The following is a 69,906-nucleotide window of genomic DNA, read 5'->3' on the forward strand; positions in this document are numbered from 1 at the left end:
GTTGGAGAAGGGGACCATCGTCACTGTGGGATGGGGTTATTTGCTTCTTTGCTGCCATTCGCCTCTCTGGCCATAACTCTGAACTCAGTGAGCTTGTTTCTCACACCCCTCACTCCAGCTGGGGGACAGGAAGCGACTCTGTCTGCGACTGTGGCCATTGAGCTGTTGTGTCTCGTGAGCGTTGCGATGGCAATGTGTAGGGACAGCAAGAATGCAGCACCCAGATGCTGGATCTCAAGGAATCCCCCTGCTGACGCAAAGCTGGGCCAGAGGAATCTGCTACCACATCAGTGTTAATCCAGCAGAGACTGAAGACGATGAATCATTTCTACAGACTACAAATCTCTTTATTGTATAAATAAAAGCCTCAGGGCCGTCTCTCCTTTTTATAGATGAAGGGACTGGTGATGTGAGCAACAGCCCTTAAGACATATCACTTATTATCATTACAAAAATAGCTGTCAAACCAAGCTTATTGCTGGACATTGTGCATCTTGATGTTTTTGCAGCAATGGTAAGATGTATAAAGAAAGACAAGAAACAACACAATGTCTGACACAAAGGAGAACACTGCAAATCTAGTCTGATATCTCTCTCATGTAATAGTTTTCCAGCACCTTTGATGTCATTTCACCTTTGTTTTGAATATAACATTAATGAGGAGAGGTGCATATGTCAACTGCAGTGTGTGATCCGAAGCACTGATCAAAGACCCTAGAGACAGATCAGTCATATGATCTGGCTGAGTTGCTGTGAGACTAAGAAAGCTGAGACAATTCATGAATTAAATACATTCAAAGCTCTCAAGGATGAGGAAAAGAAGTGTGTTTCCTCATGGCTTCCTCATGGCGAGCCAGCCAGGAGGTGATGTGGTGGTGCAAGTGTGGCCGAGACCATCTGGCTGAATGAGCTGCTCAAAGGTAGTGTGTGCTTGATAAGATCCAACCATACTTGTATGGGAAGATCAGTGTGACTGTGAATTTTGCGTGAATGGTAAGCCCATTTGAGGTATGAGCATATCTATCCAAGTGAGTCACTTCAAACAAGGGGAACAAAATGGGGAAATTAAAAGCCCCTCCTTCTCAAGAAGCACACCACCCAGCAGCTGAAAAACCTAAGAAAGACTCTGAAGGGGAAGAAGCTTCATTGTACCCTGACCTTTCCACACTCCATCTGATCTCCAGAGAGATAATGACTAACCTTGCTTTGCCCAAAAAGTTTGTTTCTCCAATGGTAGCATCTTTTGATCATTGGTAGCGGAGCCACGGGACAAAGGGGGCATGCACTAAATGGCGATTTTGAGTTTTCCCAATCACCAGCCATGACCAATGGGGGACTGAGCACAGAGCCACTGGGATCCAGAAGCGTTTGTGTGCAGGCCATGGCAGCCAGATGAACTGAAGGGGGTTGCTGAGGAGCTGCCTGACCCACAGAATGACTGGAGGATTGTCGGTGATGCAGCCATAGGAGACAGCGGAGGCAGATGCCAGCAGACTCCTGTTGACCGGGAATCCAGTTCCCCGCAGGCCCCTGACCTTCAACTGACTACCAAAAAGACCGAAGACTCCGACCATGAATAAGATAAACACTGAACACTACTGATCCCAAATGTACTATGGTTTGGTATCTGTCACAAGGAATTGGAGATCTTATGCAACAAAGAACAGTTCAAGATTTTTAACGTTGGCCGAGTAGTAACAGGACCTGTGGATGATCCATTTAATGAAACACTGTAATGTTGTGAAATTTCCCACGTTCTCGAGTCAATCCCATAGAGAATCATAACCCTGCTTTATGATCGCTGCATTACTGATGTTTTGTTGTTTATTAAATGCCTTATCAGGCATTTCTCATGTTAATCACACCAATATCTTACTGTATGCTTTATGGATTATTACAAGTGAATTGTTTAGTATATAACTATAGTCATTTCAGGAGGTATCGTCAAGTCCAAATGAGAGTTGTGTGTGCTACTGTTATCATGGGTGTTTTTCACTATTAGTCGAATCAAGTGAACAACATAATCCTGGCAGGGTGCCCAAGTGTGCTGTTAGTTTAGGCTTCAGTTTCATTTATCATGAGAGTGTGGGACTTTTTTTTAGTACCAGCCTGAAAACATATTTATCTCTGCTGTAAAGTTGGAAATTTGAAATGGGTGTCAAAAGGGACTGACTGGCTTCTGGAGCCAGTCTCGAGAGGACGTTCAAGACAATTCAGTTTTTGATACTTCCACATCAGCTTTATTTTTCAAACCCAGAGGCAGGTAAGAGGAAAATAAACTTTTGATTTTTGGGGTGAACTGTCCCTTTATGAAATATTTTGAATGCAGAATTTTTACTTGTTGAGATGGATTTTTAAGCATTAAAACATTAATAAAGCCTTTACTTCAAACATATACAGTAAACACTTTGTAAAGTATAGTGACACCTGCTTTAGGACACTTGAGAATCTCATAAGTTGGGATCAAACTACGGCATTGATTGGTGTCAGTTCACTGTTAAGTGAAAGGGCGTGGAGGTAAGTACACCACCCATGCTTTCAGACATACTAATCCTGTCACCTTCCTGAAATGAGCCGTAAACAAGGAAGGAATGTGAAGGTGAGCTCATACCAGTCTGATGAACAGAAACTGAGAGGAGCTGTGATGTCTGACAGTCCAACTGGCCCATCAGCTCTGTGCAATGGCCTTATTTGGGCTGCGATGCCATGGCATTCCCTGCATGCCTGTCATGAAGATCGCCATGCGTGTCACTCAATTCAACTTAATGTCTTAGGTTGGAGAAGTCACGGAAAATACCATCTTATATAACCAGCAGCTAATAGTCATGCATTTGGGATGTTAATGTTATCTGCTGCCTCCACAGAAGTCTGCTTTCTAAAACCCAAATTATAGGCCAAAAAGTTCTTATGTAATAATTACTAAGTATTATAAATTATCAGGGAAAAATGTTTGCCCCAGATACAGCTTAGTGACGTGCTTATGTTGGCGGACTAACAGTTCTTGGAGGACCATGCAGCACAGCACATTTCCCAGAGCTTTCTATTGACCTTTGCTCTGTCATCTCATAAATGTGAGACAGACTGAACTGAGAAATTCACCAACATGTCACTGTGACCCCAGCCTCTATCTCTGTCAAAATGTACCTTAACCTTTAATTCCCCTTCTAATCATTTCAAAACACTACAGCATTACGACATGAACAAAGTAATCAGTTCAAGAGGAGGAAAACAGATTCACATTAGCAATAAAATGAAGGGCCGCTGACATGACAAAACAGGGAGCGATGTGTGATTAGCACGTAGCACCGTTTACAGCAAACACAAGCACACTTAAGGGACTTGGCTCTTGGTCTTGGTCATTTAATGTGAAGGAAGTGATGTTGAGAGGTGATAAGAGCCAGATGGTCCTTAGGAATGTTTTATATTTGCATCCTCAGCTCAGACTGAGAGGTTGTGTAGGAAAAGTACATTTACATAATCCAGCGTTGATTTGGAATAAAAAGTCTGTGTGATAGTAAATAAAGTCTAAGTGCACGAGGGAGCCAAAAAGTGTTTTAGATTTTAAGAGGCATATTATTCTTCTTTAATTTGATATTTTTTACTCACAGTTATGGTATTTGACTTTTGACTTGTACAATCTCTTTCATGTGGCACGACATTATGAGCATCATATTTCAATTTCTGGACTAAACACTAAAAGGAAACTGAATTTGTGTACAAGCAAGGGAGTGCCTTTAAGGAGATAGATTCTAACGTCCATTACATAGGAACAAGGGTGTTATATTTGCAGAAATTGAATATGATTTGGAGTTCAATGGGATGACGGGGTTTGAGGGGAAGAATGAAAAGAGGGCCATCAGGGTCTGATTGGATGCTCGTATGGAGTCGTGGAAAGGCTGGAGCGAGTATGAACCCGGGGGTTGAGACTCAGTTTAGTGGACACGTCTTGATCAGCACTGTGCTGCGGAGTCCCCCTGAGGGAGGCAGCGGTGCTCTGACTGGTCCGCTTGAAGCCATGCTGAAAAGGAAAAAAGGAGGAGAACAGACTTTGGGGGGGAGGAATGTGAGAATTGAGACAAATAGAGGAGAAGGGGTCAGACCCACCTGTGCATATGTCAAAGCAAGTGATTGAATTGATGGGGCACAGGTGGTTATCTTAACGCGGTGCAGCTGATTTGAATCAGTGGGAGAGAGAGGCACGGTCTTGTTCCTGAACCTCAGCTATATTAACTACACTTGATGAAACACTGATTTGTAACTTTATTCAGTGTTTTTATAGGTTTTAGTCAACTGGTCCATTTGTTTTAGAGAGGATTAGCCCTCTGTGGATAATTTGGCTTCCCACAATAACCTCTTGAACCAAGAAAACTCAAGGGATAATTCTAACCAGGAGAAGTTTCAGCTGGTTGCAATCTGCGAGACGCCACTAAATCCTCTTAAATCTTACACAATGTTCTTTTATGTCAACATGTCAAACATCCAATTCCAGAAAAAAAGAGGAAATAAAAATAAAAAAAAATCAATGAAATCTCTTAAAGAAGCAAGTTACTTCTGTTCAAATGTAGTGGGACAGTCGCACACAAAAAGAGAGGGGTCATAAAGTAAGAGATCTGACTTATAATCATCAGAATGAGCTGTGATTTCACTACCAAAAGGCTAAGCAATTCATATAATATATTTTTGCATTAAGTACTGCTACAAAATTTCCCTCAGCCATGAAAATTAGTTCATTTCACCAGCCACTCCATCCACAGATTAATAGCACTTGAAAGGCAGGAAGTGAAACAGAAAAACAAACATCTCATAAAGCAAACAGTTACCCAGAAACACTTAGCAGTTTGACTTGTGTAAGAGATTCTCGGTGGAGTCTTATCTTAGGTTTTATTATAGGTCATGGTTATCTCTGTTTAACCGCAGCTTCTTTTGTTTTTTTTCAAATGTACCCTGAACAAAAATTGTTTAGGCATCAACCAATGAGAACACTCCAGTGTTGGAAACAAAGCAATGACAAACCAGAGCAGGTATGTTAGAAATGAAGACAGGTGGCATTTCTTTCTATTCAGGCGTGTGAGAGAAGTATTTGTTGAGGTAAGATTAACTGTGGGACATAATGTGCCTGACCTGGGAGTGTGTGACAAAGGGCGCCGACGAAATATGATCCTCTCAATGCTACAGTTTGAGAAACCCTGATTAGCACTTAGTAGGTTTGCCAACCACAGGTGTAAAATTTTAAGCCATTGTGTTCTTCGTTCCTGAGAAATGATTGTCAAGGATTATGCAACTGGCACAGACAGACTTTCTGCCAGAGTTTCACCAGAGCTTCCTTTTTTACAGTAAGCTTATGCAAGCTAATCTAATAGGCGGGGTATCCTCCAGAAGCAGCACACAAAAGAAGACTGCAACAGTGTAGACACAGAGACAAATATCAGGACAAGACTTCATCATTCTGGTCTAAGCACTGCATTCCTCAACTGCAGAGCGCTTTAACATCCTATGGTGTGATCTGTCTGTGTTTGAGAGACAGGGGAAGTGGGTTTGCTGGGGACTGAAAACACAGGAAAGAGCTTCAGAAAAAGAGAGGCAGGACTGCAAAATGCAAATAAAGATGTGTGCAGTTGTTTTTAACGCGTGTTATTTGTGGTGTGGTGTTTATGTTTGTGAGGAGGTATGCAGAGGAAGTCTTGCCACTTACTGACAACACAATGCTTCGTGTTATGTCTACGCACAGTGTGTCCATCTGTAAACAGAGGGTTACCAGGTAACCAGGTGGTGGGTGGAGTATGCCACTGATTTCATCAGTGTCCATTAGAGGGCAAGAGGATGCATGGAGAAACATTATTTGGAAATGAATCAGGCGTGAGAACTGAACAGAGTCAGAGTGGTAGTGCTAAAACATGTCTGCATTTGCTGCCCAGGAGTGTTTTTTATAAGATAGCTGGTAAATACCAGCATGGCTGAGTCACTTGCCGTGCCCCGACACACCACCCAACACTTCATTTCACCACATAACAGGTGAGGCACTGATGCATGGAGCGTTTGGCATTCTCCGCCTGCACCTGGAGCAAAGAGACAGAGAGCCAAGAAAGAAAATGTGAAACACTGGAGTGTGCGCTTGGGAAAAAAATTAAAATACAAAAATGCCCACCCAATATTAAGATTTAATTCCCTGAAACATATAAGGCTACATTGTCTTATCCTCTGATTATGACCCACAGGGGTGTTTCTTAAATTAGCATCCGTAGATGTGCAAGCCGTAACAGCTTGTGCATGTCTGTTAATGGTGGCTTAGTTAAGGCAACAAAGGTACTTGGTTAGATTTTGAAAAAAAGATACTGGTTCAGATTAAAATAGGTATGTTTGTTACTAAGGTAATGTAACTTTATGTATCTCGCATGACATACTACGTAAAACACCTCAAAACTGACCTTTAGTTTCACGTTGGATACAAACGCCTGGATGAAAGTCAGGTTGTTAGTTTCGAATTTGACACAAACATTCAATTGGATTTAATGATAAACTGATTAGATGTTGGTGCTCAAAGATCAAGGTCACTGTGGCCTTGCATCTGTCTTATCTTCTGAACGCAATATCTCAAGAGTACCTTGAGGGAAATTTCTCAAATTTGGCACAAACCTCTCAACATCTAGACTCAAGGGTAATCTAATTAGAATTTGGTGGTCAAAGGTCAAGGTGACTGTGACCTTGAAGATCTCTAGTCTTTAGTCTTTAATCTAATGTCCCTCCATGTTTCACATCAAACCAGTGATCCCTTGAAAACTGTAGTTGTTTGTTGTCTCCATTTCTGTTTTCCCAGCCAGATCAGGGATTTCACCCAGCAAGCTTCTGCTGATGAGATCAGCACTTTGACAGTCTAAATTTTCCCCTATATGTTATCTAACCAACTGGATTTCGCAATGCAACAAGCCTCGATACAAAGCTCAGATATGATTGTGCCTGTCGACCGAACAAAAGTCACCACGATGGTGCAGCTGCAGGGGGAATGCATACACTCTGAAGCTGTCCTGTGTTGACCTCCATGACTAAGACAGCCATGCTCTGAGCCAAATGCAGGTCAGGTCTTATCCCAGGACACACTGGAGTGCATGAAGGCCGAGAAAAGAGCAGGAACAGGATGTCCCTGATCTAACAGAAAGAAAGAATGCCTTAAGCCGTTGATTCAAGACGGAGGGGACGTTTCCCATGACAAAGTCATTGTCACTTCCTGGAGCTCCGCAATTTTGTATACAAACTGGTTCTGTGGAATGTAAGACCAGCAGGTCAGACTGTGACTCTGAGGGTTTCAGCTGACGTAAAGCCTCATGTCCAGCAGGCAACCATAACCCCTGCATCCCATATATCAAAAACTCTAGGAAAATATACAAGTTCAAAAATGATGCCCTAATCCCTTCTGATGACATGACCTGAGTGATTTTTGACTTAGTCCTGGGATGGAGGTTTTGCCAGACCTTGGGCCCACGACAAGACTATATAATATTCTTATTCATGATATAGTCATGACTCTTTACCATCTTGGTCTTACATTGAGCACGATGAATTATCATACAGCTTTGTCATTTATAATGGTTTCAGACAGACTGCATTGCTCTCTTTTTTAAGAATATAATTTTCAGTCAAGGGCATTTCTAAAATTCTACAGGGTTACAGCTGATCCTTAAAAAGTTGTAAATGGCACTGAATGCATTCATCTTAGTATATGGTGTTAGTTTCAGAAGTCTTAAAAATGCTTAGACATGGGAAGCAGGATTTATTTTTTTCTGATGCTGCATTGTGAAACCTAGAAAAAATGGTACCATCTATTTTTTTGTTAAATCATTTAATACATTCCTCTTCTTACACTCAGCATGATGGGAATCTAGGCAGTACTTACCAAGAAAACTGCCCAGAAATGCCAGATTTTTCACAGTTTTGTTGGCAAACCAAAACATACTTTTATGATAAGACAATATAATATTAATTGTCTTCCATGTGTTCCATTCTAAAAGAGGTTGTTTTTGATAGCAGTTGGCATAGATAATCTAACTTTTTACTGGGAAAACAACATGTTTCATATTACAATAAACATTTGGGCAAAATAAAATTGTCCTTTTTTAATTTTGGTCCATGGATAATTGGTCTTAAACTTAATTCCAAGTGATATTAAAAACGTCTTAAAAAGTCTTAAATCTAATCTGCCTTAAGCTGAAGGACTTCTTATTCGAAAATTATTTTAATAAAAAATTGAGCTGGTTGTACCTAAATGGTTTCAGGAAATTCTATTCTGTAGATTAGAAATTCAAAATGTGCTGATTCTGCCTCTGTATTCATGTGTTCAAAACCATTCATACTTTCCACACATCCTCTCCTGTTTCAGCCATGATGATTTTACCAGAGAGGACCAAGCCCCACTCCTTCTGTATTACCTTGTGAAAAATACACTGTGCATTTCTCAGGCTCTCCCTTTACCCTTTATTGAAGTAAAGCCACCATCTGTCGTCAGAAGAGACAGAACGATTAGTCGGAACCTCAGCTCACATCAGTCGGCAGTTTATAAGTAGGCATATAAAGTTATAGCTTCTTGGTTTGGGTTTTATATCATCCTGGATTGAATTCTCAGAAGAGGGAATTCTTTCAGTCTTTCAGTCCAGTCCCTGTTGTCCTGTAGGCTGGATGCATTTCACAGAACAGGAGATAGTTTCTATTTTTACGATGTATCCCTGTAACATCATACATAAGAACACCATATACTACTGCAACACACACAAGCATCAAACCTCTCTCAAACATTCACAGTTTACTTGGAAATTCAATGTTCCACTGAGCAAAGATCAACATACTGTACATACATACACTAGTGAAACAGAAGAAGCTCTGGAGAGACACCATTAATAACATGTCTCCAGGCAAATCGTTCACGAGTCGAGAGGCTGCAGAGTTTGAAAAATTATGACAGACGAAGAGAAGGATATGGTTTTGGAGTGTTGAGAAGAGGGTGAGAAAAGGTCACAGTCACAGCATCTCTACCTCATCAGATTCAGACTCATTGTTATAATCATAAAATCCATCAAGTCTAGACCAAAGCAGTCACATGGTGGTTTTATGAAGTGAAACAAAATCTCTCAGACAGATAGAGAGAAATTCATCTGTTATCAGATGAATGAACTCACTGGCATAAAGACAACAGACAATAACACCATAAAAAATCAAAAATTTCGGTCACATTTCTGTCTATTAAGCTAAGTGCCGAAGCACTAGTTGTCAGTCAGGTTTCTATGCCACTGTGGTGAGTGTTTTAGTGTTCTTCAAACAAAGATGACTGAAACTGAGGGGATCGTGTTGGAGCTCATAAATGTTAGAACTACTTTTACTGATAGTACTGAAAAACAAAGCAGTTTTTCTACCTCGGCCCCTGCTCCTCTCAGCAAGTGTTTTTTGGAGGCGAAATACGCAGGAATACGGAGGAAATAGGATGCTACCAAGTGGACCAGTGACTGTGTCGCCATCTACATTGCTGCGACGTGTAGTTGCATTTCAGCATGGGTGGGTAATGAGCAAATCGGTCCCTGGGCACAGACAAGCATCAGGCCTCACCATCCCTCTTCTTTATAGGAACAAGACACACAGACTTTGTGGTTTTGTGTAGTCATAATGCATCTTTTTATGGTTTTATTTTTTGGGTCTCCTGGTGGTTATTTGGTGTGTGTTTGGGGTATTTTGTTATTGTTATTATTATTATTATTTGATCATTTTGTGTCTCCTTATGCTTGGTATGTGTCTCTGCTTGTAGTCAATTTTTAACTTTGTGGTTTTTTTGTCTTTCTCTTGTGTTTCTTTGCAGTTGTTTTCCACATTTTGTTTTTAATTTGTGTCTCTTGGCAGCTCCTCTGCATCTCCTTGTAGTTGTTTGGTGTCTCTTTGTGGTTGTTTGCTCATCTTCTAATCATTTTGTATCTTTTAGCAGTTCCTTTGCATCTGTTTCTGGTCTTTTTGTGTCTCTTTGTGGCCCTTTTGAGTCTCTTCCTGGTGATACATGTGAATTTGAGTGGCACTCCTTAAGTGAAGGCCAGGGGGCCCCTTGACACCCTGGGCCCCTGGACATGCCTGTTCTGTAATCCATCAGTGCATTTCCAGACAGAAGCACAACAGCCTATGGCTAGGGGTACAGATCTCTATACAGAAATATAAACCGGCCTTTAGTCCGGAGTCCAGGTGTTACATCTAACTCAATATGTGAACATGTTTCTTTTATTAAAATGAACACTGCTGGTATTAGCTGATCACAAGAATGACAACATTGGGCTATTGGGTATCACCTTTTATTGAGATTAAGACCAAGTTTAAATTGTTTTATCTTGTTCCTGAAAGTGAGGCAACATCTCTGAGAAATGCAAGATCTGCATTATTCAGTTCACCTGAAACACCCTCAGTTAAAAAGTTGCCTCATTTTACTTTGTTGCCAGGTATAGCGTGACATTTCTGTTTCACCACATCCACCGCAGTACGTCGTTAGCTGTTTCACTTCTGCTCATCACTCTCACATGGGACATCCTGTCGAGTATACATCTGCTCCAGCAGACACTCTGTTATTACAAACCCTGTATTGTGTCTGCAACATGCTCTCATCACATGTGTTTACTCTGGAACACATACAGCCCAACATGACCCCTGTGTGGCCTGGTTTTCCACAGGGTGAGTGCATGAATGGATTGACACCCACGAGCTGTTATGCTTTCCCTCCTGAGGTAGGAGCAGATACCTCCCTCACCGTTGGCACAGAAGTCACAGTGCAAAAAACCATGACAGCTTCGTCTCGTGCATTTCCCACTTGAGCATGAGGCTGGCCTGCTGCCCCCACCACATTCAACAAACACTTTACTATTCCTCCAAAAATGACACAAAGACACACAGCTGTGCACGTGGGATGTTCTTGCTCTTTTCATTAAGAACTGAAAGGTCTTCAGATGTCTGTTTACTGTGGGTGCTGGGGGCCAATCTTGTCCAGGAGGTGTTTTAAAGGCTTTTCCAGACCACTGTGCACCTCCAAACGACCTTCTCTTGGTAATCACTGGCCCTCAGGGAGACTGTACGCAATGAATAGCAGGAATTAGCAGGAATCTGTGCAACTATACTAGACCATGAACCACAGACTGCCAGGATGGATCCAGAGACAACGAGTGGATGAAGTGCAGCCAATGCCTCTGAGTGTTACTTGACTGTGCAGGATTGTCAGAGAGGAAAAGATGAGTTTGATTTTTTTTTCTACTGACATTTGCTGTTTCACTCAAGTTAAAGCAATATGTACTCAGGTTTCATGACCCAGGATAACATAAGCTTTCAAAAAAAAAAAAAAGGTATGCACACTGGACTTCATAAAATAGCTAAAACTCAGTAGTCTCTAAGGTTCAAGCAGTTCAAGATTTTTAACAATGCCTGGGAGTCTTAGATATGTGAAAGAGTTTCAAGGCCTGCTGTTATCTGTCCCACAGACTCTGGGACAGCAGCCAGGCTGATGCCATCTCGAGGGGAGGAACACAACAAAATGGCAGGAAATTCCTACTTGGTTTGCTCCCATCAGCAGAAGAAACTCTTTCAAATGAGGCTGCTGAAATGTTGCACAAAGATGCAAGTTCATTGACTGGTCAGAAACTCAGCTGTAGGAGAATGCACATGGGACTGTGACCAGTTAAAATGCAAAAAGATGAGTAGGTAGAGGACCATGACATAGAATTAACTTTAATTTCTTGAAAATCCATCACAATGTCCAGTATTTCTTGACAGCTTAGAACTGATAGTTGCTATTTTCATGATTACTGGACTTTACACAAGTGCCATTAGATGCATTGTTTGTATCTGAGACTTCATTGCCACCTAGTGAAAACTCACTCACATGCGCATGATGATGCCTTGTAATTACAAAGCCTGTTTTCCAGTCACTCCTCAGAGCTTGCGTGATGGATGACTTAGTCCTGAATAACAGACATTTCTGGGGCTGGGCCTTGGTTGGAATTTATTGCTTTGAAATGGGCCAAGTTTCCCCAGTTTCCTCTCCTTGGAATTACTTTCTATTTGCAGATTTGCAATATTAAAACCCTAGTGATCACAGATGACAAAGCTTAGTAGGATTAATTTAGACACTGAAAAGTATTTTGGTGAAGAACTCGAGTCTTCTGAAACAATTGTTTAGCAAGACTCTATTTTAAAGTAACTGTGTGAGGGATTAATAGGATTTAGTGGCATCTAAATGGCAGATTGCAACCAAATGAAACTTGTCCTGGTTACAATTCCTTAAGTGCAAAAAAAAACCACTAAATAAAGCAGTTTCAGATTTCAAATCAGTGTTTCTCCAATGCTGTTTGGCATGTAGGAGACAGGCTGCTAGTCTAACACCTGCATGTGTGCTCACCTTTTTTCTCTGATAACTTAATAACTTTCAGACAATATACTTGGAGCTGAATTATCTGCAGAGGTCTCTTCCTCTCCAAAAAAAACCTCAGTGTTTTTACATTAAATAAAGCAGTTTTACATTAAAAACAAAAAAAAATCTGTGCTTTTTTTCTGGCCACAGAGAGGATGCTTACTATAATGTGATAACTCAAATGGCCTTATCTAGAGCTGGCATTTGGTTTGTCTGTTCTGGGCTTCTGTAAAACATGGCAGTGCAACATGGCGATCTCTGTGGAAGAGGACCCCCTCCCTATGTAGATATAAACAGCTTATTCTAAGATAAGGAAAACACAACAATTCTTATCGTCAGGTGATTAGACACTGAATAATACATATTTATTATATTACATTACAGTTCTTAACAGTATGTTTGAGGAAAATCATCGCAACTCAAAGGTGGTCCAAATATTACAATATTGACCTTTGACCTGAGACTTCATCACATATTTAAAGAGTATTATAGGCACCAGCAAATGACAACTTTCTCAAAGGCATGCATAAAATAACAATTTCTCTCAACACAAGCTTGGGAAGAGGATGAAGGGTCTACAAATCAGAAGCCTTATGCAAGACCGTATCATGTCCCTCATCGATCCCTTGAACTCAAACCCATTGTACCCTTTCAGTCTATTTTCAGCCTCATTGTCTTAAGGTGGTCCGTGGAGCAGCCAGAGGTCAGCGCGGCTTATATTATGATGTTTTGCTGCCACCTGGCGCTTAAAGTGGTGGTGCAAGTCAGAAGATAAATATGTAGATGTTTCTGAGCATTGTTATTGTCCTCAAAAGCTCCCCCCAACACACACACACACACACACACACACACACACACACATCCCAACAAGGACAAGGACATGTGAAAAAAATCGAGTGACTCCAGGTGGCCGATAACAGGAAGATGTTTAGGATGAACTGGCCTTGTGTTGGCGAAATATTTGATAACACTGAGAAAAAGAGTTTTCACACGCCTCCATCTTAACGTCTATGCTTGCTGCTCTCTGTTGAAGCAGACAGTTGGCTCCATGGACAAGAAGGTGGTGCTGATCACAGGCTGTTCCTCGGGAATCGGTCTCAGCCTGGCTGTCCAGCTGGCCTCTGACCCCGACAAAACATTCAAAGGTAACAACATCCTTTTATTGGATTCCTTATGTAATACCGCATGATACTGGATTTAAAAAAATGGATTGAAATTGAAACCAGTTAACCCTTCATAACCTGAGAAAATTGCTTGATATCTCTCAAAAACATGGAAAGAAGGCAATCAGGAACTTATTTAAAATGACCCAAATATTAGCTGAAAATTAGTAAAAAGTTACAAGAAAATTAATTGAAATGATCAAAGAAAAAAAAGAACAAAAACAGGAAATGATCTTTATAAAGTGCTAAATTAAAACAGAAAAATGTTTTGCAGAAAAAAAGTTAATGTTTATGTTAAACATTTTTCATATAATTATAACAATTCTAAATTGAGTTTTCTTAATTTTATTGTCTAGTTATTTGATCAATTTCTCCTTACCTTTCACTGATTGTCTTGCAATTTTCCAGACATTTCATGGCAAGTTTTAGGAAGAAATCACTTTACTCACATTTCAAAGGTTTAATGCTTGTGAAAGGCATTTGGACACTGTACAAGAAAATTGATACTGACGCAGGGTTCAAAGAGTTAATCTGCAATATATATGAGATTTGTATATTGTATATGGAAAATGTATCAAGATGTGTTACTTTCTGTTTAGTGTATGCCACAATGAGAAACCTGGCCAAGAAAGAACGGCTTTTAGAGTGTGTGAAAAGCCTGCACAAGGACACCTTAGACATACTTCAAATGGACGTGACCTGCCGGCAGTCCATCCTGGATGCGAGGGACAGAGTTGTGGAGAAACGAGTGGACATTCTGGGTACGCTCTTGTGTCAGTGTGTTCTCATTAAGACTGTAATTTGTGTGTGTTAATGGACTTATCCTGACTATTCCCAGTGTGCAACGCTGGTGTGGGTTTGATGGGGCCACTGGAGGTGCTGTCTTTGGACTCAATGAGGCAGATTCTGGAGGTGAACCTCCTCGGTACCATCCAGACCATCCAGGCTTTTCTGCCAGATATGAAGACTCAGGGCCAGGGGCGCATTCTGGTCACCGGGAGCACTGGAGGTCTTCACGGTGAGACAAGCACGTGGTTGAGCAACCACCGAATATAACAGTGTTCCACATGTGCAGTTTTTGTAATGATTTGATGGAAATCCCAAACACAAATCATGTTGATGCTTGCTTCCGTGCCTAAAATTGCCAAAATAGCCCTCTTCATGCTTCATGCTCTCTTGCAGGTCTCCCCTTTAATGAGGTGTACTGTGCCAGTAAGTTTGCTATAGAGGGAGCATGTGAGAGTTTGGCTGTCCTCCTGCAACACTTTAATATCCAGTGAGTTTTCAAGTTTGCTGCATCTTGGTTCCTCAATTTAGCTATAAACTAAAACAAAGAAATTAACAATAAACTGCAAATGTTGATTATGCTCCATCCTGCAGCATGAGTCTCATTGAGTGTGGTCCAGTTAACACCAACTTCTTGGTCAACCTGCATAAGACGGAGCTCGGGGATTCGTCTCTGCAGCAGGTTGATGCCCTTACACACAGCCTCTATGAAAAATACCTGCAGCACTGTGGCTCTGTTTTCCAAAATGCAGCGCAGGACACGGATGACATTGTGAAGGTATATTGCATCCCTATGTCAACAGTAGATCATAAATCATCAGTAACATATATTAATGATGCTGGTGGAATCAGTGAAGTTTAGATTTTTTTGTATTAAAGGTACTGTATGTAACTTTTTACATACTTTTATTTCCACTTGGTTTAGTGGAGGATCAGAATATGGAAAGGTCTGAGATTGTATTTAACACAACAAATTGACAAAAGTGTTGTCAGTATAACATCTAACTGCTGTGGTGTGTTTGCTTTGGTCTCCAAGGTATTTCTGGATGCCATCCAGTCACCTTGCCCTGCGTTTAGATACTTTACCAGCGGTGCCGCGCCACCTCTCACCAAACTGAAGATCACAGAGCCAGATGGCTCACAGTACATCAGTGCTTTGAGCAAAATCATGTTCTCAGCTGAGGGACAATAATTTTGCCTTGTTTTCAACTCAGCCACGACTTGCTCTTCTTTTTTATGTGCAGAGGTTTATATTTTGGCTCTGTCAGTGTTCATTTCGGGAATAAAGTTGACGTACTGTGACTCACTGGGGTTACTCAACTAGAGAGGGCAGTAAGTTCAAAGTTTTGTGAGTTCACAGAAAGGATTGACTCCATGCTTCTATTTTAGTGTGTTACTTATCTAAAGTTGTATTGTCACAATATAAATATATAAATATAAGATTTTAACGATTTTCTGGTTGGTTGAGAAATATTATATAAGGATAATGTTTTGAGTGATACAGCAGCTTTTGCATTCCTGTGGTTGACAGTGTCCTTGCCACACTGGTTGGAATATTTTCACAGGGATCGGCGTGAATGAACTCCAAGAATGTTCTTATGTAATTTCTGATTGGCCGATTTACACAAGCAGGAACGACTTCTTTACTCCAAAGCATTAAATTACAAATTAAAAAGACGGTTCCCACGATTCTCTATACTGGCACTGAAAGAAAAATATGCAGGATTGTGTACATGAATTGATGATATTATATCTAGTATTTCTTTTTTAATGCTTGTGTTAGGGGTGCCCCTTTAGGGATAAATGAATAAAACATTTGGACTGAACTGAAAGGACTTTGGGTGATATCTGTCATACACTCACTGCAGATTGTATTTAGTTGCAACTTATTGCCTCTTTTTGAATTCATAATAGATGAAATGTATTCATGGCAATGTCAAATTAATAATCAGTACTTTGTTGATGTGGAACAAGCACTTTTAATTTAAAAAAGGAAAAAGAAGAGAAGAAAAATACTGTTTGCAACTGCTAGTTTAGACCGAGATATCCTTTCACCCAGAATTGGATTCTCTCTGTGTCCTCTGGTCCTGTAAATATTGCCACAATGAACAAACAAAGAGATGCCATTTAATTTGTGGTGGTTCAGTTTTGTTGCTTTTTAATCCTTGAAATCTAGCAGGAATCCTGGCTCTTTATGTGTGACCTTTCTTATTCATACTTTGGGTGACATACAGTGTGTAGACACAAACTTTAACACCAATTAAATTAAGAAATGATTTCCATGGCCTAGAAAAGTTCAATAAATATTTGTGAACATGAGCTTCTCTCTCTTAAAGCCATAAACCAGACAGGTGAGTTTCAAACTTGTGATGTCATCAAGTATAAAGTCTTGATCTGCTCCATAGACAATCAATGGGAGCCTGATTTTGTGGACCCACATTTTTTTTTCTATTTTATACCCTAATGAGGGGTATAAAAGTTCTATGATACTGTTCTCAGTTCTTAAACAGAAAATACCCATGGTGATATCAGTGACTTCTAGAGCATCTTTCTCAATTAACTGACCATGGAGTATTTTTAGACTTTGTACCCTATGACATTACAAATTTGATCACTGTAGCGTCTGGATATGGTAGAGTGTTATTAATGTACATACAGTTTTATAGAATGTCGTAGACCACTGAAATAAGATGAATTTTGAAACATGCAGTAGTTCCCCTTTAAGTTCTTTAGCTGGTTAAATGAAAGCCTGTCAATGATTAACACACCTGTTAAAAAGCATGCAAACTGATATATAGTGACGTCTTCACAAATCAGTGACATCAATGCAGTGATGTCCACGGTAGTCCCGAGACAACAGATTACATTAACAAACAACAAAGAGATCCAATAGTTGTACCTCGAGTACCTTTCTCTTTTGCAGGTAAAAAGGGTCATTTAGAAACTATTAAAAGTTAAGAGATGTCTGTCTAGTTTATTTTAAGTAAATTCTTAGAAAGAATTTGAAATGCTGTGTTGGGCTTGTGAATCACTGAACTGTATAAAGACTGAATGAGGGCCAGCTGGAACATCGTCCATCCCCTGTATAGCGCTTGGATCAGCCTGGGGTTGTTAAGCCCATGAGAATGTTCTCTTATAACCTGAGACAGGTTAACTTGTCTGTACATCTACTCGTTACGTTTTCGGCCTGACTTTGATAGGATTGACTGAGGTTCCTAAATCCCTCCCTGATCAAGTGCCCTAATTCTGGTGTGTAGATCCTGAAATGAATCCAGCATTACCAGTTCTGACTGTGTGGTAACACTTAATACAGTGTCAGCCTCTCAGGGCCTGCAGTATCATGCAGAGTATAATGAGAGTTAGTTAAAGGCTTTTGATTTTAAAACTAATGTAGTTATCCCACTGTCCCAAATTAAACATTTGAGTCTATGGAATAGCTTAGATTGCTGTTTGATACTTTGCTCTGTTTTAAACTTTATTACGGCTGATTGCCTTAACTCCACAGAAGTACCAAAGTCCAGGTGAATCACGCGCACAGCATGTGCTTGCTCGTTCACTCAACCACAGAGTATTATTTAGACTACGATTGCTCATAGAAGCCTCTCAAAACCCTGTGAACTCAGCAATCAAAAGCTTGTCATGTGCCAAAATTGGCAGCATATCTGAATTTCCTCATCATCTACTTCGGGTGAAAAAGGTTAAGATAACTTCAGTGTTGCATAATAACAGTACAACTTATATTTATAAATTTATTTGAAAGTCATAGAAACAAGCTTTAAAATGTTCTACAAATAGACATAAATTTTTTTAAAAAAGGCTCTGATTTTTGAGGTGGTGTTGTATGAAGTACTTATCCATAGTCAGTGTATTACATGCAATAGATGTTGTTCAGCACGCCCCCCAGTTTGGAGAAGCAGTCTGAAGTACAATACAGAGAATAAAATATGTAGCCTACTGTTATTGATGGGGCTCAGCAAGAAAATGTATTTTAGCCAACTAAAAATGTCTTGACCCCCCAAAATATATATTGATTTAAATGTATGCCATATTGAGAGCATTTTTTAAAATCACTTTACATTTTGGTCAAACAGAGCATTTCAACGGGGAATCTAGTAAAGCTTCAATTTCCCATCTGTGCTCTGTGAGCCACCAGACTCTGTCAAGAAAAGAGCAATTTTCAGTTTTTTTGAACACTGGAGCTGCTGGTCTACAGTGAATCCAAACTAACCCTTTTAAAACACCACAGTCACAAAACACAAACAAAATAACCATTTGAGGCAGTAGTCGACCGTAGACCAGCAGCTTCTGTGTTCAGCAATCCTAAATTACTGTTTTTCTCAATGGAGTCTGGCTCTGAAGAGGAATACTATATAACAGCCTCATTTTCCTTTTTAGAATCACCATCTGACATTAAGGTAAAGTGGTGAAAATACTCTTAATATAGCATACACTTAAGTTTTTGTTGTTGTTGTTGTTGTTGTCTGGGGTTTTTTTGAAGGTGGGACTTTTTTATGTGGCTAAAATATACTTTGTCGCTGACCCACATCCAGAACATTGCTGAGCTTTCATAATGGACTCCAGCCTGTTTCTCCAAACTGTGGGCACACTGACTGGCATCTACTGTTTTTAATATAGTGTCTATGATTAACTCAACCATAAAACCTTTTTTTTAAAAAAAAAAAAAAAAAAAAATAACAGCACCTAGACTAATACATTTTCAATTAAAAAATAGCCGATTCATTTTTCAAATAATTTCATTTTATCATTAGGTCAGTCAGTAAGGCATGTTCATCTGAATTTCCCGGAATCACCTGTGTGACAGCTTTTGAACTTGATCAAGCTTTCTCTCTGATTGGCTAGAGCATCCCGTGACGTCACTGCTGTCCTTACCGGGCCAGTCAAGAGGAGCGACTCCTCAGTCAGAACAAAGCCGGGCTCCTGCTGCTGCCACCAGGCTGGAAATAGCGACGTCTCTCCTGAGAACGCGTGCTAGTCTTCAAACATAAACTTCACCATGACCAACAAAACGACTCCTCTTCTCTTGAAGCTGCTGCTGGAGATGTCTGAAGCCTACTCCTCAAAAGCTGTCCGAGGAAACAGTAAAAGAGCAAACTTCAGGTGAGTGACAATGGAGCTTTCCCGCAGAGATGAGTACAGGTAGATGACGTACTGTTAAATTGTACTGAATTACTCGCCATTGTCGAAATGTGGCTTTTTAGATGTTTTATTTCATATTGTTAATATTTATATATATATTATAAATATTTCGTTTTTATGAATGGACTTAGTTTCCAGGAAGTGTTTGAGTGAAGCAACACCTGGCAGAGAAACCAGCAGTCATGGGACTCTGTTTTCTCTCCCTCCTGTGGTACCTCTGACACTTGCATTTAATAAACTCCCCGAGGTTTCCTCAGTGGGCAATAAAGAAAATTTGATGCGAGCTGTCTGTCTTCAGAAAACTCTTTAAAAGATGTATGTGTTTTGTATACTTACATACGGATATATTTATATAAAGTACATAAGCTATGACTGGATGCTTATACATTCAAACTGTGTGAATATACAACACAAACACTGTCATCATCATTCTTAACTAATGCACAGAAATGGCAAACTTTGTACATTTCAAACAAACCTATTTCTGTCTCCCCATATAGTAGGGTTTCCACAGTCATGGAAAAGTCATGGAATTATTAAAATCCTTATAGCTTTTGGAAAAGTCATTTTGCTAATGAGATTAATTAGTTTTGTTTACTATAACCACATTTCCTCATTTCCTCCCAGTGTTCCCTCTCCCCCTCCCTCCCTCTCATGTATGAGTAGAGTTTAAATCTGATAGGTCTATATTTAAATAACGCTGGGCAGATCATGCTGTGACAATGTGATTTAACATCCCAAAGTTTCCATACCTTTGCCCTACTCATATATTTACAGCTTTTTTAAATTTAACCACTTGATAAAGACAGCCTATGGCATTCAATTGTCACTTGAAGTGCCAATGTGCTTTCACTTGGTCTCACTTTAAGTGCTCTGAAGTACAGCATGGTGGTTTTGAGGTACAGATAGGGTTATTTTGTTTGTTCATTTTGATTTTTTTTTCCAAAAAAAATTATGTTAAACTACAGGTTTACCGAACTGTTGGCTGTGACTCCCCCACTCTGGGAGCTCAGTGAACAATAAAATTTGACATAAAGTGTACTACACAGCTCTGTTTGTGTTATACATTGTGAATGGTCATGGAAAAGTAACGGGAAAGTTTTAAAATTTCATGCATGAAAATGTGTGGGAATCCTGATCTATCTATAATCCCCTCCCTTCAGACACTTGTGGGGCTCCTGTGGGGCCCTGGCAGCCAGAAGAGCCAGCCTCCCTATCTGCCCCGCTGTCCCTGTCAGCACACCCAGCCGCAGCTTCATCAACCTGGCTGCCCCAATCAGCACACGCAGGATGGAGTACACCGAATGCCGGACATTAGGGTGAGCGCTCCGATGTGATATTAGACATAAAAAACGCTGACATGATAAGAAAACAGCCTCCAGAAAAATATAACATTTAACTGAAATCAATGTGTCCATTAGAAAAATTTTGGCTACATGAAAAAAAATTACTTTTATTTACTTTACTTTTATTTATCTATAACACATGACTTGATCTATTTGGGTTTTGGAATGCCGGTTGAAAAAAACTGAGCAAGTTAAAGGAGTCACGTTGGGCTCTGACAAAATATGACAAGTATTTATTCAATTTACAAAAAAAGAGAGCATAGGAGTTTATTAAATATTAAATTAAAAAATGCATTCAAAATTAAACCTGAAATGTATTATATTTATAATAAGAAATTAAAAATGAAAACCTGAAATATTTCAAATTGAGCATTAAATAGCCAAACGACAGCGGCTCATCCCCTTAGGTGACATCGTTATTTTAATATGGCTCTGTGAATTTAATTATTGAAGTTTCAATTTCTGTGTGCTCAGGTTTACTCCAGAGCAGATGTACAATGTGGTGGCCGGTGTGGACCACTACCAGCAATTTGTCCCGTGGTGCAAGAAGTCTCGGGTCACGAGGGGACGAAATGGTGAAGTCTTGGCGGACCTCGAAATAGGTTTCCCCCCCATTGTAGAGCGCTACACTTCTGAGGTCACTGTCGTCCCAAACCATCAAGTCAGGGTAAGTCCTTGTCTGTCTTGGTAGCTCCAGACAACAACAATCACATATACTTTGACCCTGCATATGCTCCCTGCCTTTTGTCATTCAGTAATATATAAAGAGTCATTTCTTTTGAAACAGGCTGTGTGTACCGATGGTTCCCTCTTCAGTCATCTTGAAACAATATGGAGGTTTGCCCCCGGAGCCAAAGACCAATCAGCATCTTGCAAAGTGGATTTCTATGTAAGTGTAAGAGATGAAATGAATATCTGACCTCGAAAGTCATGAGGAAATCAGGTTTTTGAAGCACCCTTGTAAGCTGGAAACATGGGGAGAAAGCTGAATTCTGCAGTGAAAACAGACATAAGTAATGAAAAGAATAAAGCACCGGTGACACTATTACAAGTAACTGATTACAAAAGAATAAGTTAAGACTCAGATTGTATGCTTATTAAAGAGAGACTAATTCCAAGTCTTTGGTGCTGGACTATTGTGGATGGATTACAGATTTAAATTAAGTGTCGGGTAAAATCTCATTATGCTCTAAACTTAGTCATGAGTAGCATGCTGGTGTCCCCAGAGGCCTGAAATAGCTGTCAGGTCAAGGAACAGTGTTAAGGAGCTGCTGACAGGCGGTATGACCTTAATGTGGGCTCAGATTACCGCAGGAAGTGGATGGATTTCAGCAGGACGTGTTGGATAAGACTTATTATCGAAGAACATCTGAAGCTCTAGGTAGAAATTTTTATAAAAATAACTTTTTGTCATATTTGCTGAAACTGTTACTATATCAGAATCAGATGAGGATTTCACATGCAAGGGATTTGCTTTGGATTTTTGGATACATGGAACATATTAAAAGGAATGGAAATAAGTTCTGCAACACTCAAGACCAATAAATATATAAATATAGAACAGAAATAATTTGAATAAAATATGACAAAACAAATATGAATATGATACTTTTAAATAGTGCTAGAACATAAATATGTACAATAACATCCGCGCAGTGGTACATAAGATAGTCTGTGAAAAAAAGTCATGTTCTTTTGCCTTCTCATAATGGTATTTGCAAGAATATATTGCATGTGAATGAAAACAACCAACTAGAGCCGAGCAGTCTCTAATGCAGCTGTCAATCATGTCAATCACTGCTCTTGAACTGCAGTCAAGCCAAGCACCAATCTAAGCTGAAAAACGTCCCTTCACGGCTTCAGATTTTCACAAACCAATGGGCGACGTCAGGGTAGCTATATCCATTGTATATAAAATCTATGGATAAAACCATCAAACTAGAAAGCGCTTAAGGGATATCAATAGAGATTCTGTTTCTACATTGCCTATTTTTCACCTTAAATGTTTTCAAAAAAATATTTTTGTGTACTATTTAGCTATAAGTTTGTGACCCAGCTGCCATGCAAAACCAAGCAAATCCCCACAGCTATCACTTTACAGCTTAACTATAAAAATGTTTCTAAAAACATTTAGGGTGAGAAATAGGCGATGCAGTGATAAAATCTTAAATTCACATTTGATCAGCGCTACCTAGTTTGAGAATTTTGCCGTATTTAACAAGCAGGAATTGACATGTCTCGTGTACTTACTAAAAATGTGTGGATATGGAGACAGCAAATACTAGTCATTTTCGTTTAAGTCACTAATTTTAGGCTTAAAGCAAGTAAAAGTCTGACTTTGAGAAATGATTTGTCTGTTAAACATCTGAGGTTTTGATTTTTGTGATGATCTGCAATTTTCACCCCTATATAAATGCACGGAGACGTGAGTCTATATTCAGATGATTGCAAAAAATCTATTTAACAAACATTTTAATGAACTAAGAATCTCCCAATCTAACACGTTTGTCTCCATCCTGGGTTTCTTCTTCAGGTGTCATTTGAGTTCAAGTCTCTTCTGCACACTCAGCTGGCCACCGTGTTCTTTGACGAAGTGGTTAAAAAGATGGTCAATGCGTTTGAGTCACGGGCAGGGATGCTTTACAAAAGCCAGCAGGAGGCGCTACTGAGAAGGCGGTCGACATGAGCCGACCGCGCTTTGAGCTCCCCCTCCAGCCACATCTACTTGGACCTTTAACCAAACTTTGCTCTACTTGTTATCAACACTTGTCTTACAAAGGAGACTGGATCTTCTTTTGCATGCACCCGTATCTAATTCTTGAATTCATATACACATTGAATATAATTAAAACTATTTATTTATGAGCCACAAGCTAATTTATTTACTTTCTTGTACATATTTATTTACATTAGGGATAGAAATGGTTTCAAATGATCATGTTTTTTGAAACTGTGGGATAATGCACAGACAAGTGACTTCTGCTTGGTGCTGAAACATTTAAGAGGGTCAAACATTGTTTTAGCAATTTTTTTTGTCAATGGAATTAAAAAGCTCTTATTTTGGTAAACCTTTGTCCAAGTGTCATTTATTGCATCAATTTTTTAAATGTGTTGTTGATTTTAAGGCAAGGATTTCTGGTGTAGTGGACTGTGCCTGTAACTGTTTACTCTTTGTAAACAAGAGTATGAAAAAAAAATGCCTCCAGGAACAGTTACATAACACAGAACCAATTATCTGAGCTGCAGGCAATACTAGCCTCCCATCCAGCTATTCATCCTCGGAGAACAACTAGCTTTAGTTGATAGGTGATGTTTGTTTTCTTAAGCATCTTTTAAAAGGCTGTGCACCTCGTACAAACTGAAAGTATTTGATCAGCTGCTCAGTCGATTATTACAATAACTTGTGCCTGGTTTATTTTTACTTCCCCATAACAAGCAGAGAAAAAATCATGTCTGCTGGCCTGATGATTTTACCAACATGAAAGTAAACAGGAGTTAAAGGGTAACTCTTGACTTTTTTTTTTTTACCTTGACCCTGTTTTCCCATGTTTTTGGGAACAAGTGACTGAAAACTGTTTAATATTGATAGAGAAGGCTGCCGCTGGTAACTACGCAACACTCGCGATGTAAACATATGGGGCAATTATGCACTGTCACTCATGTCCATTTGAAGCAGTTATTTTTGCCACAGACACTCAGATTGTTATTTTAGATGTCTGAAGTGTCTCTTTGCCTTTCGCTTGATCTGGTCTGTTTGTTATTGTGTCTAAGTATGGCTGAAGTAGATGTCTTGCTGTGAAATGTGATGAGAAGTGACATGTTGCAGGAAGACAAGGCTGGAAACAAGAACCATTGTTTTTCCTTTTTTCTAATTTTTCTAAAGTACACCATGATTTTTATACTAAAACACAACAAATTACTGCTAGCACTATAATATACTATACTCAGTTCCTGTGCATGTTTGTGTGTGTGTGTGTGTGTATATATATATATATATATATATATATGGATATATATGGATGTATATAACTGTAATCATACAATAGAACTGCAAGACAGTCAGCAATCACAAACTGTTGGTCTGTAAGTGACTCAGCAAAATGAGTCATGCAAAATTCATCATGAAAGTTAGCAACATTTACTGCACTCACATGACACAAGAAATGTCAAAAACAAAACATTGAATCCGAGTGTTGTCTGACTTTAATGGGGCAGTGCTAAGGTATCTCTGTATGTTTGAACCTTCACAAATCAATATTTATACTGGCTGGACATTTGTGTTTTCCAAACTCTCTCAATGAAGATGAAAGGTTTTATAAAGGGGTCTTTCTGAATCTGGAGTTTCTCGTTTTGCGCAGTGTCAGGTCAAGTATAAAAACGGGTGGTTTGAGGGAGAAAGACTGCAGGAAAGCAGAAATTTCAAAAACAACAGGGATGAAGACAGTTGCAGTCCTGATTCTAGCGTTCAGCTGCTGTCTATGTGAAGATCAAGCCAATGAAAACAATGACAAAGTCCATCAGTGCTTGGGGTCGACCGTCTGCTGTGACATCAATTCCCTCACTTCCCTAACTCAAAGCCTAGGAGCACTGGAAGAGAAGGCTGCGAACATGGCAGAGAAAATAACAGTGCTGGAGGATAAATTGATAAACACTGAAAAAGAAGTCCTGGAGCTGCGGAGCCTGACTGGAGGTAGCATAGAGTTAATGTAGGATCTAATCATTTTTCCCTTTAACATTTCTTACCTTTAATGTGTTATTTGGTGATTTGATGCTCTCAGGCACACCTCAGGTGGCCTTTTCTGCAACTCTCAGGGAATCTGGATTTGGGAACACTGGACCTTTCACCACTGCTACCCCACTGAAATATAAGAAAGTCTTCTCCAACATTGGCAATGGCTACAATTCTTCAACAGGTAATTTATGTTAGGAAGTGAAAAAGAGAAAAAGACAAATAAAAGCTTATGAAATTTAAACCATTTTCTTTATTATTTTGGCAGGAATTTTCACAGCACTTGTCAAAGGAATGTACTTCTTTCGATTCTCGGTGTTCGTCAGCAGTCCTCCCAACACTGTTGTGAGCCTCATGAAGAACAGCAAGCGGCTTACGTCTGTTTGGGACACCGTAAAATCTGATAGCCATGACATGGGCAGCAATGCTGTGGTCATCCCTCTCGAGGTTGGAGACAATGTGTATGTGGAGCTCTGGGCAAACAGGACGGTTTATAGCAATAACATGAACTACAACACATTCAGTGGGTTCCTGCTCTTCATTACATGATTTAAATATGATTTCAGTTTTTGTTTTTTTTTTTGTTACAGTCAAATGAATAGCTGACAAGATCAAATTTTTCTCTCCCAGTGATTCAAATCACCTGCAACTCGTGAAGTTAACCACCTGTGCTCCCTTAAATCAATTACCTACTGCAGCATATATAGGTGTGTCTAACCCCTTCTCCCCTTTTTGTCTCACTTCTCACAGCCCTTTCTACCCATGAACCCTCTTCCTCTAATTTTTCCCTTCTCTGCAGGCTCTGCACTCTCCTCATTATCTCCGATCCTCCATCTAGCCAATAAAGCCACTTTCCTACCATACATCAAGCATTATCTTGTTGTTTGGTAACTATTTATGTGACCAGTGATGTGCTGTGTATCATTCTGGTGAGCAAATGGAAAATTAGATAAACATGTACACGTACATAAAATTTATTTTGAGACATTGGGTCTAATTCAGCAACATGCTCTTAAATTTCTCTCATGTTTTCTCTTAATCTTCTGGTAAGAGAAAAGAAGTCAACCTCAGATGCACCAAAACCATTTAAATCTGCTCTTACCCAGGTGTGCTCAACAATGACCCCCACCTGGTCATAAGTCATTCATTAGCACAGGTAACGCCCACTAACCACCATATAAGGGCAGGTTGGTGCCTGTGCAAAGACTCAGGTACATGGCACATGACACCACAAAAGGCAGAGGTGCTTGGTAATAACTTGTAGCCTGTGAAAATGAAATGTTTTTGTCTTATCTTGGTGATAATGTCTCAACCAGTCATAAAATTTTCTCTTACCCAAGAGAGAAGCAAAGATAAGAACAAATTGCAGATACGAGCAAAAATAAGAGAAAATTTGTTTGTATTTTGTTTCTTGTGTGAGGCCCATTGTATGAATAATAAATATTAAGCACAATGCCTGCATCTCAATCTTTATCTCATACTGTTTTAATTCATAATTTTAGTAGTGTGGTTATTTGAATTGAAAGTAAAAATGCAATAGAAATAAACCTTAAAAATATTATTACATTTGTGGTTATTATTTTCATGCAAACACATCAGACTAATAATTCAGCCTGAATGCGTATGAGTAAGGTTAAACATGGACAATAACGTATGTACATTTTATTAAGAGATGAATCTCAGCAACATCTTTTCTGTTTGTGACATTATTAAGCTTTCTCGAGACAGAGTGCATGACTGGTTAGTTACAATGAATATAGTAGCTGTTTTTTAATATAACCAAAGATGTTGAATTTTGTGTAATTATATTTTGATTATTGGTGGGGGTTTTTTATAAACAAATGTAGATTTTTTTCTCAGTGGCTCCAAGCTTTGTGGCATTTAAAATTTTTGATTCATTGATGGGTTTAGTCTTTTCACAGATCACCAGAATTGTCTTTTAATGATAGCAGTCTGCTCATTGTAGCAAAACTCATATTTTGTATTAACTGAAGTTTTTAATGCTGTGGTTTGATTTTTATATTTACTTAAGTTTTCCCAAATCTGTTTTTTTTTTTGTGTCAGTACTGTTAAAATAACAAGCATGTTTTAGTACAGTATGGTTCTTTTCATACCATCAAAAAGTAGCATATTATCACTAAGTGCTGTTGTCATTCAAACAAATGTTTTGAATAAGAGGTTTTACATTAAAGAAAAATCTTCTCAGTGCATCACGAAAGGGATATCTCAATTTATTTGTACTGCAAGGGATTATTAAATAATTCCCCCATGAGGCAAAGTAAGAAAAAGCTGGAAGATTTTAGCTGAAAAAACAGGTTGAAAACAGTATGCCTATGAAGAAATATCAACCTAATATGCTTGTAGCTCTGTAACAATATTCATCAGTCCATACATTCTGTACAATAATAAATGTATTATATATTTCCAGCCACACAGGATGTACAGTTTGGTCCCCATTTGTATTAAAACTAGAATGTACAATACTACTGTTAAAATTTTATGTCTGTAGTTTTAATAAATCTACTCTTGAACAGTGAGTTTGGCTGAGCAGAATGTCTCCCCGTGGTCATTGGTGGCTCGACAGGTGTAAGTATTGGTGTCCTGTGGGTCAACTTTGACTAAGACCAGGGTACAGTGGCCATCTTCCTCGTACTCTATCTGTACTGTGGGTGACTCCACCAGAGGCTCTTTACCACACAGCCACACCACCTCCGGGTCAGGGTATCCTGTCAGAATAGATGTGAGGGGTGAGGACAGGCTTAAAAAGCATAACGTCCAAAATTGAACAAACAGCTTGATTTGAAGTCTTTGGGAGGAAGTTACAGTCAAGATACACGCATGCTTACGTTTTAAGGCAAGGGAGTCAAGCAAGTCAAGTCTCAAATCACTGCTTTGCAACAAAGCACACAAAAAAAATCACCAAGATCACATGTACTGTTTGGGCTCTTGAATGACTTGACTGTACCTGTGAGGTGACATGAGAGACGGGCAGTGGATCCCCGAGCTACCGTCAGATCCTCCAGGCTCTGGGTGAACTGGGGTGGCCCCTGCATCTTACGCTCCAGAGACTGCAAGGCATCCTCAGCTTCCGGGCTCAGGGGTGAGTCTGGGCGAGGAACAAACAAGTAAACTAAAATGATCCTGATAATAAGATATTAAAAGAGTGTCAGTGTCTTACCTTCTCCAGGGCTGGTAGGAGATGCTGAACTGTCACTTTTAGACAGCAGAGCCATTCTCTTCAGGGCTAACAAGGCTTTTCCTGCTTTCTGTGTAACAAACAAATGAAAAAGTCTGGACCAGAAAACAAAACAACAACAGACAAAACACAAAAGTGCAGCACTGGGGGGTTACCTTCCACTTCTGCCTTGCTAGAAACCTCTTCATCTTCTCTTTGGACAGACTCTTGGTGGAGGCAAGCGCTTCAGAGTCTAAGGTCATCCAAGGGTGGGCAAGTGCCTCTTCACAAGACATCCTTCGCCTAGGAGACACATTGAGTGTTAACCCTTTGAACCTGGATTGACATTGCTTTTCTTGTGCTGCTCTCAGACACCCTTCACAATTATTTAAACCTTTGAACCCTGAGCACATTAGTTTGATTTCTTTCAAAAACATGGGAAAAAGACAATGAGCAACTTGGCAAGAAATTTCCTGCAGATTATAAGACATTATTAGATCTGGAAAATTATTTTTTTAAAAGCTAGGGAAATGTCCAGAAAACTGAATTTACAGTAAGCATGACTAGATATTTATAGTTATTTCTAGAGAATAAATCAATTTTAAGGTTATTTTCTTTTGCTAATGTCTTGCTCATTTCTGGCTTACGTCTTCAGTAGTCTATTGTTTTCTTTCCATGTTTTTGGAAAAAGTCAAGCCCATATGCCTTAGTTTCAAAGGATTAAAGGTGGTTAGGTGAAGATGGGACTATTTGTGTTCCAGCTGTGCATTTCTGAAATCACCTGGTGTCTTTGTTGAGCAGGGAGCTGATAAAGTTTTTGGCTTCATCTGTAATCTCATCAAAGCTCTCCTCATCAAACTCCCACTGGGCAGCTGTGACCAAGGCCAGGGTCTCTGCATCGTTGTTACCCTGGAACGGAGACTCACCACTCAGTCTGGGGACAGATGAAGAGAGAGAGCAGTGTTAATACATTGACTCTTTACACCTGCATCCACTAGATGGCATTATACGTCTGAGACGCTCAAACAGCAGGCAGGCAGATGTTGCTTCTCAGGGGTGTTGTCAGGATTTGATATTGATTGACAGCCCTTCTAATTCGAATATTCCAATTTCAATGAAAAAAAACAAACACTGGATGTGCAAAACACAACATATATTAAAAGGAAAAATTCTATATTTTGGGCAAAAATGTGTTTCTTTGCTATGAGTTCGATGAGAATTTTGCTATCACTCTTATGTCTGTGTGATAAATATGAAGCCCAGCTCAGTTAACAAAATAAAATACTGGCATTGTACATTTCATAATTATAATGTTGATCACTGGTTCCCAACCTGGGGTGCCGGACCCCCAACAGGGGTCTCTAAAGCTTCACAAGAGGTTTTAAGACCTTCCTGATTTTAAGAAGTGTAAGAAAACTTTGAAAGACATAAAGAGTTTTATACACAATTTGTTAAAGGGAGAAAGGGCTACAGGAGTGATAGTGTGACTCACAATATGTAGCAGATGACTCCGATGCTCCACATGTCAGTTGCCAAAGTCACAGGCTCGTAGTTGATCACTTCAGGTGCCACAAACTCTGGAGTCCCATGCATCACCTTCAGAGGTGTTTTCCCATCTGTTAAACAGAAATCACATCATTTAGAATTGAAACGTTTAGTACAACTGCAGTCTTAAACATTTTTAATGTAATAATTCACTAAATATTTTCTCTCATTTGCCCTTGCTTAGCTGCTAAGTCAGAAGAAGATTTATATTATTATTTCATATTATTATTTTTACTATTAAGAGAGTTTTATTTCACATACCGAGTCTGCTGGCCAATCCGAAATCAATGATTTTTATGGAGGTGCCATTGGTGTCAACACATACGATGTTTTCAGGTTTGAGGTCCAGATGAACAATATCCTGCTGATGCATGTAGGAAATCCCCTCCAGGATCTGCTGCATGTACCGCACACTGGTGGGCTCTGTGTGCTCAAAGTTGTCATCCACAATGCGTTCAAACAGTTCCCCGCCTGCGATACTACAGCCATAAAAAAAAAAACACACACAGTTATATTACATGAGTCATTGCATTGATTTATACGCAACCAAAATTTGCAGGTTTTAAACCACTTTGTGTTTTCGCAACGATACTCACAACTCCATGACCATGACCATCTCAGGCTTGTGATCATATGCAGCGAGACACTGAACCAGTTTGGGGTGGTGGAGGTCGTTCATCAGCTCTATCTCTTTGCGAGCAGCCTCCCTTTCCTTGGCACGTCGTCCTTTGTAGAACTTTCCTGCACACACACGTCCTGTCTCTTTGTGGGTTAGCTTAAACACCAGGCCGAACTTTCCCCTAATTAAGAGAAAAGTTAATTTTTTAAAAAATTTCTGAGACCTTGAGAAGGGAATAAATGTAAAACAATCTCCAATCTGTGGTTTGTGACTCTTTCTCTGTCAGGGGAAGAGCGCTGTACTGACATTATTAACTGCATTTACAGGTGTTCTCAAACCTGCATTGGTGTATATCTGTTGTTTACTAGAGTAGAACCGTGCCTCTACATGCATTTTAATCCTCCCTCTGCTGCACTTGGCAGACTTCCCTTCTTTTACACAACTCACTAATAAAAGGCAGACTTTCCCTTCAAAGGTCAAGTTTTCTTGTTCATCAGCATTTTTGGGCTAATGCATTTGAAGCTACTTTGAAAAACTTGTTTGGGTTTGCTCCTGACAGATACTTACATTCCCAGTTTCTCCTGCAAAATGTAGTGATCTGTGACTTTCTGTGAGGAGTCAATAGTGACACTGAAAAACGCCTGAGGGGCCTCCTCTTCTTGTGGTTTGTCTAAACATACACACAAAGACACAACAGCTGTAATACAAGCCACACTGTATTTGCTTTATTTCCAGATGTGCTCTTATTTCCCCATATCTCACCTTTCTGCTCCATCAGAACCACTGGTGACACTGGTCCAGGCTCACTTACTCCCACTGCGTTGTAGGCCCTCACTCTGAAGCAGTATTCCTGTTGAGGCTGCAGCTCAGAGCACACTCTGTACGAGGTGCTCTTACACTGGGCAGTGAGCTCAGTCCAATCCTCACGCTCAACACTTCCTTGGTTCTTTACCTCGACCACATAACCCAGGATGGCACTGCCGCCGTCGTAGCAGGGGCCCGACCACGACAGCACAAGGCTGGTGGTGGAAATGAGTGAGATCAGAGGAGAGGAGGCTGGAGGCTGAGGCCTCTCTGTTAGGATGATAATGATAATGTTAAACTAAGTGCTCAAGTAAGGAAAAACTTTCTGCACATGGTCATATTGAGTGTGTGTTGTCTCACCTATGACAGAAAGGGTGAGTGTGTGTTGTGCTGAGCTCTTGCGGTCCTTTACTACAACAGTATAACGGCCTGTGTGCTGTGGTTTAGCCTCTGCTATGACCAGTGTACTGCTCCGATCAGTGTTTTCTGTCCACAGCTCTGGACCATCCACGATCTGCAGATATAAAGCGTGTAAAAGACAGAGGAAGAGTTTACCTTAAAAATCAAACACACATGTTTTTACTTTTAGTGCTTCTTATCAATCCTGATTTTTTTGGTGTGAGTTGGTGAATAGATGTCTGCCTTTTCTGAAATATATTGGAAGTAGATGGGACTTAGTTTGTGGTGCTCAAAGCCCCAAAACAATACATCTGAAAAACTCAACTAGTTCAATTATATTGGAAAGAAGGCAGATATCTCTATGGTCGATATCTCCAGCACTCAAACTCACACCAAACCAATCTAAACTGATAAATAGCACTACAGATAAGAGGAAAAATATGTAATTTTAATTTGGGGGTGACCTATCCCTTTAATAGTGAGAGCCAGTGGAGACACTATCAAGGTAAAATGTCTGCAGTGGATATATAAAACAGTGTTTATAAATCACAACACCTGTTCTTTGTTTCTGATCCAACAGGACACTACAGGAGGACTGCCGGTGAAAACACAGGTCACTCGTGCAGTTTGTCCCACCTTCACTTCGAGGTGCTGTGGAGGGTTTTCAAAATGTAAGGCTGGGCCTGCAGAGACAAAACAGAGTGAATGTTTTGACTGAGAGCCTGCATGCTCATAAGGCTTAAAACATCCAGCTGAAAGGAAACTATCCAGTGTGGTGTTTGAGATAAAGACGGAGAGACGGCGTTAGCGGGCTGGTATTGCGTGACGTATGGTTTCTGCTTTAGGACTGGAAGTGTGTTATTTCCCTCGAGACCCTTATTATTGTAGCATACAGCAGACCAAGTGCCTCAACTGGAAACAAATGCAAAACACTGATGGCCTACTTCACACTAGTATAACCAGTCCTTGTGTAATCAGCTGTGTTAAACAATGCTTAACTAATTCACCTGAAGACACTCGTTTATCCCAGTTCAATATGTTGCACACACTATTTACTTAGACAAATATCCTTAAAGAAAGCAAACACACATTTGAAGTCTGCTCTGTATCCTGTTGTCACTGTTCATATGCATTTAGAAAACCCCATATATGAGCTGAAGTCATCTCTCACAGTGTCAATATTCAAAATTGCGGCATCATTTGACTAGAGACAATCTGATAAAATTAGGATTAAATGGCTTTACAGTTTACTTTCTTAACAGGCATGTTATCTTATTGCCTTTCCCCTTCTAGCCAACACTTATATCTAATTCATAAAACCATAAAAAACAGTGTAACACATTCTATGCACTTATAACACACATTCAGACCCTATTGTGCAAGCATTGCATGCTTTTATTGTTGCAGCCTACACCCTAAGGTTAAGTTTCTCAGTGTATTATAGCACAAAAGCTTAAAGCCAGACAACATTATATCAGAACAAAGGCTTGCTCCGGGGCAAACCACAACAGCATCAGAAACAACATACACACAAAAACAGTCTCTAATGGATATTAACATGAACAAGCAAAAATCAGACAATATAGGAATGAAAAAGGAGTAATGGAAAGGTGAGTGGATGAGGGAACGATAGGTGCATTACCTGGTTATTTTTGCAGAGATAGTGAGTGAGTAGAAAACTCACCTGTGCCTGAGTTGGCTCTCCTCTTTGGGATGACCTCTGCAGAGACAGATGAAGCGCAGGTAGGTTTTAGTGAGATAGAGGTGTGGCTCTGCTCTTCTGTTCTTTGGCTATCAGTTTACAGACTCAGCAAGTTCTACTGTACTGTGCACTGTCCACTTCCCTACATGGTGTTCACTTAGGACTGAGAACCTATAGTGGGTGTATCAATGTTGTGGGAGTCCTGCATAATTCCTGTCTGGTACACATGTTGGCTGACAGCCAATCATGCGATGCCTGGAAGTAACGTGCTTCCTATTTGTTTAAAAATGTAACATGGATGTCCGGAAGGCGTTCAAACAATGGTCAAGAGGCTGAGATATTTTTTCTGGTGGATCTAAATATGTGAGGAAGGAAGCTGCACTGTTTATGTTGATTATAAAAAATAAATTGATTCCTTTACTTAAATGTAGCTATATGTAAAATTAATAATGAGTTGATTACCTGAGACTGGGCTAAGCTTATCAGAGCCTGAAGGGGAGGTATAAGTGGATTCACTCATCTTCTGTAGCTCGTCTTTGGGAGACTGTGGTGACCTTCCGTTCTCCACAAAGCTTTTGGACGTAGAAGCGTGGATATTTGAAACTCGATTCTGGACACCGCAGATAGTTTCAAAGTCTGGATTGGTCGTCAGTAAGAGGAAGATGGAGAAGAGACCACAGAACATCAGAAATGAAACTCTGACTGATTGGAATCAGAGTAACTTACACAGCTAATATTCCTTTGAATGGGGAACTCTGCGTTACAACATGCAAGAAGCAGAGTTTATAAGCGGCAGCTTATTGTGTAGTAGACTAATTTCCTCAGAATTTTAAGTTCCAGTGTGTATGAATTAGGGGGATAATATGGCAGAAATCAAATATAAATAATACAATAAGAATGTCTTCATTAGTGTATAATCACCTGGAAATCAGAATTGTTGTGTTTTCTTTACCTTAGAATGTGACAGTTGTATTTACATAGGGAGTGGGTCCTGGTATGTGGAGATTGCCATATTTTTCCAGTAGCCCAGAATGAACAAAACAAACATTGGCTCTAGATAGGACCATTTGCATTTTCATGTCTGCCACCATAGTTAAAAGCACTTCAATAATGACAGCTCTAGGAAACAATGATTTCCTCTTTTTTTTTTTTTTTTTTTACATAAAACACTTTATTCTGTGCTTTTACCAGTTTAAATTACAGGGTCCATTTGTTTAGAAGAAGAAGAGACCTCTGTGGATAAGTTGGCTCCCAGTAAAATCCTCCTGAACATCTTGACCTTATGTTATAAGATTCTAACTGGGAGAAGTGTCAACTGATTCCAATCTGCAATCTCTCCGCTGGATGCCACTCAATCATACACACTGTTTCTTTACCTTATTTCCACCATGAAGCAGTCTCCAGTGTGTCCCACTGTCTTTCTCACCTCTGACAAACACAGCAGCGCAGCAGGACGTCTTCCCTGCACTGTTCTCTGCCAAGCAAGTGTAGGCGCCAGCATCTTCCGGCAAGCATTCCCTCACCACAAAACTCATCTCCCTGCCATTGAAGGAAGGATTCCCAAAACGGGCCACTTCACCTGCCCATAGGAGCAAACAAACAAACTAGAAACACTCTCTACTGCTGATGTAATGTTACAGAGCGAACCACGAGGATAAGGCCTGTGAGAAGGAAAGGGCTAACAATGATGCCGGATATACGGAGGTTAAATATGCAGTTAGCCCCCTGAACCCTGTTGTGGATCCGTCATTACAAATTATTGTTGCACAGCCAGGCATTGTTTAAACCCACACTTTTGTGTTTGATTTACACCAAATGTTCCAAATCTCCAAAAATACAATGTCAGGATGAATAAAGGGAAATATGCAGAGAAAAAGACAAAAGAAAACTTGGAAGCTTCCATTTGATGTAAAGATGCGGACATAAAAATATACATTAGCATCATTTGTAGGAATATAAGCTTCAGTGTGTTGGAACACGTACAGAAGTAAAATGCTACAAATAGTTGATTTTTGCTGCAAAATTTGCAGCCATTGTAAGGGTTCAAGGGGTCAATTGCGTAGATTAAGACCTTGCTAATTGTACATACCAATGTCAGTTTCTGCTGCTTTTGCAAACATCAAGATGTAGAAGTGTAAATTGTCCCTGCTTACCATTGTGCAACCATGACACTTTGATCGGTTGACTTCCGGTGAGAACCCCCCGCAGTGTGATGTCATTTCCTTCGTCCACGCAACAGTCCTGCAGTGGTTCTATGAAGACGGGTTGATCCAGACATTTACGAGCAGAGAGGTTAACAGATCCTGAATGCAGAGGAGAGGGTACGAGTTGAGAAGTTAACAGACACTGAATGTGGAGGAGAGGGTACGAGGTGAGGAGTGAGCAGCACATGCATATCAAGAGTTTATAGACCTCCTGTAACTGCATCTATAAAGGAGTTGTATTCGACATTCAGAGCAGCAGAACATAACTGTTTTTTCTATTTAAATTGAAATTAGGAATGGTGTCCTTAGTGAAGTATAAAATCATGCTTTCTTTTGTGTGAGTTGTTTTTTTCCTGTAGTTACTTGCAGTACTGCAGCAGGGAAAATCCCCTGCGGGCCATATAGCATTTTCCCCATAGATCACCATTATAAAAGAGAAGTCTATCAAACTGTTGACTGGATGTCTCAGACTGCAAAAAAGGTAAATTATGACTCTTTCTATCGTGAAAATTGATCCAAGAAGGTTTTATATTTATATCCAAGAAGGTTTTATATTGGAAGCTTGGTAATCTACTGCTGTGGAGGGGTCAGCAGTATAATAAGTTGACATCTACTGTATGCAATACTTTTTAAGCATAAGCATCCAATACAACCCCACTTCAAATAATTCTGAACTGTCCCTTTAAATAATAAGTAACATCTGCTAGAAGTGCCTTTTTGCCCATCCTTTCATCTACCATAACACCACTTCATCTTTTTTTTTCACTTAAACATCACGTGAGTGTTGTGAAAACACCAGTACACAGAAAACCACAGCTTTAAAACTGATGTTGTGCCTCAGTATAGCGTAGATAGTTCATGGTAATTGTGCTGTTTTCCTTTTTAGATGCAGTACTGATACCAGAGGTGACACTCCTTTGAAGCACAGGGGTGGGTATTCCCAGGAACTGCTCTTCCCTTCACCCAGTAAAGCTTTCTAAATTAAAATCACATAATCGGCAGCACAGGATGACATTGAGTGATATATCACCAGGCCTGTCAGGCCTCTGTAATACTAAAACATTGAGTAAAAATGGACCAAATCGAACTGTTGTGTTGCTGCAATGCCATACACCATATACTAGTTATGGTTTAACAAAACGGGTGTTTTACCATCAACCTTTAGCCAGTGTTTACAATACTTAAGTCGTCACTGTGAGGTTTGAGGCACCATTCAGTCAAGCAAACTTCTTTGACCTGCACCTCTGAGATGTGGATTTTCACACCCTGGTCACACCATTACTCTCTGACTTCTCTCTTACTCTCTTTTTTTAAATTATGTTTATGCAGATCTCAAGGCTTTTTTTAGCAGGTCGGTGATAACACAGCTGAACTAAAGGCCTATAGGTTGCTTTAAAAAAAACCTGCTTATGGAAATGAAACTTGCAAAACATGTGCTCTGCAGCCAAGCTGACACAAGTCGGTTTTTCAGCTCCCGATGTTTTGTGATGCAAGAAATGAGATTGATGAGATGAGATTTTAATCTGCTGGACAGATGTGTGTGATACTGTCTTTCAGATCACAGATTACACTGAAATGATTTGATTTAGAAGATAAATATAAGTTTAGCACAAACTGAAAATGATGAGAAACAAAGGAAATGTTATCTCAAGCATAAGAAATGTGATCAGTGTGGGCTGACATGAAGTGAATGGCCCACCAATATACAATAAACAATCAGATGTTTGGACACTCAAATCCAGGATAAACATAACACCGGATATGAACTTTAAAAGCAACAAACTTGGAGTGCGTGGTCTATGTTTTGGGAAACAATCTCTTGCATCTATGATAAAAATTAAAGCCAAGTTCCTCATGTTCAGGCTTGTCTGTTTGAACACTAATACTAAAAACATGACGTAGCCTATGCTACCAGCTGAGCGCTCTCCACCACACACCTCTAGGTTATTAATCTCCTCTCTCAGTCTCTCATTCAGCACTTACCTGTGTCTGTAAATTTGGTGCAAGTAGTTCCTGGTCCATTCCCTGGTGTAGGAGTTGCATGGGGTGGCTTGATGTGCATCCTGAAGGTTGACACATAACGCTGTTTGCTGCCATCACTGTTCATTTTTGATAAAAAAAAAACAAAAAAAAAACAAAACACCCCAGCCTCTGAACGGAACAACTACAAATAATTCACACTGTCATTTCTCAAGCTGATTATCACACTTCCTTTCTTTGTGACAGCTGTGTGGTGTCTCTGCAGCCTGATCTCTCTTCTGTAAAACACTCCCTGCTAACCCAGTGCAGCTCTGCCCTCACTCCTCACACTTCTCTGCACATGTTCAACTCTCTTTTCTCACCCTCCCCTGATCTATGCTAACTCCACCTACATCAGAAATCTTTCTCTTTTACTTTGGCCTTCTCAGGCAGGGATCTCCTTATCTCTCCAGACTCACTATAAGGCCACATTCCCCACCCACTGCTCAAACCCCTGTCATTAGTATAATGGCTAATAGACACACAGTCTACATAAACAAAGAAAGACAGAAAGTGGGAGAGAGGAAGGAGGCTGGGGGAGGACTTATCTACCCACCCAGCCAAAGGTCGTATTGTGTGCTGTTTGTTGAATGCTCTGCTGTTTATCGATTTCCCTGTTTGCCGTCTCACTTATCAATGCTGCCACTGAACTTTGTGATGCCAGTGCTGCAAAGGTTCATTTCAGCTGTGATTGTGAATGACTCATAAATCCTATGTGGCTTTAAGTCTGAGAGCCGGCCCTTGGCACAGTATATCCCAGCACACGCACAAGGTGTTCATTACCAGGGTAACAGCGTCACTTCAACAGATCCACTTGCTGCTATGGCAACCAGGGATGTCTCAAGAGGAGGGCTGCTGTTTTCATGATGACAGTGGTGGAAGGCCTAAACAGATCCTTTAAGTAAAAGTAGGAATAAAAAACACTCCACTAGGAGTAAAAGCCCTGCATTCTTACCTGAGTAGTACTTACTTTAAGAAGTTTGAAATGTGGTATTTTCATAAAACTGGGCTCTCCATGCAGTAAAAAGATGAAAGTTTTTTTTTTTAATTGGTGCTACATGACATGAGAATTCAGAGAAAAGGGGCTGTGGCATTAGCTTTTGCTCCAGAGATAGAAAACTTACAACTACTAGAATACACTGCACCACACTGGACCAATAAACACTCTAACAGATAGGTGACATAATGCTGTTTTTTCACAGAAACATTTTAAGCTAAAATATGTTTCAGGAAGCATTTATAGGCAACACAGTAACATAATATTAATTCATATTTGATCAGGACTGCTTAATTTTAACATTTTATCCTTTTTTTTTCAGCTATCATTTTTACAATACGGGAAACAGTATGGCACCAACTTCCTGTTCATAAATTCTTGGTATTACAAACAGTGCACTCAAAATATGATGGAGACATTACCCATTGTAGGAGAGAAAAAGGGACTATAGTAATAGAATCTTGGTTTACATTTGATCAGCACTGCCTAGTTTTACAGTTGGATATCAGCAAAGTATCCCTTTAATCTGAAAGTATTTAAATATTATCAGCAAAATGTACTTAAAGTATCAAAAGTAAAAGTACAAATTGTGGTCCTTGTCAGTGTTTTACTATTATATATGACGTTTTTGGAATAATACTGCTGTTGCGTTAGCATGCATGTTGCATTTTAGATGTTTAAGGTTGCGCTAACTACTTCATTTACTGTTTGGTGGTTTAATCTGCAATGTACTTTAAAAACTGCTTGATGAACATGTGTTGTTGGGATCCAATAGAGCTAACAAATTACAATATGTTTAATAGGAGACAATCGTGAGGGAACAAATATCAGTCTCAGTGAGTACAACAGAAGCCCACTGAGGTCATTATAACGTCTCTCTCCACTCCACTCCCATCCCAGATCCCTAAATTCCACATCAGTGATCACACAGAAAAGCACTGTGAGAGGCTTGTTTTAGTTTCTGTGTGGGAAGAATTCCCAAATCAAACATTTACCAAAAGGCTGCACACTTAGAGAAACCATTGTAAGGACATTTTTGGGATGCAGATTCATCTAAACATACACTTGTAGTATTGGTCACATGTATTAAATTAATCCGTTTTAAAAAGTAGAGCTTATATTTCAGAGAGTTCTGTTGTGAATATACACTGCAAAAACTGCCGATCTAACCAAGTGTAATAATCTTATATTTGGATTAATAAATCTAGTTAGTCTTGTTTTAAGTATAAATGGATTATCTAGTGCTGACTAGGAAAGATCATTTGACTTAATTCAAGTAAATATCACTTGCCTGGTCTTGTTGAGCATCTTTGTCTTTTTCTGAGTTATTTTTAACTAGATACAGGAGACAAGTCTGGAAACATCCACTTCAGGTCTATAGAAACCTTATTTTAAGCACCAGTATGTCCAACTAGGCTTAAATAAATTGCTTGAAATTAGTGTTTTTGATCTTATTTCAAGATTTTATGGGCTATAATGAGAGTCACACAGTTTTACTGGTTTTAAGACATCTTAACAAGCAAAATTTGCTTACTGCACTGGCAGCCAAATTTGCTTCTTTTAAGTGCAAGTATGCTTAAATCTAGGGTGTTTGGCCTTAAATTTGATAGGCCATTTTTGCAGTGTAGCCCAGTCCAGTCTCTCTTAAATATCCCATCATTGTTCTAAGACCCAGGGATGGGATGAAACCACAGTGGTTCCCTAGAATATCTATTAAAATAATAAATTCCCATGTATTACTCAACAGTTTACCCTTTTACCCTTTTACTTTCTCATTTGCTGGAGACAGACATCCTCCATGCCTTCTTTGGAAATACCATGTAACCAGACGCTTCAACTTGCAAAGGTAGGACTGACTGATGATAATCTGTCAAAACAATCATGGCATCTTACACTGCTCACATTGTGTGAGTGATTCAATTGAGGGATTCCAGTTTGATAGTAATGGTGCTCATAGGCCCTCCTGAAGCTAATAATTGTTGTGATATTAAGAGAAAGTGTCAGAGTACAAAAACATGTCACTATTTTAGATGTGTTGCACAATTTGATAGACACATTATCTAATAGGGTGTGACTAAAAGCTTTCAATAATATGTGACAGTTTCCTGGGAAAAAGAAAACATGCAGAGAAAGTTGGCAGAGACTATTGAGCAACAGAGCTGCTCATTAAGAGGAAACAGAGTGAAAATGCTACATTTCTCCCACAGTGCCTGACCTGTGGGAGCATAATTAATGTAATTTAGGCACGGGGCCTCTTACTGTACACAATAGCGTCTAGAGCAGAGGGAGACATGCTGACTGACCCATTATTATACCTCCCCTTGGCCCTCCGCAAGCTGCAGCTTTTACCAGTTGATGGTATGCATGCAGATAGTTTGCTTTCTGCCTTTGAGCGACTGATAAAACTAAAAGGTCCCTCTCTCTGGAGCCATTCACCATCACTCCTCAGTGAGGGGATAGATGTATACTGAAGATAATCACAGCAGACTGAAGAAAGGTTTTGATCTGTGGATAGAAATCTTTGAGCCTGTTTACACCTGACATTAGAATGCATCTCAACATGTATCACAATTTGAGATCGGATCTCAATTCTTCGCTCAACATGCAAATAAACACATACTTATTTCCGTTTGCAAAGACTAAATGCATTGTTGTTTTGAACAAACATGAGGTTTATCATTCTAAACTTTAACTGGTAAGAGTCTGCTTGCATAAGCACAGTCACGGGGTTAACTGTTAGCATCACAAGGTCGTTACCGGGTATTAACAGGTTAACAACAGAGTCGAGCCATTTCAGCATCGGTGTGGGTGTCTTTGGACCATTTAACAGCTGCTGCTGTGTTAGAATGCTAACCCGGCAGATGCTGACCTGACTGTTTGCTGGGAGGAGAGCGGCTCCAGGGATGGTCCTTTGTCGCTGCATCAGCTGGTGAGAGTTGATAAGAAAGCAAGTCATCTGAGTAGGCGGTACTTCACTGTGGCCTCAAGTGTGCACACTGCTGAAAGAACGTGGGCAGCAATGTATCCTCATACAACTGTTTGTATGATATTCTATGAATAAGCTTCCCATGAATGATGTTACATCCTTAATGTTAAATTATTTTAAAAAGTTGCGGAGCTTGGATTTAGGGAAGCAAAGTTATTGTCGTGTGGTTTAAGAAAAAGAAACATGGTGAGGTCATACCTTAAAATGACTCAACGTTCACTGAAGTTTCACGCAGTGCTGTCTCCAAAGTATGGTGTTTTGTGACTCATCCACCACCCCAATCTGCCTCCTAATTGGACCGCTCCTCCTCTACTCCCATCAGTGCACTGGTCACATGATCACAGCCTTTCAGAATATGTGGGTTATGCACAAATTGCTGGTTTATCATTGTGTGGGATACAGAAGACTTTGGTGCATTCATTTCTGTAGCGAGAGCTGTCCACTTGTGATCAGATAACCCAAGATGTATATGTTAATGCCAGATGTAAACAGGGCCTTTGTCAGGCTTCAAAAGGAAAACAGATGCAATGTGAGTGAACTTTTAACAACAAAAAATACATTTTAAAAACAGTAAATGATGATTTCAGACAGACTGAAAAGCAGGACAACTGACATATGACAAGAAAAATACCCTGAACACATGTGCAATGCATGAATTTGACATATTGCTTCAGAACAAATGAAGACTGCATGCTGTGACAACAATTTAGGAAGTAAGATATGATGCTGGAGCCATTTCTGATTGGTGAAAAGACATGTCAGCATGTTTCTTGGCATCTGTTTGAGGAAGCTGTTTCAGATACAAAACTTCTGCCATTAACCTTATTACAGATAAAGACACTGAAACATTTTTTTCTATTTAAAAAAAGGAAGATGGGTCATTCCTACCATTCATTGCCATTTCACCCAGGTTCGATTTGATTTAAATATATATATATTTATATATATATATATATATATATATATATATATATAATTTTACATGATTTTTTATTATTTTATCTAAATTAGGGCTTGTTAAAACTATAAGAAAAGTATATTGGTCCTGCACAGGAAATTAAGATCTAATAATTTTGACCAAATTCTTTGCATGTGACCAAATGTCCCCCCTGTCACAGGACATTCTTATCTTTATCAAAATGTGTTTTGAATGCAGTTATTGTAATATTCATATTTTCTAAGAGTTAGAATGTTCCTTACTTTATCCTTGAACTATTGTAACAAGTATTTACAAACAACTATCATTTTGAAAAAAAAGTTTTGCTCTATGGTATGGCACATCTAATTCCAACACATTTTGTTTTGATTCAGAAGGATATTAAATGGAATTTGACCCAATTTTGAAGTGATTTCAGTTTGCCAATTCATATGCAAGTAACCAGTATGCCACGTTATCCCCCACCCCAACGTCGTTATAATTTTTATGTTCTATTAGAATAAACCTATGCTGATTTTTTTATTTATTTTTTTGATTTTACCTTACATACTTTTATCTGTTTTTGTGCAACCTTATATATCATCGTGAAATACTAATGTTGAGCACAATGAAACTAAAAAAAAAAAAAAAACAACAAACTTTTTTTGTGAAATAATACTAATATTTATGACATTATCAATATATTTATATTAAATGTAATAACAAATCATGTGTTTCCTCTTTGCTTACTTTTTGCAGAAACCTGCTGCCGTATGAGGTACTGATGTGACAGCCAGGTTGCATTAGGATGGGTATTCTAGCAAAGGGCAGACATTAAAATGGGGTCAACTATGTAGTTGCAGAAAGCAGCCAAAGGGTCAGAAAAGGAATCATAATGTCCTCTTGACAATAATGATTCAGAACCACATGGTAATTGCACCACTTCAGCGTGGCTGCTGGCAGTATTTACTGATAATCAAGACACCAGCGCCACCTGGTGGGGCAGTATATGCATGCAAGCAGTAGCCTATGTGGGCCTTTTTCACTGAGGACAGTTTGGCTTGCAACATTAGGAGAAAGGTGTGAATTATGAAGCTAATTATTACAAAGCCATTGTTAGTGTTATTAGTAACACCTGCGCTATTCCTATTGTGACAAGTCAAATGCCTGTTTTGAGAACGGCCTATTGCTTTCCACCTTCACTTATCTTCCCACATTTCTATTTCTGTGTAGACTCTAATAACCTCTTTCATGCAGCATTTCTTTTGTAATTCTTTATTTTCTGGATTGTAAAAGTGTTATGCGACAACCACAACTATGTTCGTGGTTCCAATAATCTCTCTTTCCTTTGTCAAAGTTTTTGCTTGAAGGCTATGTGCTATTTAAAATGTTATTATTGATGTCCTTAATTTGTTTCTCTAGTACATTTACTCAATAACTGTACTTAAGTACGATTTTGAGATACTTATACTAAGTATTATAACTATTATTACTAAGTGGAATTTTCTTTATATGCTACTTTATACTTGTACACCACCACATTACGGGGGCAAATATTGTAGTTTTTACTTCTACAAAATGAATTTGATAATGTTGGTGTCTATTAGCCTACTTTGCAGATTCCGATTATTAATACAGAATACAATAATTTAATGAATTATGTATTAACATAGATTAAACTACCAGGCAATATGCAAAGTAACTGAGCTCCATCTTGACCTGCTGCAACAATAAAGTGAAGTAAACACATGAATGTATCTGGAACCATAATGCACTTATGAATCTGAAACCAACCACTCAACTAATGAGTACTTTTTCTTTTGGTACTTTGAGTACATTTTGATGTCATTACTTTTGTACTTTTTCTTGAATACAATTTTAGCATTTTTAAAATGCAGTGTTGCCACTTTTACTTCAGTAAAAGAGCTGTATACTTTCACTGCTGCCTACCATCAGTTAGTATAAGCTACATCTTATCAAGGCCTGGTTAAGATACACACTGTATGATTTTAAGGATCCATCATTACTGAAATATAGAAAACATTTTCAAAGGTGTACAGAACAACTGAAGGGGAACCTAAACCTGCACTGTCACGCCCCCCCGTGGCCTCATGTCATCATCATCACCATACCAGTGGTGGAAAGTAACAAAAAACATTTACTGGGGCCTTGTACTTTTGTACAATTTTGATGTACTTGTACTTTGTTTCCATTCCATGCTACTTTCCACTTCTACTTTATTACCTCTAAGTGGAAAATATTACTACCTTTTATTCCTCTACATTCCATTGATACCTTTAGTTACTTTGATGGTTTAATTCTGATTACTGAGTGTCAGAAGTATTCATCATGAGGTCACACGATCATGAGGCAGCAATGACAACGCAAGTACTCCTGCCAGGACTGACACGCCTCCCTCAGGTGCAATCACTTCACCTTGATGAGAGGTTATTGTTGGAGATGACTCAACTGGGTAAGTTTAATAAAATCCATGTGGCTACACAGATGACCTTACTAACAAACTTTTTCATTTCCCATAAACAATAAAAACAAACTGCATGAAATAGTCAACATGTCCAGTAAGATTGCTGGACAGCAGCAAAACAGCAGGACGGAGACCTGTGAGTCCCAAGTAGTGAGGAAAGGGCAGATAACTGAGTGAGTACTTTTACTTTTGGTACTTTAAATATATTTTGAGGCTCATACTTTTCTACTTTTGCAAGTAATATTGTGAATGTAGAACTTTTAATTTCACCAGAGTATTTTTGTGCAGCATAGCTATGTTAAGGTAAAAGCAAGTACTTCCCCTAACACTGCACCACATACTGTAGACATTTTCTACACAGCTAGCATTGTTTTGGCTTGCAAAACCTACTGACATTTCATACTTTATAAAGCAACACACACATACACATGCAACTTTTCAGCAAGAATATTATAAAGCTTCCAAGGCGCCATGAAAAATGTAACACTTGAGCTGACCAGTGACCCCTGACTTCTCCCCCACAGCAGCTCCCAGGCTGATGGCACAAACAGTCATACATTGCCTCAGGCTGTAGAGCTGATAGGCCAAAGCTGCTGCTGTGTGGCCTGCCAGCCATACCAACACTGACTATTCCCTCAAAAGTGGAAGAGTCTCTGTAAAGGGCTGTCTTTTGCTCCAACTCCATAACTGCTTATTTGAGTCATGTTTTATTGTAGGATGAACTTTTGTGTTTATTGTAGAAGTGTGTGAGCTGAAACAGCAGGGGGTGTTGTTCTTCCTTAAAAAAAATCAACATTTTAGTGTAATTAGATCTTTGAATGAAATGTTTTAAATGCCAAATGTTGATTTCAAAAGTAAGTCTCAGTTCAGATAGCTTTCTGTGTCTTGTCATTTTTTGACTTGTACATTTTGTGCTTTTTAAAATACCCTCTCTCTCATCAGGATTTCTTGTTCTTTTTTATAGTATCTCTTCCCTGTAGCTCAAGAAGCAAATGAGCTCTGTAGAGGTGTCTTTAAAAGCTGACCCTGTTGTGCAAAAGGACCTGTTGTTTTCCGCTCTGTTGGTTTCACACATTGACCGTGACTGTCTGGCCCTGCAGTCCTTGGGGCATCTCAGGCCGACAGCTCAACATGTGTCACGGGAAGCCATTACAAAAAAAAAAAAACACCAACTAAATCTCTGAGTATAAATTAGGCATACTGGCCTTTCTGTTTTACAGATTGGAAATGAAGAATTTATCCTGTTTGCACACAGGTCTGATACATTACATATGTGATTTGATGTGCCACTGGCAAAACAGTTATATACAGTATTTTTCAGTTTTTGAATCCAAAAATCCTTCAACAAATTGCAACACCCAGTCAGAGATGGTTTTTAATAACTGCACCAAAACTTCCACAAAAAAATCTTAGTGAACAGGCTTGGCAATCCTTTTCCATGAGAGAGAGAGAGCATTTGTGAGTCAGTATGTGTCTGTGTTTAACTCCCACCTTTGCAATGAGGCCCCTCCACCACTCTGTTGTTGGTGAGGGCCCACATGGAAGTGATTACACCGTGCAGAGAGTGAAATTACAGAGAGAACCTACAGAACTGGAGCCCTCCTATAACCACTCACTTAGATATACACACATGAACATGAACTCAGAAAGCTTATTGAGCCAACTGAACACACACACGGATATAGAGAGACAGATGGGCAAACACACGCTCACACAGAAGCTCTGCTGCCACCTTGCCTGAAGCTGTACATTTCCACTGCTGGCTCTGTCGGGACAAGGCTGCAGTGTGCTTCCCTCCCTCTCCTGGTCGAGAGTGGGACGGGGCCAGGGCTGTAAATTCCTCAGAAAGTGCTGTTAAGAGCGCCTCCATTAAAACAAGGGGGGCCAGCGCTCGCCAGAGAGGAGCCGACTCAATAAGTCATCGTCGAAGCCTGAGGCCTCACTGGGGCCTACGGGAGAGTCACTATAGCCCACAGACTGGATCAGAGCTACGTCGTTCTGTTTTACACACCTTGTTTACCTGGAGATGCAGGTGTTCAGAGTGCTGCATCATTGCATTAATGGGCCAATGAGGATGATTTTACCGCCCTGTAATGCATCTGCAGGGGGCTGATTGACTCATCAATTAAATGCTCACTGATGATTCGCGCAGCTGTTGAATTGTGAGGCTTTTTAGACTCACTTTGTAGCCCCTGACTCCACTTTTTAAAATCTTACATCCACTGTATGTAATACACTGACTATATAATAAGTAAATAAGTACCTTATACAACCCTGCTGAAAAAATCTGAACTATCCCTTTAACTGTCATTTGTCCTTTATGTGCAGGACAAGGGACAAATGAAGGATGTCTGCGAACAGATCATCAAGCAGAGTGGACAGAGTGGTGCAGATCAACAGTCGAAACTGATGCTGATGATGGTAATTATGTAAGATGTTTTTACCATGTCAGGACAGTAAAGGCCAGGGAACAGGCTATTAAGGCTGGCAACACTTTGAGAAAATCGGCATAAGCTACCAGTTATATTACAACCAAACCATAAATTAATTAAAATAAAAACAACATAGGAACATATATAAATATATATATATATATATATATATATATATATATATATATATATATATACAAGTTTCATTACACAAGTCTTGAATAACGTTTTATTCCTAAAATACACTATGAAACCACCCTTCTGCTGGGATCAGGATAATCCCAGTTTTTTGGATCAAAGGTATCTCAATCCTTCTTAAATGTTTTGAGCAACCCATACTGACAGTTTGATCCAGATCAAAATCAAAACTGGATTATGTGATCTAATCCGCTCCTCAGAACCCTTTGTTTTTCTTTTGAACAACCCCTTTTCAAGACTTGATCCACACCGAGCCGCTACTTCCGAACAACTGGGCCCTGCTGCATAGAAACAAAACTCCTGCTGGTCGGCTGTTATTTCAAGAAATTATAACGTCTTGCGTACACATTCTGACTATTTGGATCCGAAAAGGGTTTGTTCAGCTCAGATTTTTAATTTTTTATTTGTCAGTATTTCACAGCAACATTGTGCAGGAGGTGAGAAGAATGGTCAGGGTGCTGGTTTAAGAGTTTCAAAGTAAAAGCTTGCCATGATATGATATCGCACATGTCTGCATATAAGTCAAAATAGGACATGTGATATATCATACTGAGTAGTGGACAACATACTCTAGATTCATTTCAAGACATGTGGATGAAACCTGACACATCAAACAGCTCTGGGCTATCAGTGTATTCAGACTATGAAAGGTGATCCATCTCTGTGACTCCATGACTGAGAACCAAAGATATTGTTATACAAAACTCTTTCATACCCTGATTTTAATATTTCAGCAGGTTAATGCTTGTCTCGTTTCTCTGGCTACTAAACTGCAACTTCATAAACCATCATCCAATTTCAAAAAAAATAAAAAAGGGACACAACACAGTAGCTTTAAACCCCAGACGCTTCATCCCTCCTTGTGTTGTCATTCACTACTTGAACCATCACCCTGAAAGTTTATGAGAGTGGCACTGTTGTGTACACACTGTGGTGTCTGGATTCACATTAACCATTCCCTCCCCTCCACACACTCCTCCCAATCAAGCCCATTATTATCCTAGGCGTGCTGCAGACTCCCAAAATATCTGTCACGCAGCTGTCGGCACCTCTCTGCTCAGCAGCTGGAGAGGCTCTGAAGCACTCCCTCACTTTCTGCCCCGATACAGAGTACTACACCCTCACCCTGAAGGACAGGGGGGCAAAAACAACATTGCAGAGTCAATCTTTACCAGTGTTTGTTTTCTTGTCAGAGCCACCCCTGAGTGGTCTGTGCACATATGAGCAATAAAACCCCAGACAAATGGTGTGCATGAGGCATGAAAATGAGCCACTAAGAATGTGAAGTTAGGAAGCTTTGTGGACTGAACTACTCCCACTAATTCTACTACATTTGCTCTCTGCTGTGAGGATGTAGCCCACATGTTGATCTGATTATTTAGGCAGTAAGGTATGAGAGGCCGTGCTGGATATCTTGTACTGCATGATGCAAGCCTAACAGAAGAGGACAAATCCTCATGGTAATATTATAACAAAAGAAAAAATCCTTAAAGGGACAGTCCTCCCCAAAATCAAAAATACCTTTTCACTCCAACCTGTAGTGTTATTTATCAGTCAAGAGTGTTTTGGGGTGAGTTGCTGAGTGTTGGAGATATTGGCCCTAAAAATGTTTGCCTTCTCTCCAGTATATTGGAACTAAATGCAAGCTTCCTTCTGTGCAGCAATACAATAAGCTGGTGTACTTTAGTAGAAAGAAAATAGTTCCTACATGAAACTGCTCACAACAAGATTTGTGATTTCTAGAGAGCAGCATAGCTGAGTTTTTCAAATGTATTTTTTCTGCGCTGTGAGCACAACAAGCCCAGTGCTGTCTAGTTCCATTATATTCAGGAGAAGACAGACACCTTCACGGCTGATATCTCCAACAATCTCCAACTCACACCAAAAAAATCCAGATTGGTAAATAGCACTACAGGTAAGAGGAAAAACATGTCATGTTGATTCTGGAGTTAACTGTCCCTTTAAGATATATGTTTATATATATATGTATGTATTTTTTAAATCTTTGAAGCAGTGATGTTAGTTTAGTAATGTAGTTCTTCAACAGCAAAAAGGTCTTCAGTGAAAAATATGGCTCTGAATTCAACGAGAGTGAAATGGCTGTCAAATACAAAAAAAAAAGAATTTTAGTGGACACAAGATAAATGGAAAAAAGCAGGACACCTCCTCATGGTGACTGTCAGGACCAGTATTTATGGCTGGAGGCCCTGAATCAAAGTCAGAAACTGAAATGCGCATTTAAACCCTTCAGTCTCCTGCCAACTTGTTACGCTCCATCCCACTCACAGTGGCCGCCTCTGAAAGCAATGATAGGAGGAGAAAGAACATATTGCACTTCCTGTTGAGATTTCAAGGGAGAGCGAGACAGATAGATATAGTACGCTCTCTGGAAAGTCTCAGCTGCTCTCCTACGGTTAGGATAATGTATGACTGCAACTAATCCAGTGTTAGCCTTCAGAGCAGGAGTTCTTCTTGAGTTAGTGCCAAGATTTGATTAGAAACAGGCTTACTACATGTCTGAGTAGTTTTTCCTTTCTTTTTTCCCTTTTTCTCTTCTCCTCGGTCCTGATTTCCTTAGTCTGCTTGTAAACCCCTTCATCATCCTGATTTCATTCCTATACAGTAAAAAACAAGTTAAGGGTATATTTACAAACTTAAACAATGGCTCTAGTGAAAACGCTGGTGCTTGTGACTAACAACATGATCCTTTTCTGACATGCCAAGGCCTTTTCCCAAAAAGAGCGACATCATAATATCAACTCTGGGAGCATTCTTCCTGTCTTACCCCCAATCCTCGGCTTGTCCCTTCTTGCCTTCAAGCAAGCAGGAAATGGCTGCATGCAAGATTTAACATCTGAGATCAACAACATGGGAGATGGCTGCCACTGAAAACTGGGCACTGACTTAAAAGAGAAAAGAATCTCATCTAGAAAGCTACCGAATCATTTAGTCAGTTAATATTAATACAATGTTTGATACAGAAGGTTTGTCACAGTGTTTTAATTATAAATGGGAAAGTCTGTTAGTTCTCTGTGTGTGATGACAAGGCCACCAGGTAAAGTTTTTATAAAACTTCCCCACAATGCATCAAGATTCACTGAGAGAAAATTGCTTTGTGAAAAGCTTTCATTTTCCTGGCATAAGTTAAATGCAGAGCATCTGATTCCATTTAGTTTTAACGGTCTGCGATCCAAAGTTTTAGCTGAAATATTCACAAAATCAGTCACGTCTTCTCATTTGGATTTTCTTCCTGCCTTTGTTGTTTTCCCCCTTGGACAAAGACAAAAGCAACCGAATAATACCGAATTTTCCATCATGCGCTCCAAACCCCTCCTCCCCTTCTAAACCCTAAAACAATCTCACTCTCTTTACCACCAGCACCCCGCCCCACGCCGCTTCTCCTCATTCTCTTGCTTCTCGTTCGTTTCTCTGCTTCGGTTGCAAAGCCAAACAAGCCAGCCATTAAGTTGAGTTAAGCGCAGGAAGTGGGCCTTCGGGCCAGGCGGCACTGTTTACAAGGAGCTAGTCAGGTTTCAGCGGCGCTTTGAAGTGAGCAGCACACAGGAGACTGTCTGTCACTAGGCAAAGGCCCAGCACCGCTCCACTGACTCACTCGCATTCCCCCCATTCATCTGAGCAGAGAGAGGGAAGGAGGGTGGAGGTGGAGGGGGTGTGAGAGGGGAGATTTATGGTTTTTCCCCCCTCGGAGTATCTGTTTCTACCTTTAATCACTCCTACCTGTCTGTTATTACAACCTTTCTTTATTCAACCCCAGATAAGGAGACAAGAAAGACAAACATCAACTTGTCCAATAGCTCACGAGATTTAAGAGAGGCTGTGTGTCAGTACTTTAAGCTAGTGAGGTGCAAACTAGTACAGTATATTGTGTGGACCTTTAAACTTTTACAGTAACAATACACACACAGTACTGTATGTGCGTGCAAATCCCATACGCCCGCTTCTAGCCCAGAGCGTTTGCTCTGAGGCAAGAGGATCAGCTTTCTCCAACACACCCAGACTTCATGACATCACCACAGAGTAGGTTCGGTTTCAGCCCTGCATGGCTTGGGGGATTCCAACTTGGCAGCAAGCAGCAGTGGCTCCAGAGAAGTAACACCACAGCAAACCCGAACACCCTTGTTTTCACTTCAACACACACACACACACACACACACACACACAGGCGGGGACATTTTCACACCTATACAACAGCACAGACTTCTCTTGCCAGATGAGTCCTGTTGCTTTAAACCGAGCCCTCCTCTAACAACAGGCTAGAGACATTTTGTTTGGCACTTGAAGGCGATGTTATCGTACATGTGTGAGGAGGCATTCTTGCAGGTTGGCACCGGTTTCTCAGACCCAAATCACGTAGATGTGCAATATTTCAGGGTATATTGACAATATGGATAATTAACAGGAGAGGTGCGTTCAATTGTCTCAGTATGAACACACTTGTCATGTTTCCATGAGGACCGCAGTCTTGTGTAAGAAGCTTATTTTCTGATGAGAAGCCTAATTATGTATTTTACTGTTGCCTGCCAGTTTGATGCAACATGTTCAGGTGTGACACAAGCTTTGAAAAAACAACATGGCAAGATCAATGGACTGAAAACTTTATCTTATTAGTTATATCAGAGGTCGACAAGGTTTTTTTTTGGGGGGGGGCGGGCATAATTTAAAGCTGAAAAAAAAATCACAGTATATTGTAATACATATTATCGCAAAACTCAGCGTATCGCAACATATTTAAAATCGAAATATTATATCATGATTTAAGTATCGTGATAATATTGTATCGTGGTGCCTTCCTTCCCCTGGTTTAAAATCAAGCATTTGATTTGTGGTAATTTGCAGTCTCTCATTTAGAACTCGGCAATATATCAATTTTATATCAATATCGCCATGTGAGATTAAGGATGTTCTTAGATTTTTGACATTGTAATATCGTAATTGCTGTATTTTCCTGGTTTTGAAGGCTCTATTACAGTAGAATGATGTAATTTTCTGAACTGTTCTAGCTGTTCTATTATTTGCCTTTACCTGCTGAGTCATTATATCCACGACTGATGATTGTTTATCAAAAAATTTAATTGTATGAAAAAAAACTGTTTGTAAAAAAACAAAAAGACAACCCTACAATATCGAGGTATTCAGTCAGAAATCTCAGATTTGATTTTTCCCATATCTCCCATCCCTTGTCTCATTAGGTTTTTTGTTTATATGAACGGAAAAAGCTTCTTGAATATCACCCAACAGACTGTAATGTTCTTTTAATCCATAAAAAAAAAACAGTAATTCATAACCAGCAATTAATAAAAAAGAAGCATATCTAGATCTACAGTATGTGGCATTCTTACAGTGAGTAAAGTAAGTAAAGCAGATACACTGACAGATACAAAAAATGATTTACTTTCTATAAATACAAATATATAATTTTGTGTTTTTACAAATACTATTTACAAGTTAATTACACGTGAAATGTTTACAGAGAGAATGAACTCATTTTCCCCTGCTCTCTATGTTCTTGGCTGCTGGCTCATCACTGGTCTTGAGCTCATGGTGGCTTTAAGGGAGGGGGAGGGAGAGCATTTCAGCACATGGCATCCATAGCCATGCTTGTTATTTGTTCAGACAGTCAGGCTCAGTCCTTGTTTATCCAGCTTGCCCTTTTGTCAAGCCCTGACCCTCAGTTTGGCATGCATGTGTGGCTATAAAGCTGAGGCGAATACAAATGTTGCAAGAACCTATGGCTACTCACTTACCTCTCACTCACATGAGCAACAGGTAATAATGAAAAGAATTAGTCCCAGCAACATTAGGATGTCTCTTAATTCTACACAGTGGTCTCTCCATGTTTACCATTTGTCAGTCTTGTGTAAAACTTATGCCAGGAGTGTAAAGTCTTTCCAGACCAGATCCAGAAACCAGAGGTGATACCCACTATCAGTGTCATGAGGTACTTGATCATGTAGACAGTGAAGTCTGGAGTCATGCGGGGCCCGGTCTGCATAGGGCAGGGGATGGCCAGGCCCCTGCAGTTATGGCTGACCCAACTGCGCTCCCAATGGGGGCGGAAGGCCTGCTCGTAGAACACGCAGGCTATAACAATGGTGGCAGGGACGGTGTAGAGCACGCTGAACACCCCGATCCGCACCATCAGCCGCTCCAGCTTCTCCGTCTTGGTGCCATCATGTTTCATGATTGTGCGGATTCGGAACAGCGACACAAACCCGGCCAGCAAGAAAGAGGTACCAATGAAGAGATAAATGAAGAGAGGGGCCAAGACAAAGCCTCGCAGAGGGTCCAGGCTGCTGAGACTGACGTAGCAGACACCACTGAGAACGTCACCCTCGATCTGCCCAATGGCAAGGATGCTGATGGTCTTGACGGCCGGCACTGCCCAGGCCGCCAGGTGAAAATACTGAGAGTTGGCTTCAATCGCCTCATGGCCCCACTTCATGCCTGCAGCAAGGAACCAGGTGAGAGACAGGATGACCCACCAGATGGAGCTGGCCATGCTGAAGAAATAGAGCATCATGAAGAGGATGGTGCACCCTTCCTTTTTGGTGCCTTGGACGATGGTTTTGTAGCCTTCTGGGGTGAAGCTGTCGTTGCACACCACTTTGTCTCCCAGAAAGTAGCCAGCTATGTAGGCTATGGAGACCATTGTGTAGCAGCCAGACAGGAAGATGATGGGTCTCTCAGGGTATCTAAAGCGCTGCATGTCCACTAAATATGTGGTTACAGTGAATAATGTGGATGCACAACAAAGCACAGACCAGACAAGAATCCAGATGCGGGAGAAATGGATCTCTTTGTCACTGAAAAACATGTTCCCACCGCTCCTGGAAGGCTCACAGGGAGCTGCACAGTCCTTCTCCTCTAAAAACTTATAATTCAAATATGTTGGTACTTTCAGAACAGGCGGACACCGAAAAGGCCTGTCATGTGTGGGGACCATAGAGAAGTCATCGGTGCCTTGAGGGGTGATGGGTGGGACGGTGGCGGCGGAGGAGTCGTTTTGGCCCACACAGATCAGTCCGTCTCCAAGCACAGGGAAGTTCTCGCAGCGCAGGCGGTCCGGCCACTGAAAGCCGAACTTGTTCATGAGCGCCTCGCAGCCCTGCTTGGCTCTCTCGCAGATTGACCTGCAGGGAGGTATGGCCTTCTCCAAAACCGTACACACTGGCGCATACATGGAGCAAAGGAAGAATTTTAACTCCGGCGAGCACTGTACCTTTACAAGGGGGTAAAACTGGTGCACTTCGAGCCCTGCGTCCTCCTGGTTATAATGGCCCACTAAGTTTGGCATGATGGTTTGGTTATAGGCTATGTCCGTGCACAGAGGGATTGAAATCGGCTGACAAAACCCATGCTCCGGGACCACTATTCCATTGTCTCCTTGATACTGGGCTGATATCAGCAGAGGCAGCAGGAGTGCAACAGTCCAGGTTTTGCAAAAAGTCATCTTTCCAAGTTTAAGACGGCAACTTTTGTCCGATGAACTTGCTGTAAAGTTGTTTAGGGTGTATCATCAGTTCTGCAAACAGCTCTTAAGCGAGAGTAACTTAACAAAAAGTAAAAACTCTGGCGGTGAAGACCTTAACGCTGCTGTCTGGGTGCTCGGGCTCCGCATTGAACACTGCTGGCTGACTTTTTTTTTCTTTTCCACAACTCCGATTCCCTCGACACCGTCAAGACAGGCACAATAACAAATGTAACTTCCGTAGTAGCTTTCAAAATAAAACATCAATCACATGTGACCCTAATGAAAATGTAGAATTTTGTGCCAAAGTACCAGCATAGCACAAATATTGAATATAACAAAGAACTGATATGTATTTGTCTTTCTTCATCAAGTCATAGTAGTAGTTGATGGTTTACCACAAAACCTAAACTTATGTAATACCTACTACTACTGCCACTAGCCTGCTGATACTACTACTTAGGCCTAGAAAAAAAGAACAGATAAGTTAAGATAAGATAAATCTTTATTTAGGGAAATTAATGTGCAGCAGATACAATGCAAAGTTAGAGTGCAGATCCAAAGCATGCAATATACAAAGGTTAAAATAGCAAACTAGAAAAGCAATGCATGGCAAATATAAAATGTAATCTATAAGCAAATATAAAACTAAATATAAACTAGATAACATTAGGTGCAAAATATAAGAACTAGCCAACACACAGTAAGAAGGGGTCCAAAATATAAAAACTAGCGAACAATAAGCTGCAAAATTATACAAAAATAGCAAGCAGTAAGATGCATAACTAAATAAAGTACCCTATCGAATTATATTCATTAGAGGTTATCCAATTCTAATCAAAGTAAATGGTCTTATTTATGTTGTATGTACACCAAAGTCGCAAAGTGTAGGATATGCTTTTATTTTGAAGGTCATGACAAAGTTGTGTTTTGCTCATATAATCAAACTTTGCTCCACAGCTGGATTGCGTGGCCCCATGGACGTATTATAGTGCAGTTTTTATTTAAAATCATAGTATTATAGTGAAGTGCGTGGCCCAATGAGACTTTCAAGTTCCCCTATGAAGTAATGTGGGAGGAGGAGGAGGGGGTATACTCTCCCACCTCGTGTACTTTGAAATCTATGTCATGTTTGTATTCCACAATTTATTGAGGCACTTAATCTATCTATCTATTTCCGTAATTATGTTTGCAATCCAGGGGCTATTAAACTGCTGTTGGGTTGTTTTGATAAAATAACTCTATTCGTTTAATCTTGTGATGGTGCATTCTAGGGGATATTAATCAGACTGTTAGTTTATTCATTTTAAAATGGCCTTTATCTGTTTATGAAAATTAACACTTATGAGTATGTATGTATGTATGTGCATCCATGCATGCACGTAGTTACCAGTTGGCATATTTCGTAAATAACGTGAAATACATTTTATTTGAGTTGAATCTACTTCTGTTTGAAGTGAAAAAGCTAAAAAGAACTAAGAATTAAACAAAAATATACAAAATATTGCAGATAATGCAATAATTAAAGTGCAATGGAGAGTCAATGAAGTAAAAAAGAAAACCATTTTATGAAGAAAATGCATTGTGGGTAACTGAGCTGTACAACAACAAAAATATTACAGTAACCGGGTGTGTTCACCTTTACATTTCTTTGAATTTATGTCATTCCTAGTGTATGGATAAACTGCAAGTTTGGATAATTATAGTCCCCCCCCCATTTACAGTCTGTGGTTGAACCAACGTGACACCTGTGCCGTTATGCTACACAGTGGCCCGAAATATTAGGGGAGGGTGTGACAGCAGATGTTGCTATGTGCTTGGACCCCCTGCTTGATGTTAATTGGATGAAAAGCAGAATTCTCCAGGCTCAGCCAATGTGATTTTAGGTCGCGAGGGCACCATCGAATTTCTGTTTCTGGGCTCGAGCTCGGGGGAGGGGATGGGGGGCACGAGAACATCTGAGGACAATGTACCGTCAGTGACGAAAACTTAAACTTCATAAGTCCCCGTTTCCTTATATAACGGAGGTAAGTTAGTCTCGTATTAACCGGTTAATGTGATTTATTTATGTGAAGTTAACCAAATTTCAGTTTCGGTAAAGCAGTTTATAATTTGGGCGAAAGTTTGTTTAAATTAGCCAAGGCAGCTTCGGCAGCTTGCTAGCTTAATCCCCGAACGTTAATGGCGAAGTTATCTAGTTGATTTGCTCCTCTCTGAAACAGCAGTTAGCTTCCTGATATTCTCTGTTTGATCCCCAAACCCCGTGATGTAAGCTTATATAACAATAACTCGAGTAATTTGTGTTTTGCCAGACCATTAAGTTCAGAATGGCTTTTGACGGGCATCAGAGCACATTTGCAAATTCACTCTCCCCCCCATACCAGCGTCAGGTAAGATATAATTTAAGGGTCATATGTAATGTATTTTATATTATTGCTTTTTTGCTGTAGTCATACAACTGTGTTAAGGGTTTGTGATAGGGTTATTAATGGTAGAAAACAATTGAGTTATGTGTCTTAGTTGAAGTCATGTCCTTGAACAGAAGATCAGGCCATTGATACTTCTTTTGGTGTTCATACTATTGTTATCTCAGTTCATAGCAGAAGTGTAGCTCAAAGAATATTTGCGATCATTCTTTCTGAAGCTGGAATACATATTTATTATTGTACATTTTCTAGGTCAATTGTATTGCCTTTGAAATACCAGAAATTAGTAAAAATCAAAATGTCATAAGGCCTAAGGTTATGTCTTGAAAATTGGTTGATTTGTCTGACTAACAAAACCTCCAAAAATTCACTTTAAAATGAGATATGTTAAACCTTAATGATTTGGAGATAAAAACATGGTAAAGTAAGATGGTGATAAAGCTATGCTGGTATATTAACCCTTTGAAACCTGAGCGAAATGCCTTGAAACATGGGCTCAACGCAATGAACAATGAAATAAGAAAAGACTCAAAAATCAGAACAGGAAAAAAGTGCGTTAGAATGATTTTCATTTTGTAACATAATTCTAAATATGTAATTATGATGATAATAAATATGTTTTTTCCTATTTTTTTCATTTGTTCCTGGACAATTTTCTCTAACTTTCTAAAAATAATTTTTGAAGTCTATTAATTTCTGAAATATGTATTGCCAGGTTGCTTGTTTCCTTTTCCCCATGGTTTTGAAAGAAATCACATAGATTTGCCCAGGGCTCAAAGGTTTAAATACTTCTTAAAGGCATTTGAAAGCAGAACAATAAAAGTAAAAAGTGATATCACTCCAGGTTTCAAAGGATTAATAGCAGTGGGATCAAAAGGTCTATGTAAACAGTGTTCATCAGACTAATATATGATATGATCAAGTAATTGTACTCAGTGTTTGTCTTTATTAAATGCAATAGTCAATAAAACATAGTATAATATGGCACATTTTGATTGTATAGGGTACTAAAATATTGAAAAAAAATCAGCAAATCCTTTCAATTTAATTGATTGATTTATGAAAAATAATAGTTGCTGATTCATCATTCATCAGTTGACTAATTGATTATCATCTGAGCATTTCACTTTAATATTCTCGTGTATCTTTTTTTATTCTGTCTTAGCAGTACTCAAATAGTTTGAAGCTCCTGTGGCATTTAAAACAAAAGTCTTTTGCATCAATCTGCTATGTGTAAGGAAGCAAAAATGCAGTATATAAGTTTTTTTTAAAGTGAGCTTCATTTTGCTTGATCTCTGCTCCTCTATCTTCCAGGCCAGTGTCCATATAGGAGGAGGGAACAATGGTAGCATGCCATTTCCCTTCATTGCTATGCCCAGTGTCTCACTACGGGAACAGGAAACAGCAACCTACATGCCCTGGTCTCACAATGTTCATGATGATTCCTATGACCTTATTAGCTGTACCGAGAACAGCATTAAAAGCAGGTATTAAGTTTTAACTATATTCTGACTAAATGTGTGTTTATTTATCTGTAGTATAGTCAGGCAATCACACTGCTGCTCTGGCTTATCAGAAAAGGTTTGGGATTTTATTCTTTTTTTTCAGAGGTAGTTAAAGGCCAGTGTGCTGGATTTAGTGGCATTTGATGGTGGGGATTGTAGATTGCAACCAGCTAAAACTTTTCCCATGTTCCAACAATAACTCCTGGTTAGACCTCCTTCCATGTTTATTGCTCAGTAGGTTTTTACTGGGAGCTGAATTATCCACAGAGGTTTCCCCCTTAAACCTACACACTGGACGTTCACATGTACTTGGTGCAAGTTTTATTGGGGAAGAAAAAGCAAACTTGTCAACCACACTCTTAAATGAATGCTCTCAAGGAACAAAAATAGACTGCAATTCTTACGTGTACATGTTTTCTTTTCCATACAGGAAACCCACAGATAATACTGACTGTGATGGGGAGACTGATCTACAGGGTCTAGTGTCAAATATTTTGGATGAAGCAGATTCACAGGACAGCTACTTCAGTGAAGGGTATGTCAAGCTTCACATTTTCACGTTTTCTTTGATGTAAATTACAGTACGCATTGTAAGATTTATGGCTGTTTCACCGCAGTGTTGAACAGTCAAATATATATCTGTAGTTTTTACTTGCTATTTTGAAATAATGAATATATTTCATATACAGTTCTGTAAACACTTACATTAAAGGAAATCTTCGATTCTACTTTTAGGGGCCTACCTACATGTGATCCTGTCTGGTCTCCAAAGACACTGAGAGAGGAACTGCTACAGTATTTTAAATCAGAAACAAAAACGCAACATAACAGTATCTTTCCTCCAAACTGTGGAACACGTGAGGCTTTAAGTAAAGCACAGTCAGTGAACAAAGATGTTGAAGAGTTTTATCAAACGTCCAGTGGTCTTTCTGCCAATCAGAAATGGCTTTTTAATGTGCCTAATAGAGACCAGGACAGCTACACCCTCTGTCCTCAGAAACTACCACCAGGTCTATCAATACCCAACACAGGAAACACCTACTTGTCCCAAGTACAGCGAAGCAAAAATGACAACATGCCACCTGAGAAAGACAGAGGAAATAGTCAGCCCATGAATAATTTCTCTGACTTCAGTGATGTCTTTAGACCTCAAAGCCAAATGAACAGCCCATGCTTTCATCCTTATGAAGAACAGTACACACAGAGCAGCACAAAGCCCATCAGTAACGAGCAGTATGAGCCACAGGACTATAACCAACTGGTCAGCAGTTTTCAGTCGTTCATGGCTGGTGAGCATGATAGCTTATGTCGTGGAGACTTTCCAAACATTCACAGGCAGACAGTGGGCATGCAGCATGAAGACAGCATGGCTGAACAATGGAAAATCACCAGTCCTGCAAAGTCAACACAAAGTACTCCTGCGATGCAGACCCCGAAACAGCTGGTGGGAGATTTTGGGACAGTGCAGATGGAAAGAAATGGAGGAGTGAGGAAACAAACATTTAAGGGTGATGCCTTTCAAGATCCACCTGGTTTCAGCCCACAGAACACTGAGTACTTCCAGCCACCCAGGCCTTTTTCTGCATCTTTAAACCTCCCAAACCAATACCAAAGCAACACAACCCTGCACAAAGAGAAAACAGCACTCCCCATTAACATGAGCATGGACCAATATTCAAAGAATCACATCCAGCCGGGCCTTACACAGAGCAAGCTTAAGACACAGATGCAGAGGGAAAAGAGAAGGATGCATATGTCTGGCTTTCTGGGAGAAGGCTTCTCTGCAAGGCCTCTAACCAACACTAACATGAGAGGAGGAGATAAGAAACAGGCCCTCTCACAAAGCCAGTACTTTGACCACTTGGGGAGCGTGCAGTCTCAGAGATTTGATGCAGAAAACAACGTGGCCAGTGTCGGGAAAACACAGCAGCTCATCCCTTTCATGTATCCTGTGAATGACCTCAGACGGTACTCCAGTGTGCCCTTCAACTCCTCAAACTTCAGCTCTCAATCCACACTGACGTACGGAGGCGGTGTTCCCAGCATGGATGTGAGTGACATGACGTCAGTCAGTGAGCCTGCAGCTTTTAACTCCTATGCCGGTGACATGATGACCTGCAGAGTAGAGAGCCGTTATCATGGCATGGCCTCAGCCACGACAAATTCAGTGGTGATGAATCAAGGAGAACTTAGGACCCATCTTTACCTTCACCTGGATGAATGTTACGATCAGTTGAGGTGTTTGGAGAGGGAGAGAAAGAAGGTATGCTTTTGAATTCTGATTTTGTGTCAATAATACATTTGTCACATATCATTTATGCAAAGATAAGCTCCGCAAATTAGACATGATAATTTTTGTTAGCTATGGGGTTGCCTAAAAGTCCGAGTTTCAGAAAATAAGAAAGTATTTTACAAAATGTTGCCATTGTTCAAGTGTTATGTTTCTATTTCAGACAGAGGTGATCCTTACCAAGACTTTCCCCGAGAAAAAGACTGCAGCAGTGGCCAACACTAACCTCCCCAAAACTCCACCCAATGCCACAAGAGTCGACCATCTCATTGTTAATCAGACGAGAGAACAAGCAAGGGTGAGTCCCTTGAATCAGTTGCTTCCATACTGCCATCTAAAGGTGAATTTAGTCACAGCAGCCTCGTCATGTTCTGAGAGAACTATTTACAGCATTATTTTGCACACCCATGACTTTTATCAAGACAATAATGCCTCCCTTAACCCCAGATAACTGGAAAGACATTGTTTTTGTTTTTTGGGTTTTTTTTGTGTGTGGTGGTTTTGTTTTTTTTTAAGCATTGGTAAGAAAGAAATCCCACAAGTCCCACAAATGGCAAGATATTAAGAAATGGTGACAAGAAAGTGCTTAGTTTTTAAAAAAGACAGAGAGAAATGATTACAAGGTAATAATCATTTTAAAAAAGGGAAAAAATGTCCACAAAACTATATTAATAATTATCATAAGTATTTTTAACTATGGGTTTATTTTTTACACTTCTGTGTTTTTTTTTTGTTTTTTTTTTTAACTTTTCTTCTCTTGTCTTTTTTAATTTTTTGCTTAATTTCTGATAACATCTTGTAACTCGTAACTTAAAAAAAAAAACAGACTGAAAAACACAGCACAACTAAGACCAAAATATGACCTAGCTATAATTTTTTGTAATGTCTTGCTGGTAAATGAACTATTTCTGTTCAGTAGTGTTACACAGTAATCATTGTAATGAGATCACAATATTGGGATTTCTCGCTTTGACATCATACCTTGCAAAATATAGACAATCTGTACCATTTTTAATGCCATCGAAAGAACTGACAGCGAGGGTAAAATTTGTTTTACAAAAAATCAAACATTCAGAATGTATATGTATTGAAAAAATCAATATTTTTGGCAACACTACTGTGCAGTATGGGAATGTAAGGGTTGAGTCTGTTGGTGTGTTGCAGGTGGCAAACCTTCTGGACCGAATGGACTGTCTGTGCCACACTCCCCTCCATATGAACATCCACACAGCACTGAGAAGGAATCATATGGCTATTTGCATCACCCAGGTGAGACGCAAGGAGGAGATGGCCAACATGTCCAGACATCAGCGGCAGAAAGCTCATTTCACAGAGGACAGAGGTAACTCATAAGACAATGGGAGGCAAATGTTCCTTTCTCTCGAATGCTGCTACTATCTTGCTTCTCTTTCGTAGACACCCTGCTGTTGGTCATTGCACTGAAGGATCTTGCCGCTAGCACGATGAAACTCCGCACTGCCCTGTGGTGCGCTCTCCAAACACTGCCGCAACCCGTCAAGAGGCAGGACCACCATGTTACCAGAAAGGTCGCACACACACAGAGGGGCCCCTCTCCTTTTGAGGTATACTCTTTTGATATTGCAGACGACAAGCATGACTTTAGAGGTCTTGATTAAATTAAAAGCCCTTAGAATGCCCTGATTATAATTTCCCATAGGCAACAGGGTGAAAAACCAGTGTTACCTGCGAGTCTATAGTGACATTTTACTTGCAACACAGTGATCACTGCAGAATATCAGATAAGTAATTTGAAGCTTAATGATGGCTGCACCTTCTTGGCACCCAGGAGCTTCAGGTGGCTAACTTCTGTTGTGTAGGAATTGCATGAAATGTAACGTATCCTGCTGCATCTAAACTTAATTTAATTAGTGTCAGTTCCAAATTAATCTCAATCTTGCGCCGTCACCATTGTATTTAAAGACACTATTTATGAGGAAGATTTCAGTGAATTCTTCATTCTTTTACTTATTTATTGGAATGTAATGGAACCTCAGTTCTGAGTATTCCCAAAGCAATAATTGAATCATAAGGGCAGTAGTTTAAACCATTAATTAATTTCAGTTATTTCTGCAGCTTCAGTTTTACTTGTGTAACCTTAACATGCTGTAATCAGAGTGTTTTATTTATCTGCAAGTTTGTAAAGTTTAAACTGTGCCAAAGACTTCTGAAAAAAAGGTTCAGTGTTTTAAATTTAAAAGTATTAATCACATTTTCCATTAGAAACATTTACAAATATTACTATCAGTGAAATCTAATATTGCTAAGTTAAAAAAAAAACTAGTCTTTTAAGACTTATTCAATATCCGTGGTTTTATATGAACATGCAGAACCATAAAATGTTCTCTAAAATCTTCCAGTTCATTTCTTAAACTTTTATTTCTCATTTTTTAGTTATATTTCTTTAATCATACTTCCTCTGTTTAGTCATCTTTCAATTTTACTCTGTTTCTTATGGTGAACTGAGCTGTTTTATCGTCTACAGTTTATACTGTAACCAAAGACGCAACGCTCTTCCTAACTAGATGCGAACGAGCAAACGTTAGATTGTTTCATGTTTTTCTAATGAAGATGTTCTAACCTGCTCTGTGAATCTGTAAAGCGATGCGTCGCTTGCTTGAAAAGGTGCTCTCCCTGGCTGTATTTTCTCCAAGTTTCACGCACCTCCAACCTATTTTCAGAGCAACAGCTGTAGTGCTCCTCAGGCTCAGTCAGGGATCGATAGGCTTCTTGAATGTTGTAGTGTGTCTTGACATTTTTTTGCACTCCATCCGCCAGAATTCGCTCGCTGTATGTTACGAAGCGAAGTGAGTCTGCAGACTTATTCCTTGACTATGCTTTGTGAATGAGTTGTTTCATCTTCTCTCATTTTGATGTTCATGTTGCGTTTTTTTCTCGTTACATGTTCTGTAAACAGAAAAGTTTAAAAATAAACCAATCCAAATTGTTGAAAATGGTTTTTTTTTTTATTAATTTCAAAAGATGAACCTCATTCTAAACATTCAAAATATGGTACGTGATGTATTTGAGGTAAAATTTAGCAACCTTTGTTTTCATTCTCAGTCAAAATGCATAGACAGTAAAACAAAAAAACAACATTAAAGTGAAAGCATAACAGTTGAACATGAAAACTCACCTTGGAAGTTGTGCAGAAGTTAAATGCATATTGGCACGGAGAATAACAGCAGAAACTGTGTAGACTGAGACGCTTCACAGGCATTGCTCTGATTTTACCATGAAGAATCAAATTCGTGTTTTAGGTGTACACTTTGATCATTTCAGGGTTAACTGCGTCAAAGCTCAGCCAAAGCGTGTTTCACACTTGCGGCAACAACATACTGGCAGAGACTTAAATGAGTAACAGTTTGTTTGATCGACCGACTGTTATAATCATTGTCATGTTAAGATTTGCAGCTTCATTCCGAAAATCTTCTGTATCTGCTCATATCAGTACCCAAGAAAATCAAAACAGGATTTTGGGCCTGCCTGATATTCAGTAAATTATTCTTTACATATATGACACGATAATTAACATAGATGGCCTGATGAAGACATGACATACTAAATGTGTCAATGAGGTTCATCTAAGAAGAGGCAATAACTACCGTTTTTAATTTCCATCTCATGACAAAACCTTTCCACATACAAAGTGTCCTTTCTCTTGGTTTTATCTTTTGCGTTCGCCTTTTTGTGTACGCCTCTTCTCCTTCTCTTTTCTGTCTTGTTTGGCGAGTTTGTCTTTCTCCCGCTGCATCTTGTCCCCTTCTTTCTTCTTCTGAGCGTCTTCCCGAGCCTGTTCCCGCTTCTGCTTTTGTCTGTTCAGCACCTCTTCCACGTTGGTGTTCTTAAACAGGGCTGACACTCTTTGAGTTAAGGACAAGTAGATGAGAGCAAAACTTTGTATCGTGTAATCAGGATTGTGCAACTACGGCTATTCATTCATATTGCACTTAATAACACTGATTTCCATGATTTTTTTAACAGCCTCTGATTTTAAACAGCATTAGAAAGGATACATTTATCATTTCCAGTGAAGTTATTTCCACTTGTTGGATCCTCTTCTTCAGCTTCAGTGCTTTTGTCAAGGAAACTGACATCTTAAAGAAATAGTGTCTACATTTGAGGGGGATTTAGAGGTGTGAGGACTGCAGATTGCAATCACCTGAAACTTCTCCCAGTTAGAATTCCTATATTGTTCAGGACTTTGTTACTGGGAGCTGAATATCTTCAGCAGTTTCTTCCTCTCCAAAGCAAATGGACCAGTTCAGTACAACCGGTAAAAATACTGAATTAAGTAGTTACAGTTCACAAATCAATGTTTCTCCGCTGCTGTTTGGCTCGTCAGAGACACGCACCTATCAATGTGTGCTCACGTTTTTTCAGATCCAGATGCTCAAGAGGTTTTGACTGGGAGCCAAATAATCTGCAGAGGTCTAATCCTCTTCAAAACAAATGGAGCCAGTGATTTAAACCGGTAAAAACACTGAATAAAACAGTTTCACATCAGCCTGTCTCCGATGCTTTTCGGCTCAGCAGAGACAGGCTGTTAACCCAGCGCCTGCCAATGTGTGCAGAACACAAATGGTCCTATCTAGAGCCAGTGTTTGGTTTGTCCAGTCTGGGCTACTGTAGAAACACGTTGGACTCTTTAGATATAAATAGGTCATTCTAAGGTAACAAAAACATGAAGACTCTTATTTTTAGGTGATTATTAACGAAAGAAAACACATTTGTTATATTATATTCAATTTCAGCAAATATATCCCCCTAAATCTTACACACTGAACGTTTAAGGATCACAGAAAAATCCCCGGAATCCAGCAATGTCAAATAGTTGCTTTCTGCTCATGAAAATGTTCATGAACAGTCTTTCTGCATGGTCAAATAAAAAAATTGGTTGCTTAGTTGAAACACCAGTCAAGCATTACTGCATTATGATTTGCAAAAAAAAAAAAAAAAAAGGATATTCCTCTTCGTCTGTCACATTAGCGTATTGAGCGAGGAGCGCTTCTTTCTGTTTCTTTGACTCCTCGGACACCTCTTTGTGTTTCACCACAATCTGAGCTTGTTTTTCTATCATGCTGGCGATGGCCTGGACCTCAGCTACGGAAAGGAAATAACAGAACAAAGACAGACTGAATAAACCACAACAACATTTAGCACCTTTGCTTCCTATAAAAGTACCTGCTCCTTACTTCTAATAATATGAAGGTACATTGACAGAAGGCGCCACTAGGGCGCCCATCTGAGCTTGAGACTCCAAACAGCATACACATCCTTATGGATATGTACACAGTCAACAATCTCTTTCTAGTAATAACACTGGCAAAACAAACTTTTGGCATAAACATTTCTTCCGAACTTTCTGCTTTCTCAGGAACTGTTTTTGTTTATTTTTTTTTCAGGAAATGTTAATCTCTGCAAGAAAAAAGTGTCTTTGTGCACTCTGCTCCAAACTCAAAGCAAATTATTTAAAACTCAAAGAGCTAATCCCTGTGTATGTTTAACTGGTATTAACAACAGACTCCGTGGCAAGCTGTCTTTGCTCTGTTTAGTCAAGATTTAAACGAGCTGATGAGCCTGCTGGCTTTTTTTTTGGACTTTTGAAATACTTATACGAATTTTTATGACTATATTACTTTATTCTTATGTGACCATATCAATTTGCTTTGCACCTTTGGACTACATTGTCACTATGTTGTTCTTATTTCATTGACTTGTGGTTGCATGATAACTATTGTACCTCGTGGATTTGTCAAAGTGTTGCTAACCTTAATAACTTGTTTCCTGAACTTTCACTGTGCTCACATGATCAAAACATCTTATACATCAACGACATTGGGTATTTATTTGAACAAAAGTTACATAATTACCATCATCAGCATCAATTTTGGCTGCTGTTCTGTTGCGCCACTCAGTCCACTGATTGATGATCTGTTTGCAGACATCCTCCACGCTGTCCTCCTCCTGTACACAGAGGACAAATGACAGTTAAGGGATAGCTCTGATTTTTTGAGGTGGGGCTGTATGAGATACTTATCCATAGTCAGTGCATTACATACAGTGGATGCCAAGGGCCGACACAGATGCAGTATTCATCATGACCGCCAGATTGCACAAGTAACAAAGAGAATTCTGTGCACAACAACTATTTAAGCTAATAAGTTAAGCTAATAAGGGACTGTTGGTAATGTGTGTGTGTGGGAGGAGAAGGTGATGCAAAACAGGAGAGGCATGCCAAATAGTTTTGTAAGCACATACGTTTTTTAAGCAGGACTTTTAAAAAAGTGCATTTTACTTTATTTTGTCTATGGGGAGAGACATACTGCTTGAAATGTTTTTTTTTTTTTAAAAATTCCATCTGAACCCCAACCCTTGTTTAAAATGCTTGAAAAAAAAAATCCCCAAAATGACACTTTCACATTTATCATACCCAGAAACTATAAACATGTGAATATGTACAAAATGTCAACCCTCAGTTGCAGTATTTTTCCTTACATTGCTCAGTGAATGAATATGAGATACTTAGACTTAGACTTAGACTTAGACGACTTTATTGATCCCCGGAGGGAAATTTAGTTGTCACAGCAGCTTGGCACGTAAGACATACAGAGACATACACAGAAAAATAAGAAGAATAATAGAAGATAGAAATAAACATAAATATATAAGATACATAAATTAGTTTGCATGTATTCGCAAAAAAATCAATATTGTGCATCCCTAGTAATAAGTCTTGTTCAGGGGTCGGCTGTTTATCGGCCTGGCCAACTATGGGGGCCAATATTTTGCCGATTATCTGTATATGCGTTTTATTTTAATGATCCCCGCTAAAATTAATGAATGTAAAAGTGTGCATATAACACTTAACCAACATCAGCCAAGCAGTCTGCAATACATGCAAAGAAAGTGTAATACCTCACGGAGCTATTTTTATATATTCATTTTTTACTAAAATTTTCACTGAACTTTATTTTTTTGTAAAAAAAAAAAAAGTTGCTAGAAACATGCTGTTTAGGATGTTGAAAGTTTCAGTTTTGATTAAACATTTTCTAAAGGCATTTAACCAAAGTTTTGTGTCAGAGTTGTTTTTTTTCCAAATTCTAAATTTCGTCGGAAATATTTTCACTGTTATTGTGAATGCACCAAATATTGGCTATCGGTCTCATTAACTACTAATAATCAGTATCAGTTTTTTTAAAAAATCAAACAAACAAACAAAAAACAACAACATACGATTTGGGCCTATTTATGGTGACGGGAGGGTCATGTATTTTCCGCTAATCACTCGGGAGACTCTAGAAAAATATTTGTAGCTTCGGAAAGGGTCACGATCAAGTAAACAAAAAAGGCCCACCCCAGCCACCGTCCTCCTCGGATAAATAAAGAACACTCCCTAATAGAATGACAGGTGGTTCGCGCACGCGCGCGCGCGCGCACGCACAGTTCCTGACATGTATCTTTACCTGTTTACACTTTTTCGTAGCCGAATTAACCAAAGACACCTTAAGGAGCGGATTTTTTTTTAGGTTTTGAGTCACGTATTGCTAAATATGATTTAACGTGGCAGCGGAGAGCAGCTCATATCACTGCCGGCGGTGTTGGGACCTTCGTCGAAGAGACACCGCCGCGTCTATCGTCGACATTTCGCTCCATAAATGCCAGCTGACAGCAGAGCTGTCACTTGGCACCGCCCGGCCGGCTCACAGGACGGACAGCAACAAATGACAAACAACCTCGACGGCTCAGCGCGACATGCCGCTTCAGATATTCACCAGAAATGCGGATAAAATCCCCTGAAGCGCATCTTCTTTCTCCTCGTCACTCTCCTCTTCTTGCAGGACCCCCAAAATGTACGCCCCATACACCTCACGGTCCACTTCCAGCGAGTCTAGCCGATCATTTAGCCAGCTTTCAAACTCCCCGGCGTCTGCCACGGGCGCAGCCATCTTGGCCCTTTGGGGTCTTTCGGCGGTGTACGCACGGCTGTCCTTTCTCATTGCCTGTCGAAAAATCCCAGAAGAACACGTGTTAAATATGTCAACTTTTTTGGACAAACGTCGAGGTGACCGTACAGGTAACTGCGCCATGTTAGCAATCATTT

At 39.7% G+C, this 69,906-nt stretch overlaps 7 protein-coding genes across 9 annotated transcripts; 4 read left to right on the forward strand and 3 right to left on the reverse strand.

The window, feature by feature from the left end:
• Positions 1 to 13,440: 13,440 nt before the first annotated feature.
• Positions 13,441 to 19,275, forward strand: hsd17b1 (hydroxysteroid (17-beta) dehydrogenase 1). Of its 2 annotated transcripts, none has more exons than XM_042505461.1 (6): positions 13,441 to 13,557; positions 14,175 to 14,336; positions 14,414 to 14,593; positions 14,758 to 14,851; positions 14,956 to 15,139; positions 19,222 to 19,275. In XM_042505461.1, exons 1-6 carry the CDS (start codon positions 13,461 to 13,463, stop codon positions 19,231 to 19,233), a joined length of 729 nt encoding a protein of 242 aa, XP_042361395.1. In that variant the 5' UTR covers positions 13,441 to 13,460; the 3' UTR covers positions 19,234 to 19,275. The 2 variants fall into 2 exon arrangements, with proteins under 2 accessions (XP_042361395.1, XP_042361394.1); XM_042505460.1 differs by lacking the exon at positions 19,222 to 19,275 and adding an exon at positions 15,398 to 16,169.
• Positions 19,276 to 19,290: 15 nt separating this feature from the next.
• si:ch73-141c7.1 (coenzyme Q-binding protein COQ10 homolog, mitochondrial) lies at positions 19,291 to 23,932 on the forward strand. Its single transcript, XM_042505462.1, has 5 exons — positions 19,291 to 19,479; positions 20,682 to 20,837; positions 21,339 to 21,531; positions 21,652 to 21,753; positions 23,398 to 23,932. The coding sequence occupies exons 1-5, from the start codon at positions 19,376 to 19,378 to the stop codon at positions 23,548 to 23,550; spliced, it is 708 nt and encodes a 235-aa protein (XP_042361396.1). The 5' UTR covers positions 19,291 to 19,375; the 3' UTR covers positions 23,551 to 23,932.
• A 1,296-nt stretch (positions 23,933 to 25,228) lies between these two features.
• LOC121956705 (complement C1q-like protein 2) lies at positions 25,229 to 27,154 on the forward strand. Its single transcript, XM_042505069.1, has 3 exons — positions 25,229 to 25,554; positions 25,643 to 25,777; positions 25,862 to 27,154. The coding sequence occupies exons 1-3, from the start codon at positions 25,299 to 25,301 to the stop codon at positions 26,140 to 26,142; spliced, it is 672 nt and encodes a 223-aa protein (XP_042361003.1). The 5' UTR covers positions 25,229 to 25,298; the 3' UTR covers positions 26,143 to 27,154.
• Positions 27,155 to 27,803: 649 nt separating this feature from the next.
• On the reverse strand, positions 27,804 to 38,536 carry mylk5 (myosin, light chain kinase 5). Of its 2 annotated transcripts, XM_042505067.1 has the most exons (17): positions 38,025 to 38,536; positions 35,991 to 36,140; positions 35,264 to 35,416; positions 34,300 to 34,473; positions 33,820 to 33,855; positions 32,691 to 32,818; positions 32,097 to 32,250; positions 31,695 to 32,006; positions 31,500 to 31,602; positions 30,910 to 31,113; positions 30,575 to 30,792; positions 30,261 to 30,384; positions 29,550 to 29,702; positions 28,945 to 29,071; positions 28,772 to 28,859; positions 28,559 to 28,699; positions 27,804 to 28,319 (listed from the first exon to the last, which is right to left on the reverse strand). In XM_042505067.1, the coding sequence occupies exons 1-17, from the start codon at positions 38,146 to 38,148 to the stop codon at positions 28,114 to 28,116; spliced, it is 2,595 nt and encodes an 864-aa protein (XP_042361001.1). In that variant the 5' UTR covers positions 38,149 to 38,536; the 3' UTR covers positions 27,804 to 28,113. The 2 variants fall into 2 exon arrangements, with proteins under 2 accessions (XP_042361001.1, XP_042361002.1); XM_042505068.1 differs by lacking the exons at positions 35,991 to 36,140; positions 38,025 to 38,536 and having other exon boundaries at positions 35,214 to 35,292.
• Positions 38,537 to 53,331: 14,795 nt separating this feature from the next.
• On the reverse strand, positions 53,332 to 55,712 carry fzd2 (frizzled class receptor 2). The gene has a single exon (XM_042505129.1). The coding sequence runs from the start codon at positions 55,543 to 55,545 to the stop codon at positions 53,911 to 53,913; it is 1,635 nt and encodes a 544-aa protein (XP_042361063.1). The 5' UTR covers positions 55,546 to 55,712; the 3' UTR covers positions 53,332 to 53,910.
• Positions 55,713 to 57,890: 2,178 nt separating this feature from the next.
• Positions 57,891 to 63,421, forward strand: moto (minamoto). Its single transcript, XM_042504359.1, has 7 exons — positions 57,891 to 57,953; positions 59,304 to 59,476; positions 59,925 to 60,029; positions 60,230 to 61,757; positions 61,948 to 62,082; positions 62,949 to 63,126; positions 63,201 to 63,421. Exons 1-7 carry the CDS (start codon positions 57,891 to 57,893, stop codon positions 63,419 to 63,421), a joined length of 2,403 nt encoding a protein of 800 aa, XP_042360293.1.
• Positions 63,422 to 64,773: 1,352 nt separating this feature from the next.
• ccdc43 (coiled-coil domain containing 43) lies at positions 64,774 to 69,783 on the reverse strand. Its single transcript, XM_042505130.1, has 5 exons — positions 69,578 to 69,783; positions 67,676 to 67,769; positions 66,770 to 66,905; positions 65,819 to 65,874; positions 64,774 to 65,657 (listed from the first exon to the last, which is right to left on the reverse strand). Exons 1-5 carry the CDS (start codon positions 69,749 to 69,751, stop codon positions 65,470 to 65,472), a joined length of 648 nt encoding a protein of 215 aa, XP_042361064.1. The 5' UTR covers positions 69,752 to 69,783; the 3' UTR covers positions 64,774 to 65,469.
• Positions 69,784 to 69,906: the final 123 nt, after the last annotated feature.

The sequence above is a fragment of the Plectropomus leopardus genome, chromosome 17 (assembly GCF_008729295.1).
Source record: "Plectropomus leopardus isolate mb chromosome 17, YSFRI_Pleo_2.0, whole genome shotgun sequence".
NCBI lineage: Eukaryota > Metazoa > Chordata > Actinopteri > Perciformes > Serranidae > Plectropomus > Plectropomus leopardus.

Bases quoted from the DNA above. Each gene is read 5' to 3' on its own strand.
- fzd2 (XM_042505129.1), bottom strand. From the start codon at position 55,545: ATGACTTTTTGCAAAACCTGGACTGTTGCACTCCTGCTGCCTCTGCTG.
- mylk5 (XM_042505067.1), bottom strand. From the start codon at position 38,148: ATGAACAGTGATGGCAGCAAACAGCGTTATGTGTCAACCTTCAGGATG. The intron at 31,114-31,499 runs GTAAGTATCTGT...TCTCTTAATTAG, and splicing joins TTGCAGGAGAAACTGGGAAT to GGGAAAGTTCGGCCTGGTGT. The intron at 28,700-28,771 runs GTAAGACACTGA...TTCCTCGCCCAG, and splicing joins TCCTACCAGCCCTGGAGAAG to ACTCACCCCTGAGCCCGGAA.
- moto (XM_042504359.1), top strand. From the start codon at position 57,891: ATGGCTTTTGACGGGCATCAGAGCACATTTGCAAATTCACTCTCCCCC. The intron at 62,083-62,948 runs GTGAGTCCCTTG...GGTGTGTTGCAG, and splicing joins AGACGAGAGAACAAGCAAGG to GTGGCAAACCTTCTGGACCG. The intron at 63,127-63,200 runs GTAACTCATAAG...TCTCTTTCGTAG, and splicing joins TCATTTCACAGAGGACAGAG to ACACCCTGCTGTTGGTCATT.
- ccdc43 (XM_042505130.1), bottom strand. From the start codon at position 69,751: ATGGCTGCGCCCGTGGCAGACGCCGGGGAGTTTGAAAGCTGGCTAAAT. The intron at 66,906-67,675 runs GTAATTATGTAA...TCCTTTCCGTAG, and splicing joins CAAAATTGATGCTGATGATG to CTGAGGTCCAGGCCATCGCC. The intron at 65,875-66,769 runs ATATCCTTTTTT...TGACAAAAGCAC, and splicing joins AATGTGACAGACGAAGAGGA to TGAAGCTGAAGAAGAGGATC.
- hsd17b1 (XM_042505460.1), top strand. From the start codon at position 13,461: ATGGACAAGAAGGTGGTGCTGATCACAGGCTGTTCCTCGGGAATCGGT. The intron at 14,594-14,757 runs GTGAGACAAGCA...GCTCTCTTGCAG, and splicing joins GAGCACTGGAGGTCTTCACG to GTCTCCCCTTTAATGAGGTG. The intron at 15,140-15,397 runs GTATATTGCATC...TTGGTCTCCAAG, and splicing joins ACACGGATGACATTGTGAAG to GTATTTCTGGATGCCATCCA.
- si:ch73-141c7.1 (XM_042505462.1), top strand. From the start codon at position 19,376: ATGACCAACAAAACGACTCCTCTTCTCTTGAAGCTGCTGCTGGAGATG. The intron at 19,480-20,681 runs GTGAGTGACAAT...CCCTCCCTTCAG, and splicing joins AGTAAAAGAGCAAACTTCAG to ACACTTGTGGGGCTCCTGTG. The intron at 20,838-21,338 runs GTGAGCGCTCCG...CTGTGTGCTCAG, and splicing joins ACCGAATGCCGGACATTAGG to GTTTACTCCAGAGCAGATGT.
- LOC121956705 (XM_042505069.1), top strand. From the start codon at position 25,299: ATGAAGACAGTTGCAGTCCTGATTCTAGCGTTCAGCTGCTGTCTATGT. The intron at 25,555-25,642 runs GTAGCATAGAGT...TGATGCTCTCAG, and splicing joins GCTGCGGAGCCTGACTGGAG to GCACACCTCAGGTGGCCTTT. The intron at 25,778-25,861 runs GTAATTTATGTT...TTATTTTGGCAG, and splicing joins TGGCTACAATTCTTCAACAG to GAATTTTCACAGCACTTGTC.